The 72,089-nt window shown below is 47.8% G+C and overlaps 1 protein-coding gene across 2 annotated transcripts; it reads right to left on the bottom strand.

Annotated features, from left to right (window-relative positions):
* Positions 1–17,367: 17,367 nt before the first annotated feature.
* On the bottom strand, positions 17,368–43,378 carry SSR1 (signal sequence receptor subunit 1). 2 transcript variants are annotated; one of them, XM_075314789.1, is made up of 9 exons: positions 43,139–43,378; positions 41,966–42,078; positions 33,969–34,062; positions 24,869–25,131; positions 23,017–23,093; positions 22,566–22,644; positions 18,956–19,049; positions 18,672–18,686; positions 17,368–18,237 (listed from the first exon to the last, which is right to left on the bottom strand). In XM_075314789.1, exons 1-9 carry the CDS (start codon positions 43,203–43,205, stop codon positions 18,170–18,172), a joined length of 870 nt encoding a protein of 289 aa, XP_075170904.1. In that variant the 5' UTR covers positions 43,206–43,378; the 3' UTR covers positions 17,368–18,169. The 2 variants fall into 2 exon arrangements, with proteins under 2 accessions (XP_075170904.1, XP_075170905.1); XM_075314790.1 differs by lacking the exon at positions 18,672–18,686 and having other exon boundaries at positions 43,139–43,377.
* Positions 43,379–72,089: the final 28,711 nt, after the last annotated feature.

Genomic DNA, 72,089 nt, shown 5'->3' with positions numbered 1-72,089 from the left:
CAGACACCTAGATGGCAAGGACTAATGACGATGATACAGTCAAGTGATCTGAAACAACAGGTCCAATTTAAGTGGTAGAGAAGACTTTCCCTAATAAGCTGCTGTGTGTATAAGGCTATGTGCCCACGGGACAATGTACCTGTAGATTTTCCCACGGAAAACCTGCGGATTTATCTGGATTTTCTGGATAAATCCGCATGTTTTTAGCAAGTACAGACACTCCCCATGTTATCCTATGGGATTTGTGGAGTGCTGTATCAATGCTGCAGTATGTGCGGCTGCGGAATATGTTGCGGATGTCCCGCAGCCGCACGTCACTGCACGTCAATTCTTCCTGCGGAAATCCCGCCTCTCCACTATGGAGATATAGCCTGGGACTTCTGCAGGTAAGTCGCAGGAATCCCGCAGCAATGGATAGCTGCGGATATCGGGTAGCAGCTGCTGTAAACCTGCGGATATATCCGCGGGTACATTGTCTTGTGGGCACATAGCCTTAGAGGGTTAGGGTATGTGAAAACTGCATCTTACAGACGCTGGGGTACCTGCTGAGTTTTGCCAGAGAGACACATTTCAGGAAAACGTGGATTATTTCCTGAAACCTCTTTGTCGTTTCTTTGATCGTTTTCTTGATGGCTTTTGCTACGGCTCTTCACTCTATTCAAAGCCTGAAGTGATTTGAGTGGCACAGGTTGCTCAGTGGTTAGCTCTGCAGCCTTGCAGCGCTGAGGTCCTGGGTTCGAATCCCACCAAGGACAACATTTGCAAGGAGTTTGAATGTTCTCCCCGTGTTTGCGTGGGTTTTCTCCGGGTACTCCGGTTTCCTCCCACACTCCAAAGACATTCTGATAGGGATTTTAGATTGTTCCTGATGTATGTAAAGCGCTGCGGAATATGTTAGCGCTATATAAAAATAAAGATTTATTTACTTATAAAGTGGTTAAAAGAAGCTCACAAAGGCTGCAGTTGTTTTTGACATTGCAGTGCGTGTGTTGATTTTATTTGGGTTTTTTTTCAGGTCGGTTCCTGAGTGGACCACATAGAAAAGATGCCTTGTGCACATGCTCTTAGCGCAATTTCTGGTCCTTTTTATATGACTTGTATATGGCACTTTTTTCACCAGATTTCCTCCCTGGGGGCTTTAATTATAATTTGCAGTTTGTCCTGAACCCAGTGTGGTGATTAGCCTCTTCTCTGTTGTACTCCTTCAAAACCAGCAGCCACTCGGATGACATTTGTCAGCAGTGTATTATACTGAGCATTGTAGCTGTGAATCCACCACTGGGCTGACATATTAAGTTTACTGGAGCCTTGAGCAGTACAATAATCTATGTTTTATGTCTGTTTCCCTCTCACTCCAGAAATTGTTTCCTTTTCTTCCCTTCTTCATAAACCTAAATACGCAGCGTGTAACCCAACCTTTCAATAAGCTGAATGTCATACCTTCCCTTTAAAGGGAATCTGTCAGCATGTTTTTGCTATGTAAGCTGAAGACAGCACACTGCAAGGCTATGTTCACACAGAGCTTTTTTTTTTTTTTTTCTTCTTGCTTTTTTCCTGACAAAACCTGATCTTGTGGCAGGAAACCTCCTTTGAGTCATCTGCGTTTTTGGTGCATTTTTTCTACAAAATGGGTTGTATCAATGAAAAAACGCTGCAAAGAATTGACATGCTCATTCTTTGAAATCTGCAGCACAAATGCAGGTATTTGACAAAAAAGTCAGGAAAAAATCTGCAGGTGTTTGTGTATGTGCAGGAGATTACAGAAATCTCATAGACTTTGCTGGGACTGTAAAAAGCAGCTTTTTATTAGCAGGGATTTGCATAAAACCAAGGCAAATCTGCAGCTAAAAAACACAACAAAAACTTACAAAAAATTACAAACAAAAGACCTGTGTCAACATACCCAAAGAGTTAACATTCAGATAACAGCCCTGTGTCTCTTATCTCAAAGCGTGTTTTTCTTTACCTGCAAAGTTAATTTAACCCTTTCATGACCGAGGACATACCGCTAAATCCTAAATCATGAAGGGGTAATCGCCACCGGTGGCGATCCCTGCACATGTCTGCTGATTTGAACAGCAGACGTATGTGGCTTACAGGCGCAGGTGGATCCGTGATCCACTCGTGCCTGATAACCCCTTAGATCACGCTGTGAAAATGCGACAGCGCGATTTAAATAGCCACGGCAGAGAAATTGCTTTTCCACCGCCGCCATCGGAGACCCCGTGACGCGATCACGGGGAGCTGATGTTTTCTATTGTAACACAGGGTTATGTGCAGCTCTGAACAACAGAAATTAATCAGTGATCAGACTGCTGATCCTAGTAAAATAAAAAAAAGTAAAAACACCAAAGTTACTTGTTTTGGTCATCACAAATTTTGCGCAAAATGCAATAACAGGTGATCAACACGTAGCTTCTGGACAAAAAAGGTACCATTAGAAACGTTAGCTGAAGACGCAAAAAATAAGCCATGACTGAGCCCACCATCCCAAAAAAATTAGACCGCTATGTCTCGTGAAAAATGTCGCAAAAAGCTCTCCGCTTTTTTGGGACAAACTTCTGAATTTTTTTTAACCTCTTAGATAAAAGTAAACCTGTACGTTTGGTATCTACAAACTCGTACCGACCTGAGACATCACACCGACAGATCAGTTTACCATATAGTGAACATGGTGAATAAAATACCCCAAAAACAATCATGCAATCACACTTGTTTTGCAATTTTTCCACACTTCGATTTTTTATTTTTTTTTTCGTTTTCCAGTACACTATATATTCCATTTAAAAGTACAACTTGTCCCACAAAAAGCAAGCCCTCATAGGGCAAGATTGACTGAAAAATAAAAAAGTTACGGCTCTCGGGAGAAGGGGAGGAAAAAAAACAGCAGACGACTTGACCTCACCGTGTTTCCTGTCTCATATGCTGATTGGTGGAAGAAGAAGACAGTGGCCCTTCCTCCATCAATGATTGCACCATTGTCTGCATCCTAAGGGTGCGGATAGCGTTGACAACGAGACGCGGGGTGGTGGATAGGCAGCAGGATCCATTATGTGACCCATAGACTACTGTTTTCAGCCCTTCGGCTGTCTCTGTCCGCAGTATGCACTTTGTCAAACTCTGGTCTACACACGGTTCATGAAATTGGTCTATAGTTTGCTGATAAATTGCCACATGGAAACTACAATTCTCATATTAGACATTTACTTAGTCATTTGAACCAAATAGATCTGAAAAGGGCTAAAAATGTGTGCATTTCAATGTAATCATCAGCTTAAGGCGTACGTGAAAAAATAGTACCAGTGTCTGTCAGTATTTTGCATCAGTGTGTCATCAATGTGTAATCAGTGTGTTATCCATGTGTCCATTTTTACCATCAGTGTTCAGGGATGACTAAAAAACACAAAACATTACAAAGCTTATCTTATATTTTTGAATGTTAAATAGTTTATGGCAAACGTGAGTACACCCCTCACATTTTTGTTAATATTTTATTATATTTTTTCATGGGACAACACTGAAGATATGACACATTGATACCATGTAAAGTAGTCAGTGTACAGCTTGTTAAACAGTATAAATTTGGTGTGTCCTCTAAATAACGCAACACCGCTATTAATGTGAACACAAATGGCAACAAAAGGGAGTACAGCCCTAAATGAAAATGGACAGATCGTGCCCAAATTGTCAATATTTTATGTTGTCACCATTATATTTAAGCAATGTCTTACTTTCTTTACTATCTTTGGGGCATGGAGTTCACTAGAGCATCACAGGAGCCCCTGGATCCTCTTCCACTCCTCCATGACAACATGAACGTAGCTGGTGGATGTTAGAGACATTGTGCTTCTCCACCTTCTCTTTGAGGATGCGCCAAAGATGCTCAATAAGGTTGAGGTCTGGAGACATGCTTGGCCAGTCCAGCACTTTTTACGTTCAATTTTTTTTTTTTTTAGCAAGGCAGTGCTCATCTGTGAGGTGTGTTTGGGATCGTTATCATGTTGCAATACTGCCCTACAGCCCAGTTTCTGAAGGAAAGGGAGATCATGCTCTGCTTTAGTATGTCACAGTACACGTTGGCATTCATGGTTTCCACAATGAACTTTAATTCCCCACAGCCGGCAGCACTCGTGTAACCCCAAATCATGATACTCCCATCACCATGCTTGACTGTTGGCAAGACACACTAGTCTGTGTCCTGGTTGCTGCCACACACGCTTGAGACCATCTGAGTGAAATACGTTTATCTTTTTCTCATCAGACAACAGAACAAGGTTCCATTAATCCATGTCCTCAGTCTGCTTGTCTTCAGACTGCAGGCTTTCTTATGCATCAACTGTAGAAGATGCTTCATTTTGGGACAACAGCCAAGTAGACCAATTTGTTGCAGTGTGTGACATATGGTCTGAGCACTGACAGGCTGATATACTGTATATGTGTGTGAGATAGCTATATATATATATATATATATATATATATATAATATCACACACACACACACACACTCTCTCTCACACTTTCCGTTTAACCTCTGGCAGTACTCCTATGTATTTTTTGGAAAGACAACCTCTGGATATAGTTCTGAGCACATGCACTCAACTTCTTTGGTCGATCATGGAGGCCTGTTCTGAGGTGAGCCTGACTTGTTAAACCGATGTATGGTCTTGGCCACCGTGCTGCAGCTCAGTTCCAAGGTGTTGGCAAACTTCTTATAGCCTAAACCAACTTTATGTAGAACAATTTTTTTTTCCAGATCCTCAGAGAATGCTTTGCCATGAGGTGCCATGTTGAACTTCCAGTGATCAGTATGAGAGTGTGTGTGTGTGTGTGTGTGTGTGTGTGTGTGTGTGTGTGTGTGTGTGTGTGTGTGTGTGTGTGTGAGAGCGATAACACCAAATTTAACATACCTGCCCCCCATTCACTCCTGAGATCTTGTAACACTAATATGTCACATGACACCGGAAAATGGCTAATTGAGCACAATTTGGCCATTTTCACTGAGGGTTGTACTCACTTTGGTTGCCAGTGGATTAGACATTAATGGCTGTGTGTTATTTAGAGGGCACCAAATTTACACTGTTATACAAGCTGTACACTGACTACTTTTACATTGTATCAAAGTATCACATCTTCAGAGTTCTCCTATGAAAAGATCTATTCAAATATTTACAAAATGTTTGAGGTGTACTCACTTTCGTGAAATACTGAACATTAAACAGATGGTATACTGATCCCTTCCATGTACTGAACATGTTTTTCATGGACCACTTGTATTGGCACCTGTCATCCGTACTGTCGGGGGAAAAAAACGGAAATGTCATTGTGCTGTTTTTCACAGTCCATGTAAAAATATAGGCATGTGAGCAGCCCCCTAGGTTATAATGGGTACGTGTGAGAAAAACCAATCCCACACGTACGAGATACTTGGATGTGTGATAAGGACCTAAAATTACAGCTATGCAAATTAAAAAAAATAAAAAATCTAATCCCACTGTAGGCTGCAGAGTGTTAGATAAACTGTAGCTATAAATTTTGACCTAACCAAGCCTAGCCTACAAATTTGGGGTCATTTCTTTTCTTTGGTGGCTTCTGTAAATGAGTATTTTTTTCTCTTAATAATTCACTAACTAGGCAGGTTCTTCCACTTATTATGTATCAGCCGTCTCCCATTTGCTTCCACAGAACAGTGGGAAACTTCAGCTGCATCTCCCTCCTCCTTGTCTTCAATTTGCTGTTTAACTCTAACCTGACATTTTTAGGAGTCAAAGTGGTTTCTAGAAACTCACACAGGGCAGGATCCATATATTTAGTGTCAGGACAGGCTTTTCCTGATCTTTTAGGACAATATTTGACCATTTCCTTGGCATTAAAGATATATGGATCAATTGTTGCCTGAACAGTTTTAGAGCCATGCTCAGATAGCCTGCAGGCATCTGGAAGGTGAGGGGGATACAAAGTGTCACATATTCTCATGTACAACTTGTTTACATAAGACAATACAATAAGTCAATATGGGGAGTTAAGAAACTTTGTGTTTTCACCGGCTGCTGAAGGCTGTAACTACTCACTTTTACTGAGAGCAGAGAGAACATAGGAGCTATCAGCTGCAGGTACCTACTGGTCAGTAGTGGGCGCCCGCACTTGAGGGCAAACATAATTGGGCTTGAAGGATGGATAGAAACCCTGCTGTAATAATGCTAACTTTGTTGTTTTCCACCAGGTGGCGCTATAGGTGGTTTCATTGCGTAGTGCATGGCTACTTTACTATACCTAGACACCACTTCTATGCCTATAGCTGCTGCCGTTCTCAAGTTAATGGCGGTGGACAGGATATGGGTGGACACCCTGTATACACACACTGCAGTTTGCATAACATTCTTATTTCTTCCGTTGCTATTTTTACAATATAAATGTACTTACTTAGGGACCAAGTATAAAATGAATGCAGATAAAAAAAATTGAGGCATTGCCCATAACAATTTGCTTGTCAATTACTCGGAATTACTGTTAATTGTAGCCATAGGACAATTTTTTTTGTTTTTAGTGTAGGAAAATTATTCAATGCACTTGGACTGTAAAACCTAGAAGTTAAGGGACTGTGGCACTGCGGAAGCTGTGTGTGACTTCAGCTCCTTGCAGCTTCAATTGGTGTGCTCTGTATTGGCAACAAAACCCCTGTATATTCCTAATACTCTATGCTATAGGGGTAAATACACCATTAGCGATGCAGCTTTAGGTGGAGGGTTGACGGAGTAATAGGGCGCCAACAAGTTCCTGTACCTTAGGATGATTTTATACATCTGACTGTTGCATTCAGGTCTGGAAGTCACAATTTATGTTCAAATAGTGAAACTGTCATGCTTAATAAAAGTACTTAGATATAGAGCTAGGGCTACCAAATTGAATATGCCCCCAGGTTACTGTACAGTGTAGCTCTGTCTCTAGATGCTCTGTATACAGTAATAGACTGGGGTACGAAGCACCCACCTATATCATTAACTCTGGACTCACCGAGGAATTCATCTGTTCCTTTGTGGGCTGAGCCTACCTTAATATGCAGATATCCCAATATCACTAACAACTGGTGTCTTCCCCTCATGCTTTAAACAAGCTTCGATCATACCCATCCTCTGTGTCTAGCTATCGCCCCATATCACTTCTCCACTACGCCTGAAATCTACTAAAACATCTCCCATCTCACCTCCTGCTATCTCTTTGACCAACTACAATCTGGATTCCGACCACATCACTCAACTGAAACTGCCCTAATTAAAGTCACCAATGACCTACTAACCACCAAAGCCAAGAAACACTACTCTGTCCTTTTCCTCCTGGACCTGTCCTCTGCCTTGGACACAATGGACCATTCCATCCTATTACAGATTCTCTCATCTCTTGGCATCACAGACTTGGCCCTATCTTGGATCTCTTCATATCTAACCGACTGGACATTCAGCATCTGACACTACTTCCTCATCTCTTCTATCTACACCTTCAGCCGTGGACAGCTCATAGAATCCTACGGCTTTATCAACACTACAATGATTATACGCAGATCTACCGCTCTAGACCTGATATCACCTCCTAACTAACCAGAATCCTACAATGTCTAGCTACCATTTCATCCCTTTTCTCCTCTCGATTTCTAAGGTGGGCAAAACAGAATTCATCATTAGAAATGAGCGAACCCGTGGAAGTTCCGTTCGGCAGGTGCAGCCGGACTTTAGATAGTTCGGTTTGAGACCTGGACTTGACCTGAACCGCAATGGAAGTCGCTAATTGGGCGTTTGGATCTCTGCCCACATGCAGCCATCCATAAACAGATCGCTTCTGGGTAGGGTAGGCGGTTTTTTTTGTTTTTGGTTTTTTTTTGGGGGGTGGGTGTGCACTCTACATTTGATCACGCTGTTGTTACCCCCAGTGCGAGCCTTTCACCACAAGTTGCCCGCACTGGGCTGAGCACTGAGTGTACCCAAGCACAGCAATGCTCACGCAAGTGGTCTTCCTTTGTAATGTAGCTGAACTTTGACTGAACTCTAGTTTTTTTGTAAAGGCTATGTTTGGTACGAACACCGAGCACCAAACCTCAGATTTGCTCATCTCGATTCATCATCTTTTCCCCATCTCACTCAACCCCCTCAACAGACCTATCCATCAGAGTCAATGACTGTTCACTCTACCAAGTCCCTCAAGCTCGGTGCTTTGAAGTAACCCTTGACTCTGCTCTCGCCTTCATGCCAAATATCCAAGCCATTTCTTCCTCCTCCTTACTTAAACTCAGAAATATTGGATATGTACATTCCTAAGATTCCACAAAAACACTAGTGTGTGCACTCATCATCTACCACCTAGACTACTGCATCCTCCTTCTCTGTGGGCTCCCTTCTAACACTTTTGCACCCCTCCAATCTATCCTAAATTCTGCCACCTGATTAATTCACCTTTCCCATGCTATTCCCCGGCCTCTCCACTCTGCCAATCACTACACTGGCTTCCTATTCCCCAAAGACTCCAGTTCAAAACTCTATCCATGACATACAAAGCCATCCACAATCTGTCTCCAGTAGCTACCTGCATGCAACCTCTGATCCTCACAAGATCTCCTCCTCCAATAATCGCATACAAGATGTCTCCATACACTGGAACTATCTACCACAACACATCAGATTCAGATTCCTTCAAAAGGAACCTTAAGACCCACCTCTACCGACAAGCCTACAACATGCAATAACCTCAGTACACTTTATCACTGCACGACTAGGTCTACCCTCACCTACTATGCCCTCACCCATCCCCTGTAGACTGTAAGCCCTCGTGAGATGGCTCCTTTCTCCTCCTGTACCAGTCTGTGTCTTGTATTGTTCATGATTATTGTACTTGTTTTTATTATATATACTCCGTTTGACATGTAAAGCTCCATGGCATAAATGGTACTGTAATAATATTCAAATAACAAATAATGATAGTTTATACCTAGGACATGGCATCTTTGTCTCACCAATAACCACTAAACTCATTTAGTTACATATTAGAAATATATATTATGATATTTTGAAAGAAATACATCCTCTTCACATGAGGAATACTGGCTACTACTGATGACCCAGCACTACCATGCTCAGGTGCTTGGTACTGAAAATGAGCAGGTTGGATGCTCGGACATCTTGACTCAATTACCGAGCATAATTAAAGTCAATAGAAAACTCAAGTCATTTTTCTAGAATATCCTCAGGAAAAATGCTTGAGTTTCCCATTGACTCCCATTATACTTTGTACTCGTCTTTCCCATCTGAGTGTCCAACCTCCTCGTTTTGAGTACCAAGCATGGTACTACTCACTCTTCATATTTCCAATGTGTTTCTCTACTTCTTACTAGAAACAGTAATTTCCATCATTGGAAAACCTTTTTTGTTACATGTAAACCTCTTAGACCTTTTGTTTTAGCTAACTTTCCTGGATTGCTGCCATTTTTCTAACACAAAACTATCCTACTTCATACAGTCTGTAGTTTTCCTAATGAACACAAGAGGGAGCTCATATGCAAGAAATGGTTGTATGAAAATGCAGTGTTGTGTATGGAACTTTTAATAGAGGCCATTCACATAACCATTTCCACAGACCTCTACAACACATTTATAGCAAACTAAGAATAGGCATTTTATTCCTCAACTGAGAAAAGACTGAAGATATTCAATGCTTTCCAATTGGCAAGCTGCGCTTGCCAATTGGGATGAAGTGTATTGATTGATGTAGACCACATGGCCATTATAGGGCCCATGTGTTGGGTGCCCAATGTTGTCAGTATTTCAATGGTATCCGCATCCCTATGATGTGTATACATATTTGAATTGAATGGTGGATAAGGAAGTCATCACCTTTGTGCTCCACCACTCAGCCTGAGTATCTGAATCGTAAGACTGCAGATTCTACGACACCAATATTCAGAGCCTCAATCCACATGCTGTACAGACTGGACCAGTGCATCGGTGGAACGGGGCTTAATGAGAAGAGTTTTATTTGCTTCTTCATACTGATTTCTTTTCCTGAGTTTTGGAGTGTAAACTTTTCAGAAACAATGAGGACTTCAAAAACCGCAAGTTTCGATTGAAGAGTTTCTGCTGTTAAAACTTCTAAAAAAAAACCCTGTGAACACTTCAAGGGTATTTTCACCCTGAGTCTTTTTAAGGTGGTAAAAAAACCTCTGAATTTACTAAAGAAAACCACCACTTCAGGAAACACATTTTCTTTGAGACGTTTTTGGAGGATCTTTACATTATATTAAGTGAAGGGAAATTTGAAGTAACAATTATATCTATAAACCCTTAAAACATCATTTTATTAATAGGCTTAAAAACATCAAAAATACACAATATAAAACCTAAAGTGCACAGGTGGAGAAGGGAGGAGGGTAAAGGATAAAAAACCCCTAAATATAAACCTCCCTCCTGTCCACTACCTCACGCGGGGGTTGGCACCCTAAAGACACGATGTGGCGCCCCCACTCACCGCCGGCTATCCTTAGCCTGCCCTAATTCACCCTATCGGCAGGTATGAAAGGTGCTCAGAAACTAATAAAGTGCAAAAGTGCGGATAGCCAATGAGGTATAAAAAGAGGATCATGTAAATCAGTTTGCCTTATACCCAAATTACCTCATATTCAGAAGTAAATGAGGTAGGTATAACTTTAGGACACAGGCTAGGGACATGACCCGACGCTTCCTGGATAGAGGCTATCCTGGCAAGATTCTACATACAGCCCGTGATTTTGCAGAGAAACAGGACAGAGCAGCACTCCTGCATAGATGTGGCAATAAGGATAAATGCAATGAGGATATCACCAGACTAATTGGCACCTTTGATTGCCAGAATGAGCGGGTGCTAGGAGTCCTAAGAAAACACTGGGATGTACTCACCCTGGATCCAGATTTGAGGGGGATGATATCCCAGAAACCGAGTGTTACATATAGGAGAGGCAGATCGATCAGGGATAGATTGGTTCACAGTTGGTATACAAGACCACAACCTGTGGGCACTTGGCTCAATAGAGGTCTCTGTGGGTTTTTCAGATGCGGTGATTGTATATACTGCGGCTCCATGAAACCCTCAAAGTCTGTGATTAGTGCCAAAAATGGCAAAGAATTTTTTCTGAGGAGTTTCTGTAACTGCAAGACCACAGGGGTGATATATGTGGCCACCTGTTCATGCCCCCTAGACTACGTAGGAAAGACTAAGAGGGAACTACGTAGGAGAGTTGGGGAACACCTGGGTGATGTCCGCAACCAGCGTGATACGCCGCTAGGGAGACACATGAATGGACATCATGGAGGGGATATCCATCAGTTATCCTTCCGTGTACTAGAGGTGGTAAAAAAGAACCCTAGGGGGGGTGATCATGACAGGATCCTCCTGAGAAAGGAGTGTGAGTGGATCTTCAGGATGGAGTCGGTACACCCTGGCGGGCTTAATGAGCAATTGTCGTATGTTTCTTTCCTTTGAGCACAAGAATGCTACTTTGTAGGTTTGTGATGGTCATACTGGTCTGTATCCCGCAACTGGGAGGTAAATATTTTGTACTTAATGACATTTTTGTGTATTTTTGCCATTCACATGTGACCACGGCGCCCCCCCCCCCCCTTTTTCCCACTCCTGATCAATAATTTCCCCTTGTGATTCATTAAGGGTATTTTTTGTTCATGTGTTGGTCTATTTATTTGTCCGCATGATAAATGGCATTTTTTCCAACATAAGAACATTAGTGTCTCATGTTTAAGACATTTATCAGTAAATAATTAAACTACAATAAAATATTATAATAATTGATGGGGACAGATACTATCTATGTATACCTTTGTTTATCTATTCTCCCTCTATGGTCGTCTGTATGGATGTGGGATGATTGATGCCCTGGTTTATATTCAGCAATGATTTGGAGGAAGGAAGGGGGGTTCCCTGCCCCTATTGCACCGGTCATTAACATGGTGGTGCGTTCCAGACTGGAAGGCAAACACCGGTCACATGATCGCGGATGTTACCGCGTCACTTCCGGTTTGATGCTGGGTATCGTAGCGTCACTTCCGGTCATGTGATGCGGTTCACCCTGGAACGCAAACGGCCTCCACATGTCCGAATCGGCCGGTGGGAGGATTACATTAGTTGCTACGAGGCGTGTGAGTAACGCCTATGTGGCACCAAATATTGATAAACATGCCGACGGATTAATTATGAACATTTAAGTATATTATCCATATCTGGTGAGGGGGGTGTGGATTGGGGGGTGGGGCTGGGAGGGGGTGGGCTCAGAGGTGCCTGGTTCAGTTTAAAAGGGAGCTGCTGGCATCAGGCCCCTTTTCTCATCTGCTCATCTTTACATCTGTCTGTCACGTTGAATATCAGGCCTCCTGATGACCATGGAGGGAGAAACGCGTTGAGGCAACCAAAGGCGACAATTGGATCATGTACCAGTGATGAGTACACCCCTTTTATAGTCCCCTGCATTTTTGATTAAGCACATGCACTTTCTGGTTTAAAATGCTGCTGTAAATTCATTATTGCATCCTAGTATAAGTGCCTCCTTATCGTTATATATTTATCACTATGCACTTTAGGTCCACAGCACAGGCACTTTATATTTGTATGCATATTGTCTGACAGGGTGCAATAGGGACTCTTTAGGGGCAGCCTTCGTGGTGTGGGGGCGCCATATTTTATCGTGTTTCTAGGGTGCCGACCCCCGCTTGAGGTAGGGATTGGTTAGGAGACAGTTATTAAGGTCCCCTCCATTTTTTTTGGCGCATCCTCGCCTACCCTCTAAAAAAGTAAAAAAGCTATACCTACCTCATTTACTTCTGAATATGAGGTAATTTGGGTATAAGGCAAACTGATTTACATGATCCTCTTTTTATACCTCATTGGCTATCCGCACTTTTGCACTTTATTAGTTTCTGAGCACCTTTCATACCTGCCGATAGGGTGAATTAGGGCAGGCTAAGGATAGCCGGCGGTGAGTGGGGGCGCCACATCGTGTCTTTAGGGTGCCAACTCCCGCGTGAGGTAGTGGACAGGAGGGAGGTTTATATTTAGGGTTTTTTTATCCGTTACCCCCCTCCCTTCTCCACCTGTGCACTTTAGGTTTTATAGTGTGTATTTTTGATGTTTTTAAGCCTATTAATAAAATGATGTTTTAAGGGTTTATAGATAGGATCTTTACATTACCTGAAAAATTTTGTAAGAGTTTTTTTTCTTTTTCTTGTGAAGCGATTTTTGCAGCCTTCTGATCGGACATTACCTGGTTTGGAGTGGATTCCATCAGGAGTCACTTCAAAGAAGTAACCTGCACTTTCTATTTTCCCTCCAGACATGTTTCAAAACCTTAAGCAGAAAAAAAATGCTCAAAAAGACTGAATATATGAACAGTAAAGCAGTTTTTCTAATAGAAATAGAAGACTCTTTCAAACAACTTTTCATGCTTTGTTTTTTTTTAAGTGAACGAGGTTAAAAAAAAAGCCTCATGTGTGCGCATACAGTTAGTTTTCTTGGAGCGAATCCTCTTCAAAAACTGCTTCAAAGCTCTTGTAAAATTATTCCAAGTAATTTCTTCTATTAAACCGATATGTAAATTGAGCACCGTCGCTACAGAGATAGTGGAGCTGCTGGTGATCAAGTGGTCCTGCGTGGAAACCACCTAAATAAAATGATTAAGATAGGGTGATAAGTAAAACACCGCGCATCCAATGGGGGATTACATATAAAGATGCTGGATAATCAAGGAGGTCCTTTTAACACGATGGTAATAGACTGTCAATAGTAATGCTTCTTTATATCATGGACCAGAGCTGCACAGTGGTGACAAAGCCACACAACATAAGTTTCACTTACCGTACTCAGAAACCGGCGGGTTGAAGAGTGAAAGACTGAATGCAAGTGTGGCCTCTCCCAGAGTAAGTTGTGTAGAGCGGGTGGCAAAGAAAAACGTTCCAAAGACTCTTCAGGAAATGAACAACTTCACGAAAAACTCTCTAAGGCTATGTACACATGGCGTCATTTAGATGCCGGCACGGTAGTTGTTTTTTCAGACACAACTACTTTCAGGAAAATGCAGGCAGTTGTTGTTTTTTTTTTACGTGACTCTGCCTCTATACGGTTAAGCCACCAGAAGAATAAGCATGTCACTTCTTTTAACCACTTCATAGTTTCCAAACTCTGAAGCGATTTAAAGAAGTGACATAAGGAGGAACATTGGCACAGCAATGTCGATTTGACCTTACTGTGCACTATGTTCATTTTATTGGACTTTTTCAGATAGATTAGGGTGGAATCTACCGTACATGAAAAAGAAGTTGTGTGCATATACCTTTAAAATGGAGCGTTTCCTCAGTTTTTGGTTGGAAAACTTCATAGCCTTACTTTCCTTTTACTTGATAGGGAGGCAGATTTTCTGATAACCTCATGACATACACGACCAATATCAGTAAAAGATTCACCCCTCCCTGTGACGCAAACAGAGCCTTGTTACCCAAAATGGCTTCTTCTTCTCACTCTAAACTACACCCTCCTTCATCCCATACCCATCACCATAGACAGTACACAGATCGAGGGGGGGGGGGCACAGACCACCATGTTCACTAACGGCATACACACAAGAACCATTCTAACAGGGATAGAGGATAATCCCTTACACTCCCCCCCCCATCTTATTGGACGAGTTGGGGGTGTGCACATTGAAAATGAATGGTGGTGATAATGTTTTGATCCCCTCCTCCAATATGATGGAACATTTGATACCACAGATCCTTGGGACTGTTGGTGAAGAGAAAACTTGTTTTCTGGCTCGGACCCACTACCAGAAGCTCTTAACATAGGCATTCAAAGGAAAGAATTAACAATGGCTGCTGAATGTGCTCTGGTTTGGCTACAAGACACCCGGCCTTGAATAAAATATCCTAGCTGATCAGATTTGCAGTGTCGTTGGGAATTAATACTTGGTCCCCAGCGATCAGGGCTCATTACATTCTGGGATTAGGACCTAGTAAAATGTTGCCATCTCCACGTTCATTTCCATAAAATATTCCTTAAAGGGAACTTGTCACTTGATTCATGCTGCCAATCAAAGCCTGGGTCCATGATTGCATCCATGTTTATTTTTTCTGATTTGCTACAGTCTTTTAGAGAAAATATAACAATTAGGCCATGACTACAGATGATAGTAGTCCAGCAGTGCTGCAGGTGAGAAGTCTCTCCTTAAGGCTGGAGTCCCACTTGTGTGTGACTCGTGCGAGTATCGGATCGCAGTGCTTGGACCGGCTGGCTTCTCTGCTGCCAGGAGCAGCTCCACTGTATTTATTTCTATGATGCTAACCTGCTCCTGTCAGGAGAGCCGCGGCCGGTTCGGGCAGTGCGATCAGATATTCGCAACTGTGACTCCAGCCTTATGTGTACATTGACAGGTTTCTACCTATCACCTCTAGAAACACTGGGAAAAGCTGTCCAGTGGCAGCACTGGACTAGCCTCATCTCCACCTATGGTCCCTGCTGGATATTTAAAGTAAATTGTCTTTGAAAGGCTGCAGTGTTTCTAAGAAAGAGATACATGGATGAAATCGGGCAGCCAGACTCTTGAGTAATGCTGATGTTTTTCGGGCAGCATGAATCAGATGACAGGATCTCTTTATAACACCTTTGAATAACTTCCTCATTAGTGTCAGTTACTCCACTAAGATGGTAGTTGATCCCATCACCCACTGGCCAGACACAGATGTGTCATTTTTTTTTCTTCCATTCCCAGAGCCAAAGCTTCCTAAATTAGGTTTACTAGGGTTAATGTAGGCTTCACCCTCATGTAACTTTGAAGCATTTGTTTGATGGTGTGATTATGGAGCCCAAACACAAAATTATCCCAAAGCTACATATCAGGCTGAGGTACGGCAACACAACCCTCTGGATACTGTATTTCTGTGTTAATAAGTTTCAGGCTCTGTAAGCCAATGCTGGACATTACCCCTCCCTTTGAGCACAAGGGTAAAACTTTGTGTTGATCTGTCGCAGGACAGTCTTCATATTAGATTTCAAGCTTGTGTATTACAGATTTTGAGGTTGACTGTTGCGCAACAGACACCACAATCAATGCTTGGCAAGCACCCGGAGCGCAATGGCTATTGCTACCTTCAGTCATTTATAAAGTCCTGTCTGGTCAATGGCTTCATGGCCGCACCAGAGACGACTAGTGCAGATTTCCACAGCTGGATCAGAAACTGCTGCCTGCAATGGTTACTGATCCTGTTCCAATGCTAATCCACCACACAACTGATGAGCTGGACGACTTGCAACTGAAGCCATAGAAATCAGGCCATAAACCTCATTACTGTGAGAACGCATGTATATTGCAGTATGCATACCTGTTCTAAACTGGGCTCTCCCACTATAAAGAGACAGGGATGATGTATAAGGAGAAGAATAAGATCGCTCATAACCACTTGTCTTCACATTTTCAGTTGTATAGGTCTCAATGAGTGCTACATAAGAAATAAAAGGGCTGGTAGAACAGTCAGATCAACTCTCCCAGTGAATGAAGACACGATTATATGTGTGACTGATTTACTCGGCAAGTCTATTCTCAGTAAGACACACACACACACACACACACACACTTTAATAAACTTCTTACAATAGATCACCCAATAAAAAAAAAATAAAATTGGGATGATCTATTGGGGCCCAGGTGCACCTCCAGGCTCACTCATTCTCATTTATCCTGCTCACTCCTTCAGTGTAATGTACATCACTAGTTAACTTCCCATATACATAGTAGCGTACATATGGCAAGCGGATCACAAATGACCTTTTTTTTGACAAGAGTTAATAACAATTCCAATAGTCATGGACAACCCCTTGAAGAGATCCAACTCAGACTTCTTTCAGTGTTTTTATATGTTTTTTCTTTGTCTGGACATTAAAATAACTTGTATAATTACAGACCAAACAATCAAGGCAAAACAGATACTGTATGACTGCTGAATCCGTGTCCAGATCCACCCATCAAGTCCCAATCTAGATATCATTTTTGAAAAGAGTAACAGTTTAACCTTTTCCTATCCTTAGTCCCCCCCAAAAAATTCTGTTCCGTTCCTTTGTCGGGCCCCTGCCTTGTTTATCATTCACATGTGAATAAATTAATTTCCTGTTGATTTATTTTATTTTTCAAAATTTATTCATATTGCAAAATTCTGTTTTGACGTTTTTTTCCCCAATTATAATAAGATTTCAATGGGCAGAACAGTTAATTTTATTGGATAGGAAAAGGTTAATGAAGAAGCCACACGTGGTGGAATAATGACACGTCACTATTTAGCCCTGCACAAAGTTGAGCAGCTGTACAAAAATGGAGTTCGCTTTATTTAAGAATTTATTTCTTTGTACACTTGCAGGCAGACTGTTCCAAAAATGACAATTTTCTCTGTTTACAAAAAGTAAGCTTTCTTCTTTGAACATATCTGCCCACCCGCATGGACACAATGTCTTATTCAACCATTTGATATGCTAATCTATTAAAAAAAAAACCCCATCGTATAATATTCCACATAACCATGATTTCCCAACCAAGATATTCAGAGAAACTTCCGGTAGAAGTCATTGCACAATTACATTTTCAGGTCACACCCAGCTGCAAACTTGGAGACAGGCAAGCTCATCAGCTCGTTCCTCCAAAGCAGGTAACGTGTTCATCTAGGAGCCAAATACACTGGGTTACGTCACCAGGTCTCAGAAAACAGGCACAGAGAAGCAGGGCCACAGCCAATATACACTGCAGCTTGCAAGGAGGGAGGAAAAAACCCAAAGCCTAAATATGCCCAGTCACATTGCTCTCAAACTGTACAAACAGGCCAGTGAATGGAGAAGTCATGCAACTTAGGGCTGTCTGCAGTATTATGGTACTTCAAGATCCTTGCAGATGCATCATTTTTTAGTTTATAGGGGGACCCACGATTTCTTTATTAAAAAAAAAAATCCCTAGGGGAAAGGAAAAAAAAAAAAATAAAAAAAATAATATAGTCAATGATTTTACAAGACTTCACATCCTACTCCACTTTTCCATTATGGATGTCACAAGTTTATCCATCCTGGACAGGAGGGACTGGTATTAGTGGACAGATGATTTTCACAAATCACAGTCTGTTTATTCATCGGATCCCGCTGATCGCTTCTGGGCTCTTTTACGAGGAGATCTTCTTGGGGAAGCTTTGTCTAGAAAGCAAGAGGAAATAAAATGTAAATATTGTGCAGATGGATTGTTGTCTCACAGCCAAGTGACCTCACAAAAATAAAACAAGTGCACTCTTGTGGATACCAATGGACTCGGGAAGACACCGCACAATACGACAAGTGCCGTTACACACAAAACACACTTTGGTACGGACCATAAATGTAATGATTGCCCAATAAATCTAAACATATTCTAAATATCTAGTGTGACTAAAAGGTTAGGAGCGTCTTATCAGGTGAAAGTCAATTGGTCTGTATTGTAGACAATATTCCCAAAGATTAGAGTGGGGAATTTAAAAAATTACCCCCCCCCCTCTTGCCCCAGGAATTATAGCCAAATCTTTACTTTTATAGTCAGTAAGACAAACAGTGCAGAAACAGAACGGTACTTCACGCAGAGATGTAAGTGGTCTCACCTCGTCTACTTTGCACTGAAGTTGGAAGGAAGCATAAAGAAAAAAAAAAAAAAGACAAAAAAGACAGCAAGAAGTATTAGAGAAGAGAACAGATACTGCAGTGAAAACAGAGGCACTATTCCCACTGACATTACACGCTGTACATAGACACCAGTATCTCCTTATTACATCTCGGTGGAGGAGCCTAGTCCTATCAGCATACTGGGATACAATACAAGTATAGTGTATACAATAGTGCATAAAGAACAGCTATGGGGGGGCGGGGGGGGGGGGACAATACATACTGATTTGGCTCAACGTCTCAGGAGGAATCCAGCTCATGTCAACATCATTTTGGTTGGATGTGCCCATCTCCACTTTTTGGGCAGGTCTCTTTCTCTGTAGACAGGAAAACACGAGTATTTACTTCTAATCACACTACAATGGGCAGAGCTCAGACATCACATACATGCAGCAGCTGTATGAACACGCAGGGAAGATTTTCTTTGTAACTAGTGTCCAGTATGGAATAATCTTAAAGGGGTCGTCCACTAGTGAGAGTCCCTTCTGACTCTACAGGTTTCCTCCAAATAAAATTAAATAAAGCCTATACTCTCCTCCCGTAGCGGCACCCTTCCAGAGGTGATGCGATTCACATTCCTGGGGCTCACGTGGCATTGTGATGTCATGCGAGCCTCATGTCCAATCATTACCAGCTTCTGTCTCCCTGCCTTTGGCCCAACAAGCAAACAGGAAGTCAACACCAGCTGCAGCGCTCACTTCCTATTGATTAACTCGTTCGGTCTGAAAGCAGGGAAACAGCGGCCGAGCTGATTGGACGCGAAACTCACATGATGTCAGAATGTCACAGAAGTCCCCAGAACACGAACCGTGGCACCGATAGAACGAGAGTATAGCCTTTATATTAGAGTTGAAGGAGTACCTAACTATTCGTACTCGCTATTGTCATAACAAGTACTGTCTAATACTGGCGTATTCATTCCTAATAGCACATGCAATGCAAGTCAATAGGGAAAACTCACAAAATAACGAGTAACCCGAATGCTGTACTATTCGTGTGAGTAGCAAATAGTGCGGCATTCGGGTTACTTGCTACTTTGCGAGTTTTTCTCCACTAACTTACATTGCACACACTATTCGGAATGAATGTGCGAGTATTACACAGTACTCGTTAGGAGTATAGCGAGTAAGAATAGTTAGGTTCTCGCCAAACTATTTATTATGCTACCTGGGGGAAATATGTGGAATCAGAAGGTGTTGTGCTAGTTGTGGACAACCCCTATAAATATATTGTTATCGCCGATTCTCTGTGATTTTACATCAAGTTATTTGTACTAAACAGTAACCATTTAGTAGTTAAAGGGAACCGGTCATCACTTTTTTGACCTAAAAGCTGCGGCCACCACCACCGGGCTCTTATATGCAGCATTCTAACATACTGTATATAAGAGACCAGGCCACTGTGAGAACATAAAAAACACTTTATATACTTACCAAACAGTCGCTCGGTTGGCCAGATGGGCGTCTCAGTTCTCCGGTGCTGCCTCTTTCGGCCATCTTAGTCCTCCTTCTCTAGCTGCGGTGCATGACGCGTCCAACGTCATACACACACGCCGGCATTCAGGTCCTGAGCAGGGCAGATCAAAGTATTGTAGTGCGCCTGCGCAGGACCGGCGAGTGTGTATGACGTAGGACGCGTCATGCACACAGGAGTCAGAAGGAGGACGAACATGGCCAAAAAGGCGGCGCGGGGACTCCAGAACGGAGACGCCCATCTGGCCAACCGAGCGACCGTTAGGTAAGTATTATAAAGTGTTTATGTTCTCACAGCAGCCTGGGCTCTTATATACAGCATGTATGCCATCTCTCTCTCTCTCTCTCTCTCTCTCTCTCCATCCAGTGACCTCATTTTGGAAACTAGAGCCTTCAAGGAATTTATCTAGATAATAAAATTCTGAAATATCCCATAGACCTATAGACCATCACTGGTACTAGTGTAATATGTGTAGGGAAAATAAAAATGGATAGCACTCTAGAAAAAAAAACAAAACCCAAAGAAACAAAAAAACAAATTGCTATGGCATGGGCATAAAGTCCAGGCTTGAGCACATGCCATGTAAATTAATGCACACGGCACAATTAGAAACATATACCGTATTTTTCGGACCATAAGACGCACTTTTTTCCCCCCAAATGTTGGGGGAAAGTGGGGCGTGCGTCTTATGGTCTGAATGTGGCTGCGGGGAATGAGGGTGCTGCGGTGGAGCGGGTCATCGGGGGCACGAGCAGGGTGTAGCAGCCTGCCGTGACCACGTGGGCCCGCTCATTAGATATGCTTGCCCATCCTCCTGCCCATCTCTCAGCGGTGAAGCCAGCGCTGACAGGTGGGCGGGGTGATGGGCGGGGGGTGCGCGCATATTAAACAGCCTGCCCGCATGATCACCCCTGGCAACTACAGCCTGGAGTGATCATGTGCGGCTGTATTCACTGCCCCCCACGCATCATCATCAGCGCGGGGAGCAGTGATCAGTACACTCACCGTTCCCCTGCAGCACCGCGATCTTCTCCAGTCTGGGCCGACAGCGCTGTGTAGAGCCATCCCCCTGCAGCATCGCGGTGTCTTCTGAAGTTCCTGTCTGTCCCGGTCAGCTGATCTGTGTAGAAAGCGGTGAGCACAGCGATGACGTCATCGCTGTGCGCGCCGCTAGCGTCCACACAGATCAGCTGACCGGGACAGACAGGAACTTCAGAAGACACCGCGATGCTGCAGGGGGACGGCTCCACACACGGCGACGGCTCCACTCAGCGGCGCTGCAGCTGAGACAGAGAGGAAGATGATCAGTGCTGCATGGAGTGAGGAAAGGGGAGTATAAACGTTTATTTTTTTTTCTGTGCCACAGGATACAGGCCATATACCAGGATGGGGGTATATTATGAGCAGAATGGGGGTATATTATGAGCAGAATGGGGGTATAATATGAGCAGGATGGGGGTATTTTATGAGCAGGATGGGGGTATTTTATGAGCAGGATGGGGGTATTTTATGAGCAGGATGGGGGTATTTTATGAGCAGGATGGGGGTATTTTATGAGCAGGATGGGGGTATTTTATGAGCAGGATGGGGGTATTTTATGAGCAGGATGGGGGTATTTTATGAGCAGGATGGGGGTATTTTATGAGCAGGATCATATACAAGGCAGGAGGATCATTACCAGGATGGGGTACCTTAGTAGAGAATTTGGGGACATTACTCCCATAACAGTGTCAGCAGTAGATCCTCGCCCCATAACAGTGTGTCATGACCACATTTTTTGGTTAAAATTTTAATTTTCCTATTTTCCTCCTCTAAAATCAGGGTGCGTCTTATGGTCAGGTGCGTCTTATAGTCCGAAAAATACGGTAAAACAAAAGCACGCTTTTCACTCCAAACAAACCATTTACTGGACATAAAACTATGGTGGTTCTTGGATATTCCTGAGGTCGATGACAACGCGTGTTCAACTATATAATTTAATATGTATGTATGAACAATCTAGAAAGCACTGGTCTAATACAGGTTTTAAAGAGAACCTGCACCACTTCAATGTGGCCAATTATTGCTTTAACTTTTTTTCTGCTGCTCCCTAATAATTTGTTGTTAGTTTGATTTTCGCCATACGGTTTATGTTCTTACAAGGGGGTGGTGCTCAGTATTCTCTGGGGGCGCGTCTTTAGGATGATCATCATTATTATCTTGAGCAATGCTACCTTGTTAAAGACCAAAAAAAAGTAGCTCTGAATAAAAAAATGCCCATACTGTATGGTAGATTTAATAAAAAAAATAAAACCAAAACCCTGAGGCAGAAGAATAAAACACTACAGGTGGAGGTCTCAGAAGCAGACATCTGTGCTTACCTTTCTGGACTCCAACAACTGATGCAGACCAACAATTACAAGCAGCCCAAGACCACCGAGGAACAAGTACATGAAGATTCTGCCAAAACAAGATGCAACACCAGTCAACGTAACAAGTAGCAACACCAAAACATTAATGGTTATATAGACACTGTTTCTTTTCAGGATGAAAGGCTGGTGTTACAGCCGTAATTAAAAGGTTGTAGTTGCAAATACTTAATTTACATAACTAAATCTCACTTAGGAAGTCCATTGTCCCATCAATTCATGCATCCAAGGAATTATCCATACAATCTAGCAAAAAACGAGCAATTCATCTTACTGTGAACATATCACTAGTTAAAACCCCTGTATGGGATGTGGGCCACAAGCAAGAGCTTTATGGAGCCATGGTGTGACCTCACACCACCGATATCCATATTCATTCCTGGGGGAGCAGTTCTACACTTACGTTTCTCCATCCAGGCCATCTTCCTTTTCAATAATAGTCACTGTCTGATTGAACACAGCGTCCTGGAAAGAGTTTCCCTAGAGAAAAAGGAAAAGATATATACAGTATATTATACATTTTACACAGAAATCTGCTCTAACAACTGTCATGTTGTGTATGGTGGTTACAGGGAACAGTTACACAGCTACCTTCACATATGACATAGTATCAATACAATATGTATCTGTACAGAGCAGAAGCTGGAAAAACAACAACCATAGGCAGAACTAGTGTGCCAGAATACAACAAAATCACACACACACACACCACTTGATATTAGCAATTATATTGTAAGGAGTTTAGAAACCCTTATATAATGTCAACACCTTTTCTCATCTTTAGATCCCCCATCTTCCTGGCACATACCACACGGTCAGGATTAGGTGAGTTTTTACCTCAGTTTATGTAAGGCCACGTGCACATGTTGAGCATGTGGTAAGTTTTTACCTCAGTATTGATAAGGTCACGTGCACAGAGTGAGTATTTGGTCGTTTTTTGTTTTCCTCAGTATTGATAAGGTCACGTGCACAGAGTGAGTATTTGGTCAGGTTTTTTTTTTTACCTCAGTATTGATAAGGCCACGTGTACACGTCGAGTATTTGGTAAGTTTTTACCTCAGTATTTGTAGCCAAAACCAGGAGTGGAACAGAGGAACAGAATAATAGAAATACCACTTTTGTATTAGGTACTCAATCTTGGTTTTGGCTACAAACACTGAGGTAAAATACTCATCAAATACCGATTGTGTGCACGTGGCCTTAAAGGGCTTGAATTCAGTGATGGCCACGATTACCATTGTACTTTCTGGATAGTCCACCCTTCTTGGTACTAACTGTAAACCCCAGAGCTCTTGTGTAATGTGTGAGTGGGCATGCGTAGTCTGTATGTAAGGAGTTACAACGTATGTACAGGAGGTGGATTACAACATGTACATTGCACAAAGAAACATGGCAGCAAAGATCATATGTTTTATAAATGGCACAATATATAAAATCACTGACACGAGAGAAGAAACTGCCACGATATAAAATGTTCTACATTCCGCTCTATCAGGATTATATATCGATTTAAAATTACGCAACTTTATGCCACATGTCCGCTCAGGACCTGAGCCTGCATCATTGTCAGCAGATCTAAGTGATGTGACAGAGAGGGTCTGTCTTACCAGCAGCGCGTAAAGCTGAGATCTGCACGCGGCTGTCAACCACCTAAATGCCACAGTCAGTCTCTAATAGTGACATTTAGAGCGTGGAACCTGGGAAGCACACTATTCTATGCGCCCATCGCCACAACCTGTGAGGTGCCATGTGGTTGCCTGCTAAAGACCCCCATGCCTATCATTACAGTGCTCCATTGAAACCCAGCATGTGACTGTAATTTTTACTTTTTTGTCTCTGCAACGTCACAAAAAAATGCAATGAGAAGTGATCAAAACATACTATGTATTACAAAACAGTATCAAAAACGTCAGATCGCTTTAATTGACAGAAAAAATGTAAAAACAAAAATAAATAAATTACAGCTCTCAAATTTGGTAGCACATCCCCCCCCCATTTTCCGATTTGTGACAAACATTTAGTATTGTTTTGTGTGATTTTGGATACAGAGCACTGGGAGCGATGGGAAAAGGAGATAAACCATTTTTAACTTTGTATGAAAGGCTCCAACATCAAGTCTTGCCTTAGCACAATGTTTTCCTATAGCTTACAATAGGACATTTGTTTAAGTGGTAAAAGTCACCATAATATATAGTCTGCAATGATTCAAAGACAAGCCTAATGCTTTCTAAAAACAAACAATAATGAAATCTTACACTGGCATCCTTGTAATTCAGATTGATGACCAGCCCAAAGGGACGTCCTCCCATTGGCTCGGCAGGGATGAAGGAGTACTCAAAGGTGGCCTGCCTCTGAGGAGGAACCACTGTGCTCAAAGGAAGAGCTGTAAAATTCTGGATGTAGAACTGGTAGTCCTGCGGGTATCTGAAGGAGGCATCCAGGGAGTCCACAATAAAGTCTTCAGTACCCTTGTTTGTGAAGCCAACAAGAAACTTCACAATATCATTAGCTGGGAAATCTAAAAAGGAGATGAAAATATAGCATTAATCACACAATATGCACATACGGAGTATAAGACTAGGCAGTAGCATCGTTTCACGCCATCCTACAATTGTACAAACTGCAGATTCATTCTGGCCCAAACATCCGGAAAGAGGAATCACTGGTCATTATTTTAGGGGAAGAAAACCAGGCTGGATATACTATACTGAGAAGTGGGAAAGTAAAAACCCAAGTGTGGCAAAATAAACTGAAATTCTGACTTTTTTTCTTTTCAAGTGGTGAAAAGAAATTGAAAAATAAAAATTCACTTGTATCATCATTTTCCGAGACCTAAGTGTCTCATTTTTCGGTTGATGGAGCTGCGTGATTTGACTTTTATCGACACAATTTTGGAGTGAATAGTTTTCATTGCTCATTATTGCTGTATTTCAGTGGCAAATTAAAAATGAACAATACAAAACAATCACTGATCTCGGGGAGACCAGCCAGAGAAAACACTGGCGGCAGCCAACAAGGGCGCTCACGACAGTGAAATCCTAGGTGCATTGCCCCCTGGGAAATATGCAAATCAAAAAAGTCAGTGGAACCTCTGTTTGGAGTCTCGACACAGAAACCAGCCAGATATCCCTCCGGGAAGGACCCAGCCAAGTTCCCACCTGGCCAGAATCCTACTCCACACTGATTAGGGGCAACACCCCGAAACAGCTGTCTGTGGATGTATACCTGGCCTTGGTATTTCCCTTGTCATATCTTTAAACTTGTTAAAGAGTTGGATATTGACTAAAAGGGCCACTTAATATGGTGGTTATGGTGGTTTCCTAAAAAGAGCCACTCCTTGGCTAGGTCCTTCCTTGGGATATCTGGCTAGTTTCTGTGTCGCGACTCCTAACAGAGGCTCCACGGACTTTTTTGATTTTTTCCTTCTAACGTGTTTCCCAGTAAAGGCTCACGCACAGAACTGTATGCACAGCATGCACGATTTTCCTCCAAATATTGGATGGTGCTCACCCATTCAAGTCTATGGCTCTATGGAAAAAAAAAAAAATAATAAATTACTCCGCACTTAGATGACAAACAAGTGCATCCAATTTTCACAGGCTGACACCTTTCCATCTCATAGAAAAATGTCTCACTCCAAGTCACACTTTGACCATAGTCTGATTAGTATATTTGGACGTACCTTAAAGAAGATGTTGGAAAGTAGGTTTATAACAGGAGAAATATGCTGATTAGCGTGCACTTTGATGAATACTTTGTAGGTAGGAAGTAAAGTTACAGGCCCACCACAAACACGGACAACCCCTTCTCATTTCCCATGCTTACCCCAGTTAATATACAAAAAAAAAAAAAAAAGAACGGAATTTTGTTTACTTACCGTAAATTCCTTTTCTTCTAGCTCTAATTGGGAGACCCAGACAATTGGGTGTATAGGCTATGCCTCCGGAGGCAGCACAAAGTATTACACTCAAAAGTGTTAAGCCCCTCCCCTTCTGCCTATACACCCCCCGTGCTCCCACGGGCTCCTCAGTTTTGGTGCAAAAGCAAGAAAGAGGAAATATAATTACAAACTGGTTTAAAGTAACTTCAATCCGAAGGAACATCGGAGAACTGAAACCATTCAACATGAACAACATGTGTACACAAAAAAACAGGGGCGGGTGCTGGGTCTCCCAATTAGAGCTAGAAGAAAAGGAATTTACGGTAAGTAAACAAAATTCCGTTCTTCTTTTTCGCTCTATTGGGAGACCCAGACAATTGGGACGTCCAAAAGCAGTCCCTGGGTGGGTAAAATAATACCTCGTAAGAGAGCCGTAAAACGGCCCTTTCCTACAGGTGGGCAACCGCCGCCTGAAGGACTCGTCTACCTAGGCTGGCATCCGCCGCAGCATAGGTATGCACCTGATAGTGTTTCGTGAAAGTGTGCAGGCTCGACCAGGTAGCCGCCTGACACACCTGCTGAGCCGTAGCCTGGTGCCTCAAAGCCCAGGACGCGCCCACGGCTCTGGTAGAATGGGCCTTCAGCCCTGAGGGAACCGGAAGCCCAGCCGAACGGTAAGCTTCGATAATTGGCTCCTTGATCCACCGAGCCAGGGTTGATTTGGAAGCCTGTGACCCTTTACGCTGGCCAGCGACAAGGACAAAGAGTGCATCCGAGCGGCGCAGGGGCGCCGTACGAGAAATGTAGAATCTGAGTGCTCTCACCAGATCTAACAAGTGCAAATCCTTTTCACATTGGTGAACTGGATGAGGATAAAAAGAAGGTAAGGAGATATCCTGATTGAGATGAAAGGGGGATACAACCTTAGGGAGAAATTCCGGAACCGGACGTACAACCACCTTGTCCTGGTGAAACACCAGAAAAGGGGCTTTGCATGACAACGCTGCTAGCTCAGACACTCTCCGAAGAGAGGTGACTGCTACTAGGAAGACCACCTTCTGCGAAAGGCGTGAGAGAGAGATATCTCTCATTGGCTCGAATGGTGGTTTCTGAAGAACCATCAGCACCCTGTTCAGATCCCAGGGTTCTAACGGCCGCTTGTAAGGTGGAACGATGTGACAAACTCCCTGCAGGAACGTGCGTACCTGTGGAAGTCTAGCTAGGCGCTTCTGGAAAGACACCGAGAGCGCAGAAACTTGTCCCTTAAGGGAGCCAAGCGACAAACCCTTTCCCAGTCCAGATTGAAGGAAGGACAGAAAAGTAGATAATGCAAATGGCCAGGGAGAAAAACCCTGAGCAGAGCACCATGACAGAAAAATTTTCCACGTCCTGTGATAGATCTTGGCGGACGTTGGTTTCCTAGCCTGTCTCATAGTGGCAATGACATCCTGAGATAATCCTGAAGACGCTAGGATCCAGGACTCAATGGCCACGCAGTCAGGTTGAGGGCCGCAGAATTCAGATGGAAAAACGGCCCTTGAGACAGCAAGTCTGTTCGGTCTGGTAGTGCCCACGGTTGGCCGACCGTGAGATGCCACAGATCCGGGTACCACGACCTCCTCGGCCAGTCTGGAGCGACGAGGATGGCGCGGCGGCAGTCGGCCCTGATCTTGCGTAACACTCTGGGCAACAGTGCCAGCGGAGGAAACACATACGGGAGCTGAAACTGCGACCAATCCTGAACTAAGGCGTCTGCCGCCAGAGCTCTGGGGTCTTGAGACCGTGCCATGAACATTGGTACCTTGTTGTTGTGCCGGGACGCCATGAGGTCGACGTCCGGCACCCCCCAGCGGCAACAGATCTCCTGAAACACGTCCGGGTGAAGGGACCATTCCCCTGCGTCCATGCCCTGGCGACTGAAATAATCTGCTTCCCAGTTTTCCACGCCTGGGATGTGAACTGCGGATATGGTGGAGGACGTGGCTTCCACCCACATCAAGATCCGCCGGACTTCCTGGAAGGCTTGACGACTGCGTGTGCCGCCTTGGTGATTGATGTATGCCACCGCTGTGGAATTGTCCGACTGAATTCGGATCTGCTTGCCTGCCAGCCACTGCTGGAACGCTTTCAGGGCAAGATACACTGCCCGAATTTCCAGAACATTGATCTGAAGCGAGGACTCCTGCCGGGTCCACGTACCCTGAGTCCTGTGGTGGAGAAAAACCGCTCCCCATCCTGACAGACTCGCGTCTGTCGTGACTACTTCCCAGGATGGGGGAAGGAAGGATTTCCCCTTCGATAATGAAGTGGGAAGAAGCCACCACCGAAGGGAGGCTTTGGTCGCCTGAGAGAGGGAGACGGTCCTGTCGAGGGACGTCGGCTTCCTGTCCCATTTGCGTAGGATGTCCCATTGAAGGGGACGCAGGTGAAACTGCGCGAAAGGGACTGCTTCCATTGCTGCCACCATCTTCCCCAAGAAGTGCATGAGGCGCCTCAAGGGGTGTGACTGGCCTTGAAGGAGAGACTGTACCCCCTTCTGTAGTGACTGCTGTTTGATCAGCGGAAGCTTCACTATCGCTGAGAGGGTATGAAACTCCATGCCAAGGTACGTCAGCGATTGGGCCGGTGTCAGATTTGACTTTGGAAAATTGATGATCCACCCGAAACTCTGGAGAGTCTCCAGGGTAACGTCGAGGCTGTGTTGGCATGCCTCTTGAGAGGGTGCCTTGATCAACAGATCGTCCAAGTACGGGATCACAGAATGACCCTGAGAATGGAGGACCTGCTACTACAGTAGCCATAACCTTGGTGAAAACCCGTGGGGCTGTTGCCAGGCCGAATGGTAGTGCCACGAACTGCAGTGTTCGTTTTCCATGGCGAAGCGCAAGAAGCGTTGGTGCTCTGGGGCAATCGGAACGTGGAGATAAGCATCTTTGATATCGATCGATCGATGCAAGGAAATCTCCCTGGGACATTGAGGCGATGACGGAACGGAGGGATTCCATCCGAAACCGCCTGGTCTTTACGTGTTTGTTGAGAAGTTTCAGGTCCAGGACAGGACGGAAGGACCCGTCCTTCTTTGGGACCACAAACAAGTTGGAGTAAAAACCGTGGCCCTGTTGCTGAAGAGGAACAGGGACCACCACTCCTTCTGCCTTCAGGGTGCCCAGCGCCTGCCGAAGAGCCTCGGCTCGCTCGGGAGGCGGAGGGGACCGGAAGAATCGAGACGGGGGACGAGAGATGAACTCTATCTTGTAACCGTGAGAATGTCTCTCACCCAGCGGTCTTTTATTTGTGGCAGCCAGGTGTCGCAAAAGCGGGAGAGCCTGCCACCGACCGAGGATGCTACTAGAGGAGGTAGAAAGTCATGAGGCAGCCGCTTTGTTAGCGGTGCTCCCAATGGCCTTCTTAGGACGTGACTTAGACCGCCATGCATCAGAGTTCCTTTGTTCTTTCTGAGACCTTTTGGACGAGGAGAATTGGGACCTGCCCGCGCCCCGAAAGGACCGAAACCTCGACTGCCCTCTCCTCTGTTGGGAGAGGTTCTGCTTGGGCTGGGGTAAGGATGTATCCTTTCCCTTGGATTGTTTGATGATTTCATCCAGGCGCTCGCCAAAGAGCCTGTCGCCAGAAATTGGCAAACCGGTTAAATGCTTTTTTGGAAGCGGAATCTGCCTTCCACTCCCGTAGCCACAAGGCCCTGCGGACTACTACCGAATTGGCGGTCGCAACTGCCGTACGGCTCACAGAGTCCAGGACAGCATTCATAGCGTAAGACGCAATTGCCGAGGTCTGGGAGGTAATGGAAGCCACTTGTGGCGCGGCCGCTTCAATTTTCGCTTGACCTGCTGATATAGCTTGTAGCGCCCATACGGCTGCGAATGCTGGGGCAAAAGAAGCTCCGATAGCTTCATAGATGGATTTCATCCAGAGCTCCATCTGCCTGTCAGTGGCATCTTTAAGCGAGGCCCCATCTTCCACTGCAAGTATGGATCTAGCCGCCAGTCTGGAGATTGGAGGATCCACTTTGGGACATTGAATCCAACCTTTAACCACTTCCGGGGGAAAAGGATAACGTGTATCCTTAAGGCGCTTAGAGAAACGCTTATCCGGACAAGCATGGTGATTCTGGATTGCCTCTCTGAAATCAGAGTGGTCTAGAAACATACTCTGTGTACGCTTGGGGAACCTGAAGCGAAATTTTTCCTGCTGGGAATCTGACTCCTCCGCCGGACGGGCTGAGGGAAGAATATCCAGCAACTGATGAATGGATGCAATAAGATCATTCACTATGGCGTCCCCATCTGGAGAATTAAGATTGAGAGCGCTCCCAGGATCAGAATCCTGATCAGCTGTCTCCGCATCATCAACCAGAGAATCCCCCCGCTGAGACCCTAGACAATATGATGTCGAGGGAAATTCTAAGCGGGCCCGCTTAGACGATCTGGGGCTAGGTTCTAAGTCCGAACCCTCCGTCTGGGATGTACGAGATACCCCGTGAGGACATTGTTGGTCCAACTGAGGGGGGGTCAGGGAACAATGATTCAACAGAGTCCCTTTGCTGAGATACCGGTCTGGACTGCAAGGCTTCTAGTATCTTAGCCATAGTCTCAGAGAGTTGATCCTTAAAGGCTGCAAACTCAGTCCCCGTCACCTGGACAGTGTCAACAGGTGGCTCCCCCTGGGCCCCTCTTAGCAGAGGATCCGGCTGAGGAAGTGTCACAGGGGTCGAACACTGTACACAATGAGGGTCAGTGGAACCTGCCGGTAGCTGGGTCTTACATGCGGCGCAGGCAACATAATAAGCCTGTGTTTTGGCACCCCTGCCTTTTGTGGGCGCCATGCTATAGTTTTCCCTGAGTAACACAATAGGGTATATAGCCAGAAAGAACTGTGCTCATACAGTGTAAAATATATACAGTACACAAATAATGTACCAATACAATACAGCACCATGGGGCTAGCACCACATGTGCTGCTTACCAGCCGCCTAAGCGGTTGTGAGGCCACCAGAGACCGTGTCTGGGTCTCCCATGAATATGTCCCTCTCTGCAGCGTCGGTGGAGCTGACAGGAATGGCTGCGGCGTCCTGACGAGCTGAGGAAGCTGTGGGCGTGGCCTAGAAAGAGCGCGAAACGGGCGCTCACACTGTGCACAGTGAGGGGAGTGGAGCATGTAAATCATACTCCAGCCCTCATTGCTGCTCGCTCCGTGCAGCGTCCCGCCCTTCCCCTGCCTGTCAGGGCTGAGGGCGGGAGAAAAAAAGGGAAACTAGGCCGCAATGAAGCCGGGGACTGTAGTAATAAACGCGGCCGCCGTAAAAGCGCGGTCGCGTGAAAGTCCCCGGCGAACTACAAGTCCCAGCCGCGCCGCAGTGTCCCGTGGCAACGGCGGTCAGTGCGGTAGCCCTTACATATAAACACACTCAGCGACGCTGAGTGTGTAATGGCACATATAGACCCGGTCAGCGCCGTGGTCCCCGGTGCACTAGCACACCCAGCAAAGCTGAGGTGATGCCGTGCGCGGTCCCCATAGGGATACAGAGTACCTTTAAGATGCAGGGCCATGTCCCTGAACGGTATCGGCTCCTATCCATCAGGCTCCACAGAAGCCCGGTCTCAGTGCCTGGAGACCGATAAGATCCCACTTCACCCAGAGCCCTAAGGGGGATGGGGAAGGAAAACAGCATGTGGGCTCCAGCCTCCGTACCCGCAATGGATACCTCAACCTTAACAACACCGCCGACAAAAGTGGGGTGAGAAGGGAGCATGCTGGGGGCCCTATATGGGCCCACTTTTCTTCCATCCGACCTAGTCAGCAGCTGCTGCTGACTAATCTGTGGAGCTGTGCTTGCATGTCTGCCTCCTTCGCACAAAGCAAAAAACTGAGGAGCCCGTGGGAGCACGGGGGGTGTATAGGCAGAAGGGGAGGGGCTTAACACTTTTGAGTGTAATACTTTGTGCTGCCTCCGGAGGCATAGCCTATACACCCAATTGTCTGGGTCTCCCAATAGAGCGAAAAAGAAAAAAATAACTTATACTTGCTTATAATTATACGCTGGCAGCGTTCCAGCAGTATCAGCACTTGTATTCCCGAGGCTCACATGAGCACCCAATCACCGTCTGCTTCCCCTTCCCTGCCTTTGTATATATGAGTAATCAACAGGGAGTGAGCGGTAGTCGCAGCTTTCATTTCTACTTTAATTACTTATATGTCTAAGGCCTCTTTCACACACCTGTGCAAAACACTAACATTTTCTATGGTCTGTGGTGAAGGTGCGTATTTTATGTGTGCTGTCTCCTTTGCTATCCGTGTGACAACCGGATAGCACACGGACAGCATGAACTTGTTTACTCACCTGTCTCCAGTGCTGCTGTTACTTTCGGGTCTGCGTTTAGTGCAGTGAATATGTAAGGAGTGCAAGTAACAGCAGGGCTACAGACAGGTAAGTATAAGAGTTCTTGATTTTTATGTCACCTGTGTTTTCTCTGGGATGTGTCACACTGATCACATCAGTGTGCAGTCTGTGTGACACCCGTGCTGTCAGTAGAAAACGGACATCTCGCTCTGTGGAGCACATGGACACGCATGTGCCCCACATGGTCTGTGTCAAAACTAGGATGTGTGACCAAGTCCATTGATTTTAATGGGTCTACGTGTGTCCGTGTCTCCAGTACGTTTGAAAACGGACGTCACACGTACCGGAGACATGAATGTGTGAAAGAGGCCTGAAGGTGGGGACAGTAAAGCCAGGTGAGCCGAAGAAACCTCATGTGAGCCTCGGGAACACAAGTGCTGATACCGCTGGAACAACACAGGCACAAAAGGGGAGTATAAGTGTTTTTATTTTAACAAAAGTAAACATAGGGAATGTGAAGGGGGTTGTTCAAGTAGAGGACAACCTCTTTAATAAGCATAACATTTATTATGGAGTGTATTTATGCCAGAAAACTAGTGTTAACTAGAAACCAAAATCTGTCTCAATTTGTGTACTAGTAAGATCAGTCTGTGTCCTTATAACAAAATTGTATTAAAAACAATGGGATTTGTTGAGCAGTCACTTTTTTTTAGTATAGTAGTGAACCAACTATAAGATACTGTTGGTATTCTTATCTTATAAAAGGATATCGCAAGGCTAAGCCATGACTCACAGAATGAAGGTTACAAAGGGTGTTGTAGTGCTGTGCTGCCTTCAAGCTCTCTGCACAACAGCATTTCCAACCACCCTGCTGTGCAGGAAAATATAGCTATGCCACGTGCCTCTGGCCAGGGTGCTGCGATAGTGGGGTCTCAATGCTACACCAGAGCTGCATGCCCAGAATGATAGAGAACGGTAGGGGCTCAGTGGACAGACCCAGTCAGTCATAAATTGATGACACATCGCTGGGATACGCCATCACTTTAGTAGACGTGAATACACCTTTAGTGGAATAGAGTAGCAGCTGGACAGACTGTAGACGTTTATAGTAACTTACCTTCGCCTTTAACAAACAAAATGGTGGTGTCAGCATTGGGAGAGGCTTTCGGTTCGCCCGAACTCAAATCTTCTTCTTCCTCCTTTTCTTCCGTCTGTTAAGAGAAAGAAAAATCCTATGTACAATCTTTTGCAGAAAATCAAACATAGATGCTGCAAGAGTTAGTTACACAGTGAATATGTATTTACTGTGAATCCTTCTCCCTGTGCCATATAGCAGCCTTCACTGTACACTGAAGAAGGAGACTGGCGACCAAATGCAGAGCAAATCCCAGGATGCCAATGAGAGGGGATATCTGCTGCTGGTATCTGGCTTTTTAATTTTTGCAGCCTATAAAAGTAATTGCTATCTAGCCACTAAATTGGTTATCAGGCCTTAAGGCCCCGTCACACACAACGAGATCGCTGCTGAGTCACGGTTTCTGTGACGCAGCAATGATCTCATCAGTGATCTCGTTCTGTGTGACACCTACCAGTGATCAGGCCCCTGCTGTGAGATCACTAGTCGTTGCCGAATAGTCTGGACCATTTTCTTCAAAGGCGACGTTCTGCTGGGCAGGACACATCGCTGTGTTTAAGGGGTGCTTCACACACAGCGAGCTCGCTGCCGAGATCGCTGCTGAGTCACGCTTTTTGTGACGCAGCAGTGACCTCATTAGCGATCTCGCTGTGTGTGACAATGAGCAGCGATCTGGCCCCTGCTGCGAGATCGCTGCTCGTTACACACAGCCCTGGTTCGTTTTCTTCAAAGCCGCTCTCCCGCTGTGACACACAGATCGCTGTGTGTGACAGCGAGAGAGCGACAAATGAAGCGAGCAGGAGCCGGCATCTGACAGCTGAGGTAAGCTGTATCCAAGATAAACATCGGGTAACCAAGGTGGTTACCCGATATTTACCTTAGTTACGAGCCTCTGCAGCTCTCACGCTGCCTGTGCTGCCGGCTCCGGCTCTCTGCACATGTAGCTGCTGTACACATCGGGTTAATTAACCCGATGTGTACAGCAGCTAGGAGAGCAAGGAGCCAGCGCTAAGCAGTGTGCGCGGCTCCCTGCTCTCTGAACATGTAGCTGCATTACACATCGGGTTAATTAACCCGATGTGTACTGTAGCTATGGTAGGAGAGCAAGGAGCCAGCGCTCAGTGTGCGCGGCTCCCTGCTCCCTGCACACACAGCTGTGCGCTGGTAACTAATGTAAACATCGGGTAACCATACCCGATGTTTACCTTAGTTACCAGTCTCCGCAGCTTCCAGACGGCAGCTCCGTGCAAGCGCAGCGTCGCTTGCACGTCGCTGCTGGCTGGTGGCTGGTCACTGGTCGCTGGTGAGATCTGCCTGTTTGACAGCTCACCAGCGACCATGTAGCGATGCAGCAGCGATCCTGACCAGGTCAGATCGCTGGTCGGATCGCTGCTGCATCGCTAAGTGTGAAGGTACCCTAACACCTACCAACGACCTCCTAACACGGTCCCACCACCGCCGAGATCTTTATACAGGTCACTCATCGTTACTGCGTCGTTGGTAAGGTCTGACTGTGTGACATCTCACCAGCGACCTTCCAGCGACTTACCAGCGATCCTTATCAGGTCGTATCGTTGTCGGGATCGCTGGTAAGTCGTTGTGTGTGACTGGGCCTTTAGGCTTCAAGTCTACAGTCACTATGACTGCAGACTTGTGTATCCTCCCCATTGCGCATACTGTGAGGATTCTCTGGTATTGGCAGCAGAGGGTAAGTGACCACAAGTATGTGGTTGCATATATGCAGTAACATGCCGACTAGGAGGGGGCGCCCTCACTCAATTCAAGTGTATTCACCGAGGCCGGATACAGTATAGTCGGAATGTGGCCGAAGTATGTAAATTGTACACATTCACAACCACCCGCTTCAGACACTGGAGAAACCTCACAGTGTGCAATGTGAGCATTCAAAAGTCTGCAGCTATAGAGTGACTGCAGACACTGTAAGCTAAAGGGGGCTTTACACGCTACGACATCGCTAATGCGAAGTCGTTGGGGTCACGGAATTGGTGACGCACATCCGGCCGCATTAGCGATGCCGTTGCGTGTGAAACCTATGAGCGATTTTGCATCGTCGCAAAAACGTGCAAAATCGCTCATCGGTGACATGGGGGTCCATTCTCAAAAATCGTTACTGCAGCAGTAACGAAGTTGTTCCTGCGACAGCACACATCGCTCCGTGTGACACCGCAGGAACGAGGAATCTCACCTTACCTGCCTCCCGGCCGCTATGAGGAAGGAAGGAGGTGGGCAGGATGTTACTTCCCGCTCATCTCCGCCCCTCCGATTCTATTGGGCGCGGGTTCAGTGACGTAGCTGTGACGCTGAACGAACCGCCCCCTTAGAAAGGAGGCGGTTTGCCGGTCACAGCGACGTCGCTGGGCTGGTAAGTAGTGTGACGGGTCTGGGCGATGTTGTACGGCACGGGCAGCGATTTGCCCGTGTCGCAAAACAAATGGGGCGGGTACCCACGCTAGCGATATCGATACCGATATCGCAGCGTGTAAAGCGGCCTTAAGGCCACTTTCACATTGCATTTTTACCTACGCTCACTGGTCCCGTTGGGGCAGTTGTCGGAACCTTCCCTTGGCAAAACGTGTTTCGGACGCATGCGCCGACGGGGCCATTGACTATAATGGAGCAGACGGAGTGAGTGTGTGCTCTGTCTTGCACCATTTTCGGGCATATACGTTTTCTGCAGGCGGACACCCGAACGTAGTCTACTATGCCTGCAGAAAACATATATGCCCGAAAATGGTGCAACACTGAGCACAAGCTAATGGAGTCTGCTCCATTATAGTCAATGGACCAGTCGGCGCATGCGTTCAAAACATAATTTGCAGGGGGAGGAGGAGGGAGGGTTCAGACAGATGCCCCGATGAGACCAGTGAACGTAGGTGAAAACGACATACGGCTGGGCAACCCATTTAATTAAAACAAGCTAAAATGGTTTCCTGGCATTTGAAATGTGTTAGAGCCGACTGAGACATATACAATATATTACTAAGGGAACAAAACAGTTTTAGATTTATTACAGTAATAGTTTTAATGTTTTTTTTTCTCAAATCAATAGTACATGTGAAAATAGGAAAATGTAATATATCTTAGAGAGATTGATCCATTAAGAGGAGGAGGAAGCCAATCGTGCGTAAGATTCTCAATTCAGAGATAAAATCTGTATTCAGTGAAGACGTCAAGACAAAATGTTCCCATTACTGAGACAGAGGGCAATTGGTGCCTAGAAAGTTTTAGGAGACCTTGCAGCAGAATGCTCGGTCTTCTCCTATCTCACTACTGGGAAAATCAGTCTTTACTGAATACAGATTACCCCTGAAGTGAAAGATCAGTTCTGGAGGGGGGAAAAAAAACCAACCCCCCCCCCCCACAACATAACCAGATTTCTCTGAAAGGATATTACAAAGTTGCTTATTCTCCTGTGTACTATTGACTTGTGAAATAAAAACTAAAATTAACAGGTACTCCAAGTCAATACAGAAAAATACATAAAGTGCACATATTCTAATGGCAGAAGCCTCACCACCAAGATGGAGAAATCCACATTAATCGTTTTGCAAGTGAATTAGGATATAGTGGGCATAAAGGAGATCTGGCTGGATGACAGCTATGACTGGACTGTTCATTTACAGGGGTGTAGTCTGTTCAGATAGGACCAAAACAATATGCAAGAGAGAGGTATGTCTATATACCAAATCTAAAGCCCAAGCTGCATGATACATGAGGATAATTAATATGTAGAGCCCTTATGGGTGACAAGAAGTAGCTTAATAGAAAAAGGGAAAAAAAAAAGTCCCAAGTAAAAGGCAGCGTTTTTTCTGCAAAAAAAAAAACAAAAAACCCCGCTCGCAGTAAAAACACTGTGCTCAAAACACCCGGCTTTCAACAACTCCAGTGTTTTTTTGGGGGGCAGATTACATGTGTCGTTCCCTACACGTGTAACCCATTCACGACTGGCCGATTTTTCACTTTCCAGTTTTTTTTCGCCATTCTTCTTCCAAGACACGTAACTTTTTTATTTTTCAGTCAATCTGGTCATGCGAGGGCTCTTTTTTTTTGCGGAACGAGATGTACTTTTAAATTAAACCATAAGTTTTACTTTTACCATATAATGTATTGGAAAATGGCAAAAAAAATCCAAATGTGGAAAAATTGCAAAAAAAGTGCGATAGCACTATTGTTTTTGAGATATTTTATTCACTGTGTTAAGTATATGGTAAAACTGATGTGTGGGTGTGATGCCTCAGGTCACTGCGAGTTTGTAGACACCAAACATGTATAGGTTTACTTTTATATAAGGGGTTAAAAAAATAAATCTGAAGTTTGTCCGAAAAAAAAAAAGTGTTGCATGTCTTACGCCATATTCCGTGACCCATAGCGGTCTCATTTTTCGGGATCTATAACTCGGTGACTGCTTATTTTGTGCATCTCGAGCTGACGCTTTTAACGGTACCATTTTTACGCAGATGCTAAGTTTTGATCGCCTGTTAATGCATTTAGCGCAAAATTTGTGGCGACCAAAAACGTAATTTTGGGGTTTGGATTTTTTTTGCCGCTACGACGTTTACCAATGAGATTAATTGATTTTATATTTTGATAGATCGGGCATTTCTGAATGCGGCGATATCAAATGTGTATATTTTTATTTTTTTAACCCTTTAATTTTCAATGGGGCGAAAGGGGGGTGATTTGAACATTGTTTTTTTTTTTTAATTTTTTTAAAACTTTTTAGTTTTTTATATTACTAGGTCCCCTAGGGGAGTATATGGATCCGCAATCTGATCGCTCTGCCATATCTGCTAATCACAGCTACACAGCTGTGAATAGCAGATATGCTCATTTTCTGCCTCACCCAGCTCTGGGCCGGGTGAAACAGGAAGTGAGTCATGTGAGCTACAGGAGTCATCACATGACCCTGTGCTGCCATGACAACCACTGGAAGTCACGTGATCACGTTACGTGACTTCCGGTATCGGCCGGTGACTAAATGTTACCGCCGATACCATTATAATGGCGCTGTCACATATTGACAGCGCAATTTAAGGGGTTAAACAGTACAGGCAGATAACGATTCTGCTCGTGCCTGGCAGGCACACATGTCAGCTGTAAAAATCAGCTGAGATGTGCGCCGATCACGGCAAGCTGCCGGCAGCAGACCGCGGGCAGTAACACTATGACCGCTAGGATGTAATATTACTGCCCGCGGTCGTTAAGGGGTTAATAAAGTTTAACTCAGCCAAAAATGCTTCAAAAATACTGTTGCTTTTCTCACTTTCTCAATGCTTTGTATGGGTGAAAAGCCCCTTGCCCCGCCAACCAGGGAGGGACGGCGCCCTTTGCCCCGCCAACCAGGGAGGGACGGCGCCCTTTGCCCCGCCAACCAGGGAGGGACGGCGCCCTTTGCCCCGCCAACCAGGGAGGGACGGCGCCCTTTGCCCCGCCAACCAGGGAGGGACGGCGCCCTTTGCCCCGCCAACCAGGGAGGGACGGCGCCCTTTGCCCCGCCAACCAGGGAGGGACGGCGCCCTTTGCCCCGCCAACCAGGGAGGGACGGCGCCCTTTGCCCCGCCAACCAGGGAGGGACGGCGCCCTTTGCCCCGCCAACCAGGGAGGGACGGCTCCTTAGCGTGACTACCTCACAGAAATATATGAAATTATCATGCTCGGGCCAGGAGACCTGCAGCCAGTCCCTGCATTGCAGTTTGTGCTTGGACTGTATTTCACGAATATCTCCATGAGCCCCCAGAAAAGCAGCCCTTTGAAGGCAGCCATAATGCTGATGTGGCCCTCAGTGAAAGTGTTTAACACCCTGCTGTGATATCACCTTTTGTGGATATGGTGGATCCGGTGTCATCTACTGTATATAGTTTTAGGCTATGTGCACACGGTGCGTTTTTCTCGGCGTTTTTGCGCGTTTTTCGGGTGCGTTTTTGGCCTCAAAACTGCATGACTTTGCTTCCCCAGCAAAGTCTATGAGTTTTCATTTTTGCTGTCCCCACACAGCGTTTTTTTTCAGCTGCGTTTTTGTGGTGACCACAAAAACGCAGCATGTCAATTATTCCCGCGTTTTTCACTGCGCTTTTCATCCATTGAGTTCAATGGGATGTTGAAAGACGCAATGAGAAACGCAAATAGCTGCGTTTTGGTGCGTTTCTAAGACCAAAAACGCAGCTATAAGCGCAGGAGGTGGGTAGTAAAGTGACGTGTACAGGAAGAGGATTCCTTCTGTCAGTATAGACAGAAGCATGAATCCTCCCGGTACCGTCACCGCCGCGTCCATCTCCCGTCCTGTGCATGTATGCTGCCGTGCGGCGCCATGTACAGGCAGGAGGTGGAAGCGGCTGCGAAAACAAAAGTTAACAGTAGAATAAAAAAAAAAAAAGTTATACTCACCTGTCTGCAGCCTCGCGGTGCCATGCCCGCTCCCAGCTCCTGTCACGGTATCGCCGCTCCCGCTCCGGCTGTGTGCAGTCTCCCCGGGGCAGGACCTTGCTTACAGGACCTGGCGATGGATCACCTGATGCAGTCACCTGACGCATCAGCTGATCGAGTCTCGGGCTGACGCGGGCGCCCGGCCGGTATCAGCGGATGCGTCAGGAGACTTCATCCCTGATTACCGGCAGCTGCTGCAGCGATCGGACAGGATCAGACTCCCGCCTCATCGCTCCGGGAGCTGCCGGTAATTCAGCACATAAGTGAGTATTATTTTTTTTTTTTTTTCTACTGATGCATCTGCTGATTGTATACTCGGCTTTTATACAATCAGCTGATGTATGATGGGATTCAGGCACTTGATCCTAACACATCATCTGATCGCTTTGCCTTCCAGCAAACCGATCAGATGATATTGGATCCTGATTGGACGGCGCGGGACCCTGACCCAGGATTACTGCGGAGGGGGGTTTATTTCAATAAAGATGGAGTCACTAATTGTGTTGTGTTTTATTTCTAATAAAAATATTTTTCTGTGTTGTGTTTTTTTTTTATCTTTACTAGAAATTCATGGTGGCCATGTCTAATATTGGCGTGACACCATGAATTTCGGGCTTAGGGCTAGCTGATAATATACAGCTAGCCCTAACTCCATTATTACCTGGCTAGCCACCCGGCATCAGGGCAGCCGGAAGAGTTGGATACAGCGCCAGAAGATGGCGCTTCTATGAAAGCGCCATTTTCTGGGGTGGCTGCGGGACTGCAATTCACAGCGGGGGTGCCCAGAAAGCATGGACACCCTGCACTGTGGATTCCAATCCCCAGCTGCCTAGTTGTACCCGGCTGGACTCAAAAATGGGGCGAAGCTCACGTCATTTTTTTTTTAAATTATTTCATGAAATTCATGAAATAATTTAAAAAAAAAGGGCTTCCCTATATTTTTGGTTCCCAGCCGGGTACAAATAGGCAGCTGGGGGTTGGGGGCAGCCCGTACCTGCCTGCTGTACCCGGCTAGCATACAAAAATATGGCGAAGCCCACGTCATTTTTTTTTTTTGGGGGGGCAAAGAAATCCTGCATACAGTCCTGGAAGGAGGATGCTGAGCCTTGTAGTTCGACAGCTGCTGTCTGCTCTCCTGCATACACTATTGGATGGAGGATGCTGAGCCTTGTAGTTCGACAGCTGCTGTCTGCTGTCCTGCATACACTATTGGATCGAGGATGCTGAGCCTTGTAGTTCTGCAGCTGTCTGCTCTTCTGCATACACTAGTGGAGAATGAAGAACACATTGAAGAAGGAAATGACATCAGACCTTTTTTTTTTTGTTCACTGATAAAAAACGCATAAGGACGCAGTGAGCAAAAACGCAGCAAAACGCAGCAAAAAAACGCACCAAATCGCGGCAAAACGCGTGCGTTTTTTGCCGCGTTTTTTCGACGCAGGTGCGTTTTTGTGCGTTTTTAGCGGCCAAAAACGCACAAAAACGCAGCGTCAAAAAAACGCAGCGTGTGCACATAGCCTTATGTATGTGTTTACCAAGTCGGTTGACTCATCTTCTTCCACTTCAGCCTCGTCATCATCATCTTCTACTACAGAGTCTTCAATGGCTTCTTCATCTTCTGTAGCATCTTGGGCAGCAACGAAAGGACCTACGATAAACAATAGTGTTTTAGATTTAGACAATCCAAAAAAGACAGTGATGAGATTTTACAAAGTTATGAAACTAGAACAGTGCCATGGAAAAAGGCCAGAAACTGCGAGAAGCCAAGTGGGTATCAAATGTGGAGTCATCACCCGCCGTGTACTTTTTGAAGGACATCCAAGAAAGTCTTAAATAAACCAAGCAGCTTTGCCAAGAGACGACATGCACGTCAGAAAGAAAGAAACAAATATGACGGTGCCTTATGTCAGACTAAGTAATGTAACATCAGGCACATGGCACAGTGTGCCATGTCTCCATCACGCTACACATGGAAATCTCCTCACTCAAATATATAAAGGCAGATCTATGTAGCCGCAGCCGGTCAGAGGTAATCGGCTATGCCAGGCCATCAATGACCATCTCCACCAGTAAACGGTAAGAAGCGGATGGGGTGGCGGGTCCCCCCCCCCCACTAGCACCTGTACAGGGACAACCCCTTACCATATGGGGAATGCAGGACCATTCATCTCTTTGGGAATCACATAAACAATCATTTCACTAAGCACTGGGGATCTGACACTTATCCATAGTGGAGATCAGCAGCGTCTATGGCAGATCTGTGTATTACCGCCATTCTAGTGTACAGACCCCGTATACCGTGCACTAAAGGTGGCTAAACTCACCGCCATAGACAGACAGACCGACATGTATGGGGGCGTCACACGGTGGATTACAGACTGTGGATTTGATCTTTACAGAAGACAGACAGCGGCTCTCAAGAGACACAGGAGTGCTATGGCTAATGAGTAAGGGGGGCTAAGAAGGGTCTGATTGGGGCAGGTTGGGTACAAGGGACGACTATCAGCTGAAGGAAGGTGGTAACTGAAGACCCCATATCACTAATCCAGGACCCCTGCTGCCCTGGCGGGGTACAAGTCCTCTATGGGAGGAGCAGCGGAATGAATGGGCGCAGTGACACGTCAGCCACAGGCCGCAGCACTGCGCACTCCTGCAGGGGGCACATCACCGACCGGGACTACAGCCGCGGAGAGCCACATTACACATACCTCTGCCGAGCAGGGTGACCGGGAAGGCCAGCAGCAAGAGCAGCAGCACATGGCGGAGACAGGTCATGGCGGAGCCCGGTGTGTGTCGTAGCTGTCGGGACCAGAGAGAAGCAGCGGAGGAGGTGGAGGGTCTTTTTCCTGACGACACCGCCTCTTACACTATTATCAGGCCCCTTTACTCAATGGCGACGTGATACGTATCCTCCAGCACTGGCAGGGCGTGGCCAGGTGGAGGGGCGGGGACTAGGAAGACTGACATGACCCGCCTTTTCCGGGTCTGAGGGAAGCGGACGTGGCTATACCAGCCGCACGTTACAGCGCTTGCGTAGTGGGGAGGTGTGGCCTGTTTTTTTTACAGGTTTGCGATAGCCAATGAGGTGCAAGAGATTCCGGGCACGTTGTCATAGGAGTTACTGACTTGTGTGTGGCAGATGGAGGAAAAGTGTAGATAGTATAGTATAGTGGACGGAGGCGAGCGCACCTGCACTGGGCGAGTGTAGTATGCGGAGAAGTATGGGGGCGCCCTGTGCAAGTGTATGCGGGGAGAAGTATGGGGGCGCCACACCTGCCCTGTGCAAGTGTATGCGGCGAGAAGTATGGGGGCGCCACACCTGCCCTGTGCAAGTGTAGTATGCGGAGAAGTATGGGGGCGCTGCACCTGCCCTGTGCGAGTGTAGTATGCGGAGAAGTATGGGGGCGCTGCACCTGCCCTGTGCGAGTGTAGTATGCGGAGAAGTATGGGGGCGCCGCACCTGCCCTGTGCGAGTGTAGTATGCGGAGAAGTATGGGGGCGCTGCACCTGCCCTGTGCGAGTGTAGTATGCGGAGAAGTATGGGGGCGCCGCACCTGCCCTGTGCGAGTGTAGTATGCGGAGAAGTATGGGGGCGCCGCACCTGCCCTGTGCGAGTGTAGTATGCGGAGAAGTATGGGGGCGCCGCACCTGCCCTGTGCGAGTGTATGCGGGAGGAGAAGTATGAAGGCGCCGCACCTGCCCTGTGCGAGTGTAGTATGCGGAGAAGTATGGGGGCGCTGCACCTGCCCTGTGCGAGTGTAGTATGCGGAGAAGTATGGGGGCGCTGCACCTGCCCTGTGCGAGTGTATGCGGGAGGAGAAGTATGGGGGCGCTGCACCTGCCCTGTGCGAGTGTAGTATGCGGAGAAGTATGGGGGCGCTGCACCTGCCCTGTGCGAGTGTAGTATGCGGAGAAGTATGGGGGCGCCGCACCTGCCCTGTGCGAGTGTATGCGGGAGGAGAAGTATGGGGGCGCTGCACCTGCCCTGTGCAAGTGTAGTATGCGGAGAAGTATGGGGGCGCCGCACCTGCCCTGTGCGAGTGTAGTATGCGGAGAAGTATGGGGGCGCTGCACCTGCCCTGTGCGAGTGTAGTATGCGGAGAAGTATGGGGGCGCTGCACCTGCCCTGTGCGAGTGTAGTATGCGGAGAAGTATGGGGGCGCTGCACCTGCCCTGTGCGAGTGTAGTATGCGGAGAAGTATGGGGGCGCCGCACCTGCCCTGTGCGAGTGTAGTATGCGGAGAAGTATGGGGGCGCCGCACCTGCCCTGTGCGAGTGTATGCGAGAGGAGAAGTATGGGGGCGCTGCACCTGCCCTGTGCAAGTGTAGTATGCGGAGAAGTATGAAGGCGCCGCACCTGCCCTGTGCGAGTGTAGTATGCGGAGAAGTATGGGGGCGCTGCACCTGCCCTGTGCGAGTGTAGTATGCAGAGAAGTATGGGGGCGCCGCACCTGCCCTGTGCGAGTGTATGCGGGAGGAGAAGTATGGGGGCGCTGCACCTGCCCTGTGCAAGTGTAGTATGCGGAGAAGTATGGGGGCGCCGCACCTGCCCTGTGCGAGTGTAGTATGCAGAGAAGTATGGGGGCGCTGCACCTGCCCTGTGCGAGTGTAGTATGCAGAGAAGTATGGGGGCGCTGCACCTGCCCTGTGCAAGTGTATGCGGGAGGAGAAGTTTGGGGTCGCTGCACCTGCCCTGTGCAAGTGTATGCGGGGGAGAAGTATGGAGGCGCCACACCTGCCCTGTGCAAGTGTATGTGGGGGAGAAGAATGGGGGCACCGCACCTGCCCTGTGCAAGTGTATGTGGGGGAGAAGAATGGGGGCGCCGCACCTTCCCTGTGCAAGTGTATGCAGGGGAGAAGAATGGGGGCGCCACACCTGCCCTGTGCAAGTGTATGCGGGGGAGAAGTATGGGGGCGCCGCACCTGCCCTGTGCAAGTGTATGTGGGAGAAGTATGGGGGCGCCACACCTGCCCTGTGCAAGTGTATGCGGGAGGAGAAGTAGGGGGGCGCCACACCTGCCCTGTGCAAGTGTATGCGGGAGGAGAAGTAGGGGGGCGCCACACCTGCCCTGTGCAAGTGTATGCGGGAGGAGAAGTATGGGGGCGCCGCACCTGCCCTGTGCAAGTGTAGGCGGGAGGAGAAGTATGGGGGCGCCACACCTGCCCTGTGCAAGTGTATGCGGGAGGAGAAGTATGGGGGCGCCACACCTGCCCTGTGCAAGTGTATGCAGGAGGAGAAGTATGGGGGCGCTGCACTTGCCCTGTGCAAGTGTATGCGGGAGAAGTATGGGGGCGCTGCACCTGCCCTGTGCAAGTGTATGCGGGGGAGAAGTATGGAGGCGCCGCACCTGCCCTGTGCAAGTGTATGTGGGGGAGAAGAATGGGGGCGCCGCACCTGCCCTGTGCAAGTGTATGCGGGGGAGAAGAATGGGGGCGCCACACCTGCCCTATGCAAGTGTATGCGGGGGAGAAGTATGGGGGCACTGCACCTGCCCTGTGCAAGTGTATGTGGGGGAGAAGAATGGGGGCGCCGCACCTGCCCTGTGCAAGTGTATGCGGGGGAGAAGAATGGGGGCGCCACACCTGCCCTATGCAAGTGTATGTGGGGGAGAAGAATGGGGGCGGCGCACCTGCCCTGTGCAAGTGTATGCGGGGGAGAAGAATGGGGGCGCCACACCTGCCCTATGCAAGTGTATGCGGGGGAGAAGTATGGGGGCACTGCACCTGCCCTGTGCAAGTGTAGTGTGCGGGAGGAAAAGTATGGGGGCGCCGCACCTGCCCTGTGCAAGTGTAGTATGCGGGGGAAAGGAAGTATGGGGGCGCTGCACCTGCCCTGTGCGAGTGTATGTGGGGGAGAAGAATGGGGGCACCGCACCTGCCCTGTGCAAGTGTATGCGGGAGAGAAGAATGGGGGCGCCACACCTGCCCTATGCAAGTGTATGCGGGGGAGAAGTATGGAGGCGCCGCACCTGCCCTGTGCAAGTGTATGTGGGGGAGAAGAATGGGGGCGCCGCACCTGCCCTGTGCAAGTGTATGCGGGAGAGAAGAATGGGGGCGCCACACCTGCCCTATGCAAGTGTATGCGGGGGAGAAGTATGGGGGCACTGCACCTGCCCTGTGCAAGTGTATGTGGGGGAGAAGAATGGGGGCGCCGCACCTGCCCTGTGCAAGTGTATGCGGGGGAGAAGAATGGGGGCGCCACACCTGCCCTATGCAAGTGTATGCGGGGGAGAAGTATGGGGGCACTGCACCTGCCCTGTGCAAGTGTAGTGTGCGGGAGGAAAAGTATGGGGGCGCCGCACCTGCCCTGTGCAAGTGTAGTATGCGGGGGAAAGGAAGTATGGGGGCGCTGCACCTGCCCTGTGCGAGTGTATGTGGGGGAGAAGAATGGGGGCACCGCACCTGCCCTGTGCAAGTGTAGTATGCAGGGAGAAGAATGGGGGCACCGCACCTGCCCTGTGCAAGTGTAGTATGCAGGGAGAAGTATGGGGGCGCTGCACCTGCCCTGTGCGACTGTAGTATGTGGGGAGAAGTATGGGGGCGCTGCACCTGCCCTGTGCGACTGTAGTATGCGTTTTTTTTTAATAAACATCAAAAGCCTTCCATCCATGCAGTCTATCAGTTTCTTAATCTGCTGACGATCATCTTTTTGGACAGCATTAACTAGTCTCACAGACAGTGTTCAGAGAGGTGTACTGTTTTCCTTCATCATAAATTTCCCATTTAAGAAAGGCTCACGAATACCCAATAGGGTTTAGGTCAGGTGAGGAAAGGGCCATGTCGATCCTTCATCTTTATGGCTTTTACTGGCTAGCCACGCTGTGGAGTACTTTGTTGCATCTCTTGAAGCATAGTCCTCCATAAAAGTAATGGTTTTCTTCAACGATACAAACAGTTTTCTGTTCCCCCAGTTGAAGATTGTGTTTTCTAAAAATTGTCAGTAGGTTTGGGAGTTGATTTTGAGTCCCATCTTCAAGCCAAAAAGGACCATGAACTCCTTCAATAACACCAGCCCATATCGGTACTCCACCTCTACCTTGCTGGCACCAAAGTCAATGCGGAGGTCTGTGGCTGTTACTGATCCATCCATGGGCTCATCCATGTCGTTCTGCTAAAGTCTGTTATTAAATCACGCCATAAAACTTTTGAAAAATCTGTCTTAAAGGGGTTTTCCACTACTTTCTTTTTCGCTCCATTGGGAGACCCAGACAATTGGGTGTATAGCTTCTGCCTCCGGAGGCCACACAAAGTATTACACTTAAAGGGAACCTGTCATCAGAAATTTCGCCCAAAAGCTAAAAGATTCCCCCTCTGCAGCTCCTGGGCTGCATTCTAGGAAGGTCCCTGTTATTATTGTGCCCCATGTGAGACCAAAATAAAGCCTTTATAAAGTTCTACCTTTTTGTATGCAGCTTCTGTAAATCTGTCACGGGGGCGGGCTCTCTGCCGTCCGTTATTCTGCCTCCTGGTCCTGTATGCCGCCCCCATCGCTCCTTTCCATATCTGATGCACCGCCCACTGCTCCAGCCATCCCCACGCATGCCCAGTGCCAGTCTCACAGGAATGAGCAGTGTGACCGCTGGTGACGTGTGCGCAGGCAAGTGATTATGGACGGGACTGTGACTGTTATCAGCAAGTACCCGGCCATAATCTCGTGAGCGCGCAAACCTCTCCAGCATTCACACTGAGCTCAGTGTAGATGCTAGACTGTATGGGCTGCTTCCAGGGATGACGTCCCTTTGTCATGTGATAGGGGCGTGTTCGAAATACTATCACATGACAAAGGGACGTCATCCCTGGAAGCAGCCCATACAGTCTAGCATCTACACTGAGCTCAGTGTGAATGCTGGAGAGGTTTGCGCGCTCACGAGATTATGGCCGGGTACTTGCTGATAACAGTCACAGTCCCGTCCATAATCACTTGCCTGCGCACACGTCACCAGCGGTCACACTGCTCAGTCCTGTGAGACTGGCACTGGGCATGCGTGGGGATGGCTGGAGCAGTGGGCGGTGCATCAGATATGGAAAGGAGCGATGGGGGCGGCATACAGGACCAGGAGGCAGAATAACGGACGGCAGAGAGCCCGCCCCCGTGACAGATTTACAGAAGCTGCATACAAAAAGGTAGAACTTTATAAAGGCTTTATTTTGGTCTCACATGGGGCACAATAATAACAGGGACCTTCCTAGAATGCAGCCCAGGAGCTGCAGAGGGGGAAGCTTTTAGCTTTTGGGCGAAATTTCTGATGACAGGTTCCCTTTAAAAGTGTAAAGCCCCTCCCCTTCTGCCTATACACCCCCCGTGCATCACGGGCTCCTCAGTTTTTATGCTTTGTGCGAAGGAGGCTGACATCCACGCATAGCTCCACATCTTGGTCAGCAGCAGCTGCTGACTAGGTCGGATGGAAGAAAAGAGGGCCCATAACAGGGCCCCCAGCATGCTCCCTTCTCACCCCACTCTGAGTCGGCGGTGTTGTTAAGGTTGAGGTACCCATTGCGGGTACATAGGCAGGAGCCACCATGCTGTTTTCCTTCCCCATCCCTTAAGGGGCTCTGGGCGAAGTGGGATCCTAATCGGTCTCCAGGCACATGAGACCGTGCTCCCTCCGCAGCCCCTGGGGAATTTGCTGACAGGAGCCGAGTATCGACAGGGACATGGCCCTGCTACTGTGAGGTACTCTGTGTCCCCGTGGGGACCGCGCATAGAGCGCTGATGCCACACACACTGCAGCACTGCTGGGTGTGTTAGTGCGCCGGGGACTACCGCGCTGGCCGCGCTGTGAGGTACTCTGTGTCCCCGTGGGAACCGCTCATGGAGCGCTGGTGCCCATTTACACTGCAGCACTGCTGGGTGTGTTTGTGCGCCGGGGACTACCGCGCCGACCGCGCTTATATGCCGGCCGCGCTTATTACTTTAGTCCCCGGCTTTTGCGGCCTAGTATCGCATATTCCCGCCCCCAGGCCTGCCAGTCAGGGGAAGGGCGGGACACTGCACAGGACGTTAGTGCTGAGGGTTGGAGCATACTTTGTATCCTCCTCCCCCCTCATACAGCACAGTGGGGCTCCAGATTCCCGCACTTTTCTAGGGCACGCCCACGGCCCCCTCCTCTCCACAGAACGCCGGCAGCCATTCCTGTCAGCACTTCTAACGCTGGAGAGGAGAGACACAGGCTCTGGGAGGCCCATGCAGGGATTCTGGTGATCACACAACCGCTTTCAGCGGTCGGTAAGCAGCACCTGCGGTGCTGGCCCCACTAAGTGCAGGAGTGTACATATATATATATATGCTTATATGCTATACATTTACACTATACTGTCGCACTGTTGATTTTTGGCTATATACCCTCCTGGATTGTACTCAGAGGAGACAACAGCATGTCGTCCGCAAATAGCAAGGGTGCCAAAGCACAGGCTTACTTTGCAACCTGTACCTCATGTGCGGCTATACTACTGGCAGGTTCCACGGACCCTCATTGTGTGCAATGCTCGGCCCCTGTGGCACTTACTCAGCCTGAGCCTCTGCCACTGGTGGCCCAGGTGAATCCACCTGCTACCACTGTCCAGGTGACAGGGACGGAGTTTGCAGTATTTGCTGACAAACTGTCTGAGACTATGGATAAATGGTCTGCTAGGATACTAGAAGCCTTACAGTCCAGACCGGTAACTCAGGCCCCGGGCACTGTTCAATCATTGACCCCAGGCCCCCCCTCAATTGGAGCTGCAAAGTGCTCCTGCGGTGACCCATGGGTCCCAAGGTGAGGTCTCTGACATGGACCGCAGTCCCAGGGCGCCTAAGCGGTCTCGCTGGGAAATTCCCTCAACTTCATCACACGTCTCAGGGTCTCAGCAGGAGGACTCTCCAGATGAGGAAGTGGAGGTAGCAGATCAGGATTCTGATCCTGAGACCGCGCTCAACCTGGATACACCTGATGGTGACGCCATAGTGAATGACCTTATAGCAACCATCAATCAGGTGTTGGATATTTCTCCACCAGCTCCTACAATTGAGGAGTCAGCTTCTCAGCAGGAGAAATTCCGTTTCAGGTCTCCCAAGCGTCCATTGAGTATGTTTCTGGATCACTCTGACTTCAGAGAGGCAGTCCAGAAACACCGAGCTTGTCCAGATAAGCGTTTTTCCAAGCGCCTTAAGGATACACGTTATCCCTTCCCCCCTGACGTTGTCAAGGGCTGGGCTCAGTGTCCTAAGGTGGATCCTCCTGTCTCCAGACTGGCGGCTAGATCCATAGTTGCAGTGGAAGATGGGGCTTCACTCAAAGATGCCACTGACAGACAGATGGAACTATGGTTGAAATCCATCTATGAAGCTATCGGTGCGTCTTTTGCTCCCGCATTCGCAGCCGTATGGGCACTCCAAGCTATATCAGCTTGTCATGCGCAGATTAATGCAATCACACGTTCGTCTGCCCCACAAGTGGTGTCCTTAACCTCTCAGGCGTCGGCGTTTGCGTCCTACGCCATTAATGCTGTCCTGGACTCTACGAGCCGTACGGCGGTAGCATCCGCCAATTCGGTGGCAGTCCGCAGGGCCATGTGGCTACGTGAATGGAAGGCAGACTCTGCTTCCAAAAAGTTCCTGACCGGGTTGCCATTTTCTGGCGACCGCCTGTTTGGTGAGCGATTGGATGAAATCATTAAACAATCCAAGGGAAAGGACTCATCCTTACCCCAGTCCAAACCAAACAGACCTCAACCACGGAAGGTACAATCCAGGTTTCGGTCCTTTCGGCCCGCGGGCAGGTCTCAGTTCTCCTCGTCCAAAAGGCCTCAAAAGGATCAGAGGAACTTCGATTCATGGCGGTCCAAGTCACGTCCTAAAAAGACCGCCGGAGGAACCGCTCCCAAGGCGGCCTCCTCATGACTTTCGGCCTCCTCACTCCGCATCCTCGGTCGGTGGCAGGCTTTCCCGCTTTTGCGACGCCTGGCTGCCACAGGTAAAAGACCGATGGGTGAGAGACATTCTATCCCACGGTTACAGGATAGAGCTCAGCTCTCGTCCTCCGACACGATTTTTCAGAACATCTCCGCCCCCCGAGAGAGCCGATGCTCTTCTTCAGGCGGTGTGCACTCTGAAGGCGGAAGGGGTGGTGATCCCTGTGCCTCTTCAGCAACAGGGTCACGGTTTTTACTCCAACTTGTTTGTGGTACCAAAAAAGGACGGATCCTTCCGTCCTGTTCTGGACCTAAAACTGCTCAACAAACACGTAAAAACCAGGCGGTTCCGGATGGAATCGCTCCGCTCCGTCATCGCCTCAATGTCCCAGGGAGATTTCCTAGCATCAATCGACATCAAAGATGCTTATCTCCACGTACCATTTGCACCAGAGCATCAGCGCTTCCTGCGTTTCGCCGTAGGAGACGAACACCTTCAGTTCGTGGCGCTGCCTTTCGGCCTGGCGACAGCCCCACGGGTCTTCACCAAGGTCATGGCAGCAGTGGTAGCAGTCCTACACTCTCAGGGACACTCGGTGATCCCTTACTTAGACGATCTGCTTGTCAAGGCACCCACTCAAGTGGCATGCCAACACAGCCTGAACATTGCTCTGGAGACTCTCCAGAGTTTCGGGTGGATCATCAATTTTCCAAAGTCAAATCTGACACCGGCCCAATCTCTGACATATCTTGGCATGGAGTTTCATACTCTTCCAGCGATAGTGAAGCTTCCGCTGGACAAACAGCATTCACTACAGACAGGGGTGCAATCTCTCCTTCAAGGCCAGTCACACCCCCTGAGGCGCCTCATGCACTTCCTAGGGAAGTCTCCCTTTCACGGGCAGCCAAGGCTTCCCTTCAGTGGTGGCTTCTCCCCACTTCTCTGTCGAGGGGGAAATCCTTCCTTCCCCCATCATGGGCTGTGGTCACGACGGACGCAAGCCTGTCAGGGTGGGGAGCGGTTTTTCTCCACCACAGGGCTCAGGGAACCTGGACTCCGACAGAGTCCTCCCTTCAGATCAATGTTCTGGAGATCAGAGCTGTGTATCTTGCCCTAAAGGCGTTCCAGCCGTGGCTGGAAGGCCAGCAGATCCGAATTCAGTCGGACAACTCCACAGCGGTGGCATACATCAACCACCAAGGGGGAACACGCAGTCGGCAAGCCTTCCAGGAAGTCCGGCGGATTCTGATGTGGGTGGAAGCCACGGCCTCCACCATATCCGCAGTTCACATCCCGGGCGTAGAAAACTGGGAAGCAGATTTTCTCAGTCGCCAGGGCATGGACGCAGGGGAATGGTCCCTTCACCCAGACGTGTTTCAAGAGATCTGTTGCCGCTGGGGGAGGCCGGACGTCGACCTAATGGCGTCACGGCACAACAACAAGGTCCCAACTTTCATGGCACGATCTCAAGATCACAGAGCTCTGGCGGCAGACGCCTTAGTTCAGGATTGGTCGCAGTTTCAGCTCCCTTATGTGTTTCCTCCTCTGGCACTGTTGCCCAGAGTGTTACGCAAGATCAGGTCCGACTGTCGCCGCGCCATCCTCGTCGCTCCAGACTGGCCAAGGAGGTCGTGGTACCCAGATCTGTGGCATCTCACGGTGGGTCAACCGTGGCCACTACCAGACCGACCAGACTTGCTGTTTCAAGGGCTGTTTTTCCATCTGAATTCTGCGGCCCTCAACCTGACTGTGTGGCCATTGAGTCCTGGATCCTAGCGTCTTCAGGGTTATCTCAAGAGGTCATTGCCACTATGAGACAGGCTAGGAAACCAACGTCCGCCAAGATCTACCACAGGACGTGGAGGATATTCCTATCTTGGTGCTCTGATCAAGGTTTTTCTCCCTGGCCATTTGCATTGCCCACTTTTCTTTCCTTCCTTCAATCAGGATTGGAAAAAGGGTTGTCGCTCGGCTCTCTTAAGGGACAAGTCTCAGCGCTCTCTGTGTTTTTTCAGAAGCGCCTGGCCAGACTTCCACAGGTACGCACGTTCCTGCAGGGGGTTTGTCACATAGTCCCTCCTTACAAGCGGCCGTTAGAACCCTGGGATCTGAACAGGGTACTGATGGCTCTTCAGAAACCACCATTCGAGCCAATGAAGGATATTTCTCTTTCACGCCTTTCACAGAAAGTGGTTTTTCTAGTAGCAGTCACATCACTTCGGAGAGTGTCTGAGCTAGCAGCGCTGTCATGCAAAGCCCCTTTCCTGGTGTTTCACCAGGACAAGGTGGTTCTGCGTCCGGTTCCGGAATTTCTACCTAAGGTGGTATCCCCCTTTCATCTCAATCAGGATATCTCCTTACCCTCTTTTTGTCCTCATCCAGTTCACCAGTGTGAAAAGGATCTGCACTTGTTAGATCTGGTGAGGGCACTCAGACTCTACATTTCTCGTACGGCGCCCCTGCGCCGCTCGGATGCACTCTTTGTCCTTGTCGCTGGCCAGCGTAAAGGGTCACAGGCTTCGAAATCAACCCTGGCTCGGTGGATCAAGGAACCAATTCTCGAAGCTTACCGATCTTCTGGGCTTCCGGTTCCCTCAGGGCTGAAAGCCCATTCTACCAGAGCCGTGGGTGCGTCCTGGGCTTTGCGGCACCAGGCTACGGCTCAGCAGGTGTGTCAGGCGGCTACCTGGTCGAGCCTGCACACTTTCACGAAACACTATCAGGTGCATACCTATGCTTCGGCGGATGCCAGCCTAGGTAGGCAAGTCCTTCAGGCGGCGGTTGCCCACCTGTAGGAAAGGGCCGTGGTACGGCTCTATTACGAGGTATCATTTTACCCACCCAGGGACTGCTTTTGGACGTCCCAATTGTCTGGGTCTCCCAATGGAGCGAAAAAGAAGAAGGGAATTTTGTTTACTTACCGTAAATTCCTTTTCTTCTAGCTCCAATTGGGAGACCCAGCACCCGCCCCTGTTCCCTTCGGGCTGTTGTTCTTTGTGTACACATGTTGTTCATGTTGAATGGTTTCAGTTCTCCGAAATTCCTTCGGATTGAATTTACTTTAAACCAATTTATAATTTTTCCTCCTTCTTGCTTTTGCACCAAAACTGAGGAGCCCGTGATGCACGGGGGGTGTATAGGCAGAAGGGGAGGGGCTTTACACTTTTAAGTGTAATACTTTGTGTGGCCTCCGGAGGCATTAGCTATACACCCAATTGTCTGGGTCTCCCAATTGGAGCTAGAAGAAAAGGAATTTACGGTAAGTAAACAAAATTCCCTTCTTTTCACCCCATGTCATATATCATGGCTCTTCAAAACAATACCTTTATACGTAATATACCTGTACCAGTCTGTTCTGTATTGTTCATGACTATTGTACTTGTTTTTTATGTATACCCTTTTCACTTGTAAAGCGCCATGAAACAAATGGTCCTATAATAATATACTTGTATTAAAAGGTTCACTACTCTGCAGTAGTAGCCACCTCTCTGTAAAACTGATGGGGAAGGCTTTTTCTAAATTCCTTGATCAGTGAAATCCGCCTGTGAGCGGCGCTGTTGTGGTCTGCTCATTCCCATGAACTGACCCCCCTCCCCACCGTGCACTGTGACCTCTGAGATCCGGTGATGTTAGGTCAACTTCCAGTTGACCTGATATCACCAAGGTGGGCCCCAGTCTCTCTGAGTGACTGAACTGTGGGTTGTGTTTCACCACTCGCACAGCCCAGCGTCGCCCCTGCTTGTGGCGCTCTGAAGTGAAGGAGAGCGCACACCTGTGACGCTGAGTTGTGACAAGCAGTGACTCGGGAAGACTGGGGCCGGCTTCGGTGGTGTCAGGTCAACTGGGAGTTGATGTGACATCAGCGGATACCAGAGGTCACGGAGCCAGGGGAGTCACCGCATGAGTATGAGCGGACCGCAATAGCGCTGCTCACAGGCAGAGTTCGCTGATCAAGGTATTTAGAAAAAGCCTTCCCTATCAGTTTTACAGGTATGTGGTCACTATTGCAGAGTAGTGAACCACCCCTTTAAGATTCAGTAAGGGCAGGCAATTGTATTTTCAGGCCAAGTGTGATCCAACAAAACATTGAATCACACTCCTAATGCCTGTCCAAGGAAAGAATCGCTGAATATCAGAGTTTGATCTGAAAGTTGGTTCACACTCGGCAATGCAGGTCAGATGAAATCTGAGTGCAGTCTGATTTTCCAAAATCTAGCCGAATGGAGAACAAGAAGATGGAAATACAGTCAGGGCCAGAAATATTTGGACAGTGACACAAGTTTTGTTATTTTAGCTGTTTACAAAAACATGTTCAGAAATACAATTATATATATAATATGGGCTGAAAGTGCACACTCCCAGCTGCAATATGAGAGTTTTCACATCCAAATCGGAGAAAGGGTTTAGGAATCATAGCTCTGTAATTCATAGCCTCCTCTTTTTCAAGGGACCAAAAGTAATTGGACAAGGGACTCTAAGGGCTGCAATTAACTCTAAAGGTGTCTCCCTCGTTAACCTGTAATCAATGAAGTAGTTAAAAGGTCTGGGGTTGATTACAGGTGTGTGGTTTTGCATTTGGAAGCTGTTGCTGTGACCAGACAACATGCGGTCTAAGGAACTCTCAATTGAGGTGAAGCAGAACATCCTGAGGCTGAAAAAAAAGAAAAAATCCATCAGAGAGATAGCAGACATGCTTGGAGTAGCAAAATCAACAGTCGGGTACATTCTGAGAAAAAAGGAATTGACTGGTGAGCTTGGGAACTCAAAAAGGCCTGGGCGTCCATGGATGACAACAGTGGTGGATGATCGCCGCATACTTTCTTTGGTGAAGAAGAACCAGTTCACAACATCAACTGAAGTCCAGAACACTCTCAGTGAAGTAGGTGTATCTGTCTCTAAGTCAACAGTAAAGAGAAGACTCCATGAAAGTAAATACAAAGGGTTCACATCTAGATGCAAACCATTCATCAATTCCAAAAATAGACAGGCCAGAGTTAAATTTGCTGAAAAACACCTCATGAAGCCAGCTCAGTTCTGGAAAAGTATTCTATGGACAGATGAGACAAAGATCAACCTGTACCAGAATGATGGGAAGAAAAAAGTTTGGAGAAGAAAGGGAACGGCACATGATCCAAGGCACATCACATCCTCTGTAAAACATGGTGGAGGCAACGTGATGGCATGGGCATGCATGGCTTTCAATGGCACTGGGTCACTTGTGTTTATTGATGACATAACAGCAGACAAGAGTAGCCGGATGAATTCTGAAGTGTACCGGGATATACTTTCAGCCCAGATTCAGCCAAATGCCGCAAAGTTGATCGGACGGCGCTTCATAGTACAGATGGACAATGACCCCAAGCATACAGCCAAAGCTACCCAGGAGTTCATGAGTGCAAAAAAGTGGAACATTCTGCAATGGCCAAGTCAATCACCAGATCTTAACCCAATTGAGCATGCATTTCACTTGCTCAAATCCAGACTTAAGACGGAAAGACCCACAAACAAGCAAGACCTGAAGGCTGCGGCTGTAAAGGCCTGGCAAAGCATTAAGAAGGAGGAAACCCAGTGTTTGGTGATGTCCATGGGTTCCAGACTTAAGGCAGTGATTGCCTCCAAAGGATTCGCAACAAAATATTGAAAATAAAAATATTTTGTTTGGGTTTGGTTTATTTGTCCAATTACTTTTGACCTCCTAAAATGTGGAGTGTTTGTAAAGAAATGTGTACAATTCCTACAATTTCTATCAGATATTTTTGTTCAAACCTTCAAATTAAACGTTACAATCTGCACTTGAATTCTGTTGTAGAGGTTTCATTTCAAATCCAATGTGGTGGCATGCAGAGCCCAACTCGCGAAAATTGTGTCACTGTCCAAATATTTCTGGACCTAACTGTATTTTGTTCTCCATCTTCTCACAGTGTGCTCCGATTCTCTCATTCAAGAGAATCAGAGCAGATTATGCTGATACTCGGACAGTGCCTACATGCTCATATTCTGCCTAATTCTCATTGATGAGACTCTATGGCTGTCTGCCCCTGTGCTTAGGTCCAGAAATATTTGGATAGTGAAACAAGTTTTAAGCAAATAACCATGCACACCAAAGGGAACTGTGATACGTTTAATAATTCCAAAACAAAAAAAAAATTCTTCAGTACTCGTGTTAGAAATATACAGAAAGTGGGGAATGGTGGCAGCAACATAAGTGAACATAAAGGTATAATCACTGAGTGTATTCAGCAACTTGCTGGAGGTGTACAAATCGTATGGGACGCAAGCAATAAGGTATAGAGCGGTGTCCATGGCTTGCCAGGAGTGTGCCCTGAATAAGGTTTAACCGACCGAAACGTCTTCATTTCATTTACTGGATTTAATTATTTTGGAATCAATAAACGTATCATAGTTCCCTTTGGAGTGCATGGTTATTTGCTTATGGTTACGGCTGTGGACCCTACCATTGCACCCATTAACTAAGATGTGCCATGTGCCTCTTCTAAGTGAAACAAGGTTTGACATATTAACTGTTTACCAAAACATATTGAAGATACAGTTATATAATATGAGCTTAAAATGCAGACTCTTAAGGGGGCTTTACACGCTATGATATCATTAATGTTTTATCGTCGGGGTCACGTCGTTAGTGACGGACATCCAGTTTCATTATCGATATCACAGAGTGTGACACTTATGTGCGACCTAAAACGATAGCAAAAGCAGCCAAAATCGTTTGCCGCGGAGAGGTCGTCCTAAAACAAAAAATCGTTCTCTTCTAATTAACGATGTTGTTCGTCGTTCCTGCGGCAGCACACATCGCTGTGTGTGACACCGCAGGAGCGAGGAACATCTCCTTACCTGCCTCCACCGGCAATTCGGAAGGAAGGAGGTGGGCGGGATGTTTACGTCCCGCTCATCTCCACCCCTCCACTTCTATTGGACACCTGCCGCGTGACGTCACTGTGACGCCGCACGACCCGCCCCCTTAGAAAGGAGGCGGATCGCCGGCCAGCAGGACAGGACATCGCAGGACAGGTAAGTCCGTGTGACGGGGGTGCGCGATTTTGTGCGCGACGGGCAGCGATTTGCCGGTGTCGCACAAACGATGGGGGCGGGTATGCATGCTAGCGATATCGATATCGCAGCGTGTACAGCCCGCTTTAGCTTTAGATTAGAGAGACCGCTATCACTGAGCTGGATGATGCTGTTTCTCTTTTCTTGGGAATTCTTTATGGCTGTTCTTCGATTTGAAGCAGTGACCTTTTGCTTGCGTGTCAACCTAATAACACACTGAGCTATTAGAGAATTTGAGAACAGGTTGTAGTTTGTAGTATACATTGTAGTATGCAGCCCGATGTTACACAATTCTGTGAATCATCTGTGGGTTTAACTAGTGTTGAGCGAGTAGTTAAACATTTGCACTGGCTAAGCTGTTAGTGAGTACTGTCAACTACTTGAATATTCGTTACGAGTAGCTGGCGCAATGTAAGTCAATGGGAAATACTTGCTAAGTAGCGAGTACACCGAAAGCCGCACTATTCGCTACTTGCATTAAAAGTACGGCTTTTGGATTACACCTTATTTAGCGAGTATTTCCCATTGACTTACATTGTGCCCACTACTTGTAACGAATATGCAAGTAGTGGACAGTACTCGCTCAACACTAGGTTTAACCCCTATACTACCTCGGCGATTTTCTGTTTTGTTTTGTTTTTTTTTTTTTGTTTTTTCCTCCTTCTTCCAAGAGCCATAACGTTTTTTATTTTTATGTCAATATAGCCGTATGAGGACTTGTTTTTTTGCCGGACGAGTTGTACTTTTGAATGACACCATTCATTGTGACCCATATTGTACTGGAAAACAGGAAACAAATTCCAACTCCAGTGAAATTTTTAATTGTACAATGTTTTTTCATTTAACATGATTACTATATGGTAAAACTGACCTGGCAACATGACTCCCCAGGTCAGTACTTGTTCGTAGACACCAAAGATGTGTGTGTGTAATATATATATATATATATATATATATATATATATATTTTATTTATTTTTTTTTTTTTTAAGTGTTAACAAATTTAGAAATTTGCAAAGACAAAAACTGACGTTTTTTGACGCCATTTTCTAAGACCCGTGACATTCTTATTTTTGTGGATGTGGAACTGTGTGATGGCTTATTTTTTTAGCTCTGAGTTGACGTTTTTATTGATACCATCTTGGTTTACATGCAATGTTTTGATTGCGTCTTATTGCAATGTTGTGGCGACCGAAAAAACATCATTCTGGTGTTTGATTTTTTTTTTACCCCTCATTTTCTATTTTGACAAATTGTATTTATGAACGTGGTGATACCAAATATGTTTTTTTTCTTTTCAATGGGGCAAAAGGGAGTGATTAGAACTTGTAGTTTTTTTTCATATATTTAAAAACTTTTCCTACTTTTTATTGTTTTTACTAGTCACCTTAATGCACTTGAACTTGCAATCATCCGAGCGCTTCTGCTGTATAGAGCAGTGCATCTATCCTATAAACGCTGGCCACATCCGATGGGAGGGGGAATGGCATGCTCCCTGCCAACGCATGTTACGTCAAGCTGTCTGAGTTTGACAGCGTGATCTAACTAGTTGACAAGCACTGGTGGATCTCTGATCCACCCGCGCCTGTTAGCTGCACATGTCGGCTGATCTGGTGAGCCAACATGTTCAAGGAAAGATGTGCACTCAGCTTAAGTCCTTGACAACCGGTACGTCCTTGGTTGTGAAGGGCTTATGTGCTTCACAGGATTTAAAGGGAATGCCACTATGTTTTTGTTAGGGAATCTGAAAACTGCATGTTGTAGAGGCAGGGACTCTGATTCCAGTGATGAAACACTTATGGGGCTGCTTGCTGCAGTTTTTATAAAATCACTTATGTGCGGCAAATCTAGTAGTTCTCTGAATGCTGAGCTGATTGACAGCTTTCTCTGTACACTGTACAATGGTAAAAAACTGCTAATCAGTAGTGAGGGTAGGATTACATAGAGTAGGACTAGATGGCACACAACCACTTTAATAATTCCTGGTGATAAGACATGTTTATTGATAGGGGTGTAGGGAGCATTTTGAACGCACAGGTGATTCAGATTAACACTGGGCTGTGAAAATGGAAAATGACATCTTTACTACTAAAATAATGTTTCAGCTCCATATATTAAAATTTTCACAAGACGGAATAGGTGAAAATGGCCCCATAATTTGTTACACAATTTTCCTGAATACAGCAGCAATACCCTATTTGTCGTGATTTTTTTGTTCTTTTTTTTTTTTCTTTTTTTCTTTATTTTTTTTCTTAAAGCACAAAAGAAACACTTTTACAAATGTTTCTTAAATAGATCCTGTAACCTCAGAATATGCTATTTACCTACACATATAGAGCCAAATTTAAGACCAGCGTTGTTCCTGCTGGTCTTGATGAGATGTGCTGGCATGTGTCTCTTCTTGAATCGGGAGTGCCGGACAAGTGGCATGCAGCTTCTGTCCTCACAGGGCTAAGATTTTTGATGTAGTGAATTCCACCATTCATCATGATTTGACAAGCGGTGGTTGCCACGTCCCTACTTCGCCCATTTTGTTGAAGCTGGGTAAAAGTTGCATGAGAACACCATCGCAAAATTTTAGCGTTAGCTTGAGTTGCCGCCAATTATGCAACCTCAAAGCTTTTTACGCCAGAGTAATGGCGTAAAAGCTTTGATGAATCGGGCCCATTAAGTTAATCTGTAGGTAAAGTTACAAAGCTGCTTGGCGGCCTTACGCCTCATTCACATGTCAGTATTTTTGTATCACTGTTTCGAAAGCCAGGACTGTAACTTACAGAGAAAAAATATAATTGAAAGACTAAGATCTGTTCTGTGTTTTGAAGATACTCCTGGTTTTGGCATACAAATACTGACGTAATACGTAATTACTGGTAATGTGCTTTTTTGGAACCCAAGACACCACCATGAGACAGGAGATCCACCCTTCAAGGATAGGAAACATATGGAATAAAAGGTTCCTCTCCCATGCATCAGTTGGATTTCATGAGAGGACCACCAAATTAACAGAATTAGTGATGGGTGGACCCAGACTGTAAAAGTCCGGATCCGCGCGGTTTCCAATGTACCCAAGTGCCGGGTCTGGCAACTATGGGGAAAGAAAAAAAAAATAAAAAATTATATATAATATATATATATAAAAGAATAAAGCAAGCGCTTCATACTTACTGAGTCTCCGGCGTGTCTGTAACTGCTCCTACGGCCACTCATTATTGTTCATCCATTTGCACTGCTTTCCCTCCACCGGCCATCCTGGCATCTGTGATTGGTTGCAGTCAGATGTGCCCCCAGCCTGTGTGACAGCGTCTGACTGCAACCAATCACTGGCGCTGTCTACGGGTCACTGTAGATTGGAGTAAAAATAAATTAATAAAAAATTTGGTGTAGGGTCCCCCCATATTACGATACCAGCCATGATAAAGCCCACGGCTACAGGCTGCAGCCCCCAGCCATGGCTGTGTACAGGGCCGTATTTGGGGTTTTTGCTGCCCTAGGCACTGTCAGTGGTGGCGCCCCCTTCTGATCAGTCAGATTACGGTTATATGCACACAGCTTTTTTTTTTTTTTTCCAGACAGATCCGCCCTATAACCCGCCCAAAAAACCCAAACTCTAAATATTAAAGAAATGAACTCATACACTGCAATGTAAAACGACTTGCTGTCCATATGTTCAGTCTTTGGAGTTTTTTTAAGCGCATCAGGTTTCCTCAGACATGAAGCGGCTGACAGTGACCGGTCCTTTATATGGCGCCTGCTGCTTGGATGCCGCTTACTAGTTGTGACCGGTCCATTATATGGCGCCTGCTGCTTGGATGCCGCTTACTAGTTGTGACCGGCCATTATATGGCGCCTGCTGCTTGGATGCCGCTTACTAGTTGTGACCGGTCCTTTATATGGCGCCTGCTGCTTGGATGCTGGTTACTAGTTGTGACCGGCCATTATATGGCGCCTGCTGCTTGGATGCCGCTTACTAGTTATGACCGGTCCATTATATGGCGGCTGCTGCTTGGACGCCGCTTACTAGTTGTGACCGGCCATTATATGGCGCCTGCTGCTTGGACGCCGCTTACTAGTTGTGACCGGTCCATTATATGGCGCCTGCTGCTTGGACGCCGCTTACTAGTTGTGACCGGTCCATTATATGGCGGCTGCTGCTTGGACGCCGCTTACTAGTTGTGACCGGCCATTATATGGCGGCTGCTGCTTGGATGCCGCTTACTAGTTGTGACCGGTCCATTATATGGCGGCTGCTGCTTGGATGCCGCTTACTAGTTGTGACCGGTCCATTATATGGAGCCTGCTGCTTGGATGCCGCTTACTAGTTGTGACCGGCCATTATATAGCGGCTTCTGTTTGGATGCCGCTTACTAGTTGTGACCGGCCACTATATGGCGGCTTCTGCTTGGATGCCGCTTACTAGTTGTGACCGGTCCATTATATGGAGCCTGCTGCTTGGATGCCGCTTACTAGTTGTGACCGGCCATTATATGGCGCCTGCTGCTTGGACGCCGCTTACTAGTTGTGACCGGCCATTATATAGCGGCTTCTGTTTGGATGCCGCTTACTAGTTGTGACCGGCCATTATATGGCGGCTGCTGCTTGGATGCCGCTTACTAGTTGTGACCGGCCATTATATGGCGGCTGCTGCTTGGATGCCGCTTACTAGTTGTGACCGGCCATTATATGGCGCCTGCTGCTTGGATGCCGCTTACTAGTTGTGACCGGCCATTATATGGCGGCTGCTGCTTGGATGCCGCTTACTAGTTGTGACCGGCCATTATATGGCGGCTTCTGCTTGGATGCCGCTTACTACTTCATTTAAAAAAAATAAGTAAAATCCAGGAGCTAAAAGATGTTGGAAAAAACAACCAAGAAGCCACAGCAAAAAAAAATAAATATTTGCTTCAGGATAAAATGATGACTGTCCTGAAGCGTATTCTGTCTGAATAATTCCGGGGGTTCACAGACCACTACAAGACGTGTGCACATTCCCTGATAGAGCCCAGAGCCTTCAGATAGTAGTTAAGACCTCCATACACATTAACCTAAAGTTGTCTAAACCCACCAATATTGACAGGTTCTGCTGATAGCCCAATGTGAACAGGGGCTCTCAATTCTGATTGTCAGGGGAATAAGGATCCAGAATGTCCAATTACGGAGTGTAGATCCTATTATCCTCTAAATGATAAGCTGCTGTCGGAGATGTCCAGCAGCGGCTCTAATAAAGAACACAGAAACACTTGGCAGAATGAGTGCTCCTGTATATGGGAGAGCCGAGCAAGATAGCTGCCGGCCTAAAAATCAGACTATAGTGTATGGGGGCTTTAGTCTATTACTTATTCGGCTGACAGACATGCAGATAGCTGTATTTTTAGTCCAGCACGCTGACCCTATGTTTTAGGATCAAGACTGATAAGGTAAAGATTACAACAGCCACATGACTATCACCAGAACCACCATCAGTACAGTAATACATAACTAAAACCACACTACATACTATAATACGTAACCAAAACCACAGTTAGTACAGTAATACATCAACAGAACTACTGTCAATACAGTAATATCACCAAAACCACCCTAAACACAATAACATCACCAAACCCACCCTGAAGACAATACATCGCCAAAACCACCATCAGTACATGAATACATTGCCAACTTCACACAGCAATCAAGTGCAGTGTCAGGTTAGACCCATATACATATATGTATTGCATTAACGTACAACTCCCAATATGTCCTTAACAATGGTAAGGAGATGCTGGTAGTTGTTACCAGCCATCATTAGACTGTGGACCATATAAGAACCACAATACTGATTTAGTCCCAGGCAGTAGACTTAACTTTTGGACGAGATCTTATAGGTTTAGGTCCATTAATTCTGAGGAGATTAGTAGGGCAGAGGTGGGCTCAGTAGGGAGAAGGGGCATCATGGGGTGGGACTTTAGACCCCCACCAATTGCTCAAAAGACCTTTTAAGTGCACAGCTCAGGAGACAGGACTATGAAATTTTACTCCCAGAATCCATTCTGTCTGCATGTTCTGGTTCTGGGAAACACTCGGGGCCACGGTAGTCGGACCCCCAGCGATTGGAAAGTTATTCCCCATCCCAAGGATAGGGGGTAAGATCCCAATGTGAGAAAACCCCTTTAAAAGCAGCATTCACACTGCAGCCAAAGATGGGAAACTGATTTATCTAAACAGTGTCCATCACCCGATGCACGACAAAAAACTTTCATTCGTCAGGTGAGATGATTTTTAAGCTGACTTAAAGGGAACCTGTCACCCCAAAACGACACCTAGACTGCAGAAATATTTATATGGGGGACATGATCTGTGGAGAAATAATCCCACCCATATAGTTTAGCTTAAAAGGAACTGGTCACGACCTTTAATATTAAACTGCTCCATTGTCTTGTTAGTCAGAAAATGTGCATCACTTACATTGCATCACTAACAAGAGGGGGGGCAGTTTAGAATTGAAAAAGGGTGTAACAGGTTCCCTTTAATGTTCACTGAAAAAGCCACATTTATTTGATATGAAAATGAGGACATTTCTGCGCGGCCTAAGCCTGGGTGCACCGATACCACCGAATATAGGAAAATACTAGCCAGGCCTTTATCTTAATAGTGATCCATTGGTGAGAGTGAGCACCGTAACACCAGATCTCCTGCTGCACCGCACCCAACACTGCGGCACACTCCAAGCGTCAGTGCGGGTGTGCACACAACACAGGAGGAGCACAGCGGCACACGCCAAGCGTCAGTGCATGTGTGCACACAACACAGGAGGAGCACAGCGGCACACTCCAAGCGTCAGTGCGGGTGTGCACACAACACAGAAGGAGCACAGCGCAACACTCCAAGCGTCAGTGCAGGTGTGCACACAACACAGAAGGAGCACAGCGGCACACTCCAAGCGTCAGTGCGGGTGTGCACACAACACAGGAGGAGCACAGCGGCACACACCAAGCGTCAGTGCATGTGTGCATCCAACACAGGAGGAGCACAGCGGCACACGCCAAGCGTCAGTGCATGTGTGCATCCAACACAGGAGGAGCACAGCGGCACACGCCAAGCGTCAGTGCATGTGTGCATCCAACACAGGAGGAGCACAGCGGCACACGCCAAGCGTCAGTGCATGTGTGCATCCAACACAGGAGGAGCACAGCGGCACACGCCAAGCGTCAGTGCATGTGTGCACACAACACAGGAGGAGCACAGTGAGGAGGGGCACACTGCGCTGTGATGTGCTGTCTGCTCACTTCAACAACCTTCCTCATTGAATCAGCAGTCAAATACAGGCAGCAACCAGGTGTCAGAACGTGCCTGCATCACATTGCATGCACACCCACGCAGACACTGCAGTCACACTGCAGGCGCACCCACTGCAGTCACATTGCAGGCGCACCCACGCAGACACTGCAGTCACATTGCAGGCGCACCCACGCGGACACTGCAGTCACATTGCAGGCGCACCCACGCGGACACTGCAGTCACATTGCAGGCGCACCCACGCGGACACTGCAGTCACATTGCAGGCGCACCCACGCAGACACTGCAGTCACATTGCAGGCGCACCCACGCAGACACTGCAGTCACATTGCAGGCGCACCCACGCAGACACTGCAGTCACATTGCAGGCGCACCCACGCAGACACTGCAGTCACATTGCAGGCGCACCCACGCAGACACTGCAGTCACATTGCAGGCGCACCCACGCAGACACTGCAGTCACATTGCAGGCGCACCCACGCAGACACTGCAGTCACATTGCAGGCGCACCCACGCAGACACTGCAGTCACATTGCAGGCGCACCCACGCAGACACTGCAGTCACATTGCAGGCGCACCCACGCAGACACTGCAGTCACATTGCAGGCGCACCCACGCAGACACTGCAGTCACATTGCAGGCGCACCCACGCGGACACTGCAGTCACATTGCAGGCGCACCCACGCGGACACTGCAGTCACATTGCAGGCGCACCCACGCGGACACTGCAGTCACATTGCAGGCGCACCCACGCGGACACTGCAGTCACATTGCAGGCGCACCCACGCGGACACTGCAGTCACATTGCAGGCGCACCCACGCGGACACTGCAGTCACATTGCAGGCGCACCCACGCGGACACTGCAGTCACATTGCAGGCGCACCCACGCGGACACTGCAGTCACATTGCAGGCGCACCCACAGCGGACACTGCAGTCACATTGCAGGCGCACCCACGCGGACACTGCAGTCACATTGCAGGCGCACCCACGCGGACACTGCAGTCACATTGCAGGCGCACCCACGCGGGACACTGCAGTCACATTGCAGGCGCACACCCACGCGGACACTGCAGTCACATTGCAGGCGCACCCACGCGGACACTGCAGTCACATTGCAGGCGCACACACGCGCGGACACTGCAGTCACATTGCAGGCGCACCCACGCGGACACTGCAGTCACATTGCAGGCGCACCCACGCGGACACTGCAGTCACATTGCAGGCGCACCCACGCGGACACTGCAGTCACATTGCAGGCGCACCCACGCGGACACTGCAGTCACATTGCAGGCGCACCCACGCGGACACTGCAGTCACACTGCAGGCGCACCCACACTGACACTTGGAGTGCTACTCTGCTCCTCCAGTGTCAGGACACGTGCAGAAATGCTAAGTGATTTTAGACAGCACTGACTCTCACCTAAGGACGAGGGACTGTCTTTAATGTGCAAATAGGAGGGTGCACATCTGCACCAAGACACCGGCCGCACCAGGGGGGACAGAACAGTCTGCATATATATAATATTAAGGTAAAACTGTATATGCCAGAGCGACGTCCCCTGTATAAATGTGTCTGCAGATTAATTGGCATTTTGGGAGTAAAAGTAAAATGTCATCGCTCTTAGCAACACATTGTCCTGCGTCTCCCAGGACTCCCCTCTCGTCTGGTCTGCTGCAGCACATACTGCAATGGTGCCCGTATAGGGAATCTGTCACCAGGTTTTGCTCCCCCATCTGAGAGCAGCATAATGTAGAGACAGAGCCCCTGATTCCAGCAATGTGTCACTTACTGAGCTGTTTGCTGTCGTTTTCTCTGCTGCAGATCTCGCAGTTATACAGAGCTCATGAATATGCTGGACTACCTGCAGCACACCAAGTAGTCCTGTAGTGATAACTACTGCTGATTAAACAGTGATGTTATCAAAACTACATTAAGCAGCCCAGTAAGTGACAACACTGGAATCAGGATCTCTGCCCCTACATTATGCTGCTCTCAAATTAGGTGGCAAAAACCTGGTGACAGACTCATAATTCTCACTAAAGAGTAACCACCCGAAGTAAGCCCAAGGCTGTGCCCAAGAATAAATAATTGCCCATCACTGAGCTCACAGCACAAAGAATGACCCCACACTGTGTCACTTACAGTATACAGCCTCCACATTCTCTCCTGTAACATTCCCACTACACTGCCCCCTCACATGAAACCCCCACTGTCCTCCCCACTGAATTATACCCTCCAGACCTTCCTCACTTATGAACTATGACCTCCACTGTCCCCACCTCTCCATGCAGCCCCCACTTCACTGCCCCCCTCATGATGTCCCCACTCTATAATGAGCCTTATGCTTCGCATTCTGTATACCCAGCCCTTCCAGGCTCCTAACTGAGCGCTCCCCATGCTGCCCCTTCTCCATATCAAGCCCCCTCCATACCAAGCCCACCATGGTTCCCCTTCCATACTGAGCACCCCCCATGCTTTCCCATTCTCCATACCATGCCTCCCCCCGTGCTACCCCATTCTCCATACCATGCCCCCCCCCGTGCTACCCCATTCTCCATACCATGCCCCCCCCCATGCTACCCCATTCTCCATACCATGCCCCCCCCATGCTACCCCATTCTCCATACCATGCCCCCCCCATGCTACCCCATTCTCCATACCATGCCCCCCCCCATGCTACCCCATTCTCCATACCATGCCCCCCCCCCATGCTACCCCATTCTCCATACCATGCCTCTCATTCTCCATACTGTAACTCCCATTTGCTATACTGTCCACCACCCTCCCTCATTTTCCCATTCTGCTCCATCCCCCATGCTGCACCCCCACATCATGCTCCATCCCCATGTTGCGCCCCCACATCCTCCATGTTGCGCCCCCACATCATGCTTCATCCCCCCCCATCCTCCATGTTGCGCCCCCACATCATGCTTCATCCCCCCCATCCTCCATGCTGCGCCCCCACATCATGCTTCATCCCCCCCATCCTCCATGCTGCGCCCCCACATCATGCTTCATCCCCCCCCATCCTCCATGCTGCGCCCCCACATCATGCTTCATCCCCCCCATCCTCCATGTTGCGCCCCCACATCATGCTTCATCCCCCCCATCCTCCATGTTGCGCCCCCACATCCTCCATGTTGCGCCCCCACATCATGCGGCATCCCCCCCATCCTCCACGCTGCGCCCCCACATCATGTTCCATCCCCCATGTTGCGCCCCCATATCATGCGGCATCCCCCCCAGCCTCCATGTTGCGCCCCCATATCATGCGGCATCCCCCCCATCCTCCATGTTGCACCCCCACATCATGCTGCATCCCCCCCATCCTCCATGTTGCGCCCCCACATCATGCTGCATCCCCCCCCATCCTCCATGTTGCGCCCCCACATCATGCTGCATCCCCCCCATCCTCCATGTTGCGCCCCCATATCATGTTCCATCCCCCCATCCTCCATGTTGCGCCCCCATATCATGTTCCATCCCCCCATCCTCCATGTTGCGCCCCCATATCATGTTCCATCCCCCCATCCTTCATGTTGCGCCCCCATATCATGTTCCATCCCCCCATCCTCCATGTTGCGCCCCCATATCATGTTCCATCCCCCCATCCTTCATGTTGCGCCCCCATATCATGTTCCATCCCCCCCATCCTCCATGTTGCGCCCTCATATCATGTTCCATCCCCCCCCAGCCTCCATGTTGCACCCCCACATCATGCTGCATCCCCCCCCATCCTCCATGTTGCACCCCCACATCATGCTGCATCCCATCCTCCATGTTGCGCCCCCTTATCATGTTCCATCCCATCCTCCATGTTGCGCCCCCTTATCATGTTCCATCCCCTCATCCTCCATGTTGCGCCCCCATATCATGTTCCATCCCCTCATCCTCCATGTTGCGCCCCCATATCATGTTCCATCCCCTCATCCTCCATGTTGCACCCCCATATCATGTTCCATCCCCTCATCCTCCATGTTGCGCCCCCATATCATGTTCCATCCCCTCATCCTCCATGTTGCGCCCCCATATCATGTTCCATCCCCCCATCATCCATGTTGCACCCCCATATCATGTTCCATCCCCCCATCCTCCATGTTGCGCCCCCATATCATGTTCCATCCCCCCATCCTCCATGTTGCGCCCCCATATCATGTTCCATCCCCCCATCCTCCATGTTGCGCCCCCATATCATGTTCCATCCCCCCCATCCTCCATGTTGCGCCCCCATATCATGTTCCATCCCCCCATCCTCCATGTTGCGCCCCCATATCATGTTCCATCCCCCCATCCTCCATGTTGCGCCCCCATATCATGTTCCATCCCCCCATCCTCCATGTTGCGCCCCCATATCATGTTCCATCCCCCCCATCCTCCATGTTGCGCCCCCATATCATGTTCCATCCCCCCATCCTCCATGTTGCGCCCCCATATCATGTTCCATCCCCCCCATCCTCCATGTTGCGCCCCCATATCATGTTCCATCCCCCCCATCCTCCATGTTGCGCCCCCATATCATGTTCCATCCCCCCCATCCTCCATGTTGCGCCCCCATATCATGTTCCATCCCCCCATCCTCCATGTTGCGCCCCCATATCATGTTCCATCCCCCCATCCTCCATGTTGCGCCCCCATATCATGTTCCATCCCCCCATCCTCCATGTTGCGCCCCCATATCATGTTCCATCCCCCCCATCCTCCATGTTGCGCCCCCATATCATGTTCCATCCCCCCATCCTCCATGTTGCGCCCCCATATCATGTTCCATCCCCCCATCCTCCATGTTGCGCCCCCATATCATGTTCCATCCCCCCATCCTCCATGTTGCGCCCCCATATCATGTTCCATCCCCCCCATCCTCCATGTTGCGCCCCCATATCATGTTCCATCCCCCCCATCCTCCATGTTGCGCCCCCATATCATGTTCCATCCCCCCCATCCTCCATGTTGCGCCCCCATATCATGTTCCATCCCCCCCATCCTCCATGTTGCGCCCCCATATCATGTTCCATCCCCCCCATCCTCCATGTTGCGCCCCCCCCCGGGTTGCTTGTTCGGCGCTGTCTTCGGCTGTAAAGCGCTTACCTGCTCCAGGCTGCATCTCCCGTTCTCCACGGTGGCGGTGGCGGCGGCGGCGGCATCTGACATCTTGCTCGGCGGCTCCATCTCTGGCGGCGGCTCCATCTCTGGCGGCGGCTCCATCTCTGGCGGCGGCTCCATCTCTGGCGGCGGCTCCATCTCTGGCGGCGGCTCCATCTCTGGCGGCGGCTCCATCTCCGGCGGCGGCTCCATCTCCGGCGGCGGCGGCTCCCGTCCTCCTCTGCGCGGCCTCACGCTCCTGTGACCTCTGCACAGTGAGCGCACGGCAGCACGTCGGGGCGGGGAGCTGATTACAGCTCCTCTGACCCCGGAAGTAAGTGCCGGCACGCTCACAGTGTCATTTATAGTCGCGTTATAGACGCGACTATAAATGACTGTGCGCTCCCTCCCTCCTCCAAAAAGGCCCCGGATTTAATAAAGAGTTTGGAGGAGGGAGGGAGGAAGATTTAAAAAAAAAAATTTTTTTTTTTTTTTTTTTTAAATTTTGGTTTGGGCGCCGCCCCCCTGGAAGGCGCCGCCCTAGGCACGTGCCCTCAAGTGCCTAATGGCAAATACGGCCCTGGCTGTGTATCAAAATAAGAGAAACCGCATGCGGACCTATTTAAAAAATTATTTAAATAATTTAAAAAAACAGTGTGCGTCCCCCCCAATTTTGATACTCAGCCATGATGAAGCCCGACAGCTGGGGGCTAGTATTCTCAGGCTTGGGAGACCCGTGCTTATTGGGGTTCCCACATCTAAAAATCGCAGCCTGCAGCCGCCTGGAAATGCTGCATCCATTAGATGCGACAATGCCGGCACTTTACCCGGCTCTTCTGATTGCCCTGGTGCGGTGGCAATCGGGGTTAATGTCAGCTCACAGTTGACAATAAGCCCTAGATCAGTAATGGGAGGCGTCTGTGAACTGATATTAACCCCTTATTACCCTGATTACCACCGCACAAGGGCAATTAGGAAGAGCCGGATAAAATGCCGGCATTGTTACATTTAATGGATCTGGCAATTCCGGGTGGCTGCAGGCTGCTATTTTTAGGCTGGGGGGAGCCCAATAAGCAAGGTTTTCCCTAGCCTGAGAATCCCAGCTTTCGAACATTGTCATGGCTGAGTATCAAAATTGGGGGGACCGCATGCTGGTTTTTTAAAGTTTTTTATTTAAATAATTAAAAAAAAAAGCCACATGCGGTTCCTCTTATGTTGATACACAGCCAAGATAAGCACACGACTGGGGCTGCAGTCTGTAGCTGTATGCTTTATCTGTGCTGGGTATCATAATATGGGGGACCCTAAGCCAATTTTGCTGATTTATTTTTACGCCAATCTAC

This window comes from Anomaloglossus baeobatrachus, chromosome 6, assembly GCF_048569485.1.
Source record: "Anomaloglossus baeobatrachus isolate aAnoBae1 chromosome 6, aAnoBae1.hap1, whole genome shotgun sequence".
Classification (NCBI taxonomy): Eukaryota; Metazoa; Chordata; class Amphibia; order Anura; family Aromobatidae; genus Anomaloglossus; species Anomaloglossus baeobatrachus.
This window is presented reverse-complemented; position numbering and strand designations above follow the sequence as displayed.

Bases quoted from the DNA above. Each gene is read 5' to 3' on its own strand.
- SSR1 (XM_075314789.1), bottom strand. From the start codon at position 43,205: ATGACCTGTCTCCGCCATGTGCTGCTGCTCTTGCTGCTGGCCTTCCCG. The intron at 34,063-41,965 runs GTAAACACATAC...TTCTCTTAACAG, and splicing joins AAGATGAGTCAACCGACTTG to ACGGAAGAAAAGGAGGAAGA. The intron at 25,132-33,968 runs GTAAGTTACTAT...TCTCCTTTTTAG, and splicing joins TTTGTTTGTTAAAGGCGAAG to ATTTCCCAGCTAATGATATT.